This window comes from Pinus tabuliformis, chromosome 6, assembly GCF_031772625.1.
Source record: "Pinus tabuliformis cultivar Carrire ecotype Pingquan chromosome 6, CPIR1, whole genome shotgun sequence".
Classification (NCBI taxonomy): domain Eukaryota; kingdom Viridiplantae; phylum Streptophyta; class Pinopsida; order Pinales; family Pinaceae; genus Pinus; species Pinus tabuliformis.
In genome coordinates this window covers 218704553-218776641 of record NC_142292.1, presented here as the reverse complement: position 1 = coordinate 218776641, position 72089 = coordinate 218704553, and positions in this window count along the sequence as shown.

Genomic DNA, 72089 nt, shown 5'->3' with positions numbered 1-72089 from the left:
ATTGTTGATTGATTCTTGTGAACCAAAATGTTATGAAGAAGCAGTGCAGGTAGAAACCAGGTAGAAGTGGGAGCAAGCCATGAAAGAAGAGATGGGCTCCTTAGCACATAACCAGACTTGGGACTTAATTAGGTTTCCTGCAGGTAAAACAACATTGCAAAATAAATGGGTTTATAAGCTGAAGGAAGAAGATGGAGGAAAACAAAGGTACAAAGCTAGACTTATAGTGAAGAGGTTTGCACAGAAGAAAGGTATTGATTTTGATGAAATATTTTTTCCTATTGTTAAAATGACTTCAATCAAAACTATTTTAAGTCTAGTAGCAGCTGAAGATTTGCATCTTGAGAACTTAGATGTAAAGACAGCCTTTCTCCATTGGGATTTGGAGGAAGAGATATATATGCAGTAGCCACAAGGATACGAGGTAAAAGTGAAGGAGAAACTAGTGTGTGGGTTGAAGAAGAGCTTGTATGGCTTAAAATAGGCTCCAAGGCAGTGGTATCTAAAATTTGACAGGTTTATGTCTGAAGAAGGTTATACTAGATGTCACTCTGATCATTGTGCTTATCTCAAAAGGCAAAATGATGGCAGCTATATTATATTGTTATTGTATGTAGATGACATGCTTGTTGCAAGTTCTAGCATGTAGGAAATAAATGTGCTCAAAAGGAAATTGAAAAACTCATTTGCAATGAAGGAATTGGGTGCTGCAAAACAAATCCTTGGTATGAGAATAACTAAAGATAGGAATAATCGCAAATTAACATTGTCTCAAAGTGATTACATAGAAAATGTGTTAAAAAGGTTTAATATGCAGAATGCAAAACCAGTTGGTATACCTTTGGCTAGCCATTTCAAATTAAGGAAGGAGGCGTGTCCCAAGACTCAGGAAGAAATGGCTCATATGTTAAAAGTTCCATATGCATTAGCAGTTGGAAGCTTAATGTATACAATGGTCTGCACAAGGCCTGATATTGTACATGCAGTGGGAATTGTAAGCATGTACATGAATAATCCAGGAAAAGAACATTGGATGGTAGTGAAGTGGATTCTCAAGTATTTGAGAGGTACCACAAATCAAGAATTATGATTTGGTGCTTCAAACATTGCTCTACAGGGATATGCTGATGTAGATATGGCAAGTGATAGAGATAACAGGAGGAGCATAACAGGGTATGTGTTTACTGTAGGTAGAACAACTATCAGTTGGGTTTCAAAAATCCAAAGTGTTGTTGCACTTTCAACAAAAGTAGCAAAGTATGTTGCTGCTACAGAGGCTAGTAAAGAAATGATTTGGTTACAAAGGTTTATGGATGAATTGGGTAAGAAGCAGGAGTTGGGCAGGTTATACAGTGACAACGAGAGTGCCATACATCTTGCAAAGAACTCTGCATTTCATTCCAAGACTAAACATATACAGCTCAAGTACCATTTCATATGGTCAGCATTGGAAGATGGACAGCTAAAGCTGGAAAAGATACACACTAGCCAAAATCCTACAGATATGTTAACAAAAGCTGTAACCAGGGAGAAACTGAGAATCTGCTCAGTTTCAATTTGTCTTCAAGTATGATGAAGAAGATGAGAAACAGCTAGGTCCAAAGTGGAGCCATTGTCTAGAAAATGAAGTAGCGGTGGAGTTGCTATAATCAGTCTCCAAGTGGGAGATTGTTGAGTGTGGAGCTTGATTATCTTCTGTATTCAAAGGTTTCAGCCGGATGTATACCCCAAGAAGACTATACACCCCTCCATGTGGGGGGGACTTGTCCCCCCCACGGGGGTAAATCCCCCCGGGCTGGGGTGTCTGGGGGCCAACAATCCCCCGGTGGGGGTTCGAGGGCAACGCCCCCGAAGCTAAAAATAGATGTAAAATTGCTTTGTAAAAGTCTAGTAATTTCTAGTCAATCTAGACCGTTCATTAGGTGGATGATCCGACGGTAGAAGTTATGTTTAGTTTAGGGTTTTTTTCCCTAGAAGGAAACCCCTCACTATATATGAGGGAATTGTAATGCCTCTACGCACATCTGTATTCTGAGTGAGTAAGAGAGAGGAGATTGTAGTGTTCTAGCTAGGGTACTAGGCTAGACTAAATTTAATATCGACCAGGATGCGTAAGCTTAGAGGCATGCGTCTAAAGTATATAGACATAAAGGATTGTTGGCTAAGTGGTTATGATGTAGGTCACAGGGCTTCTTTACGGAAGACTGATATATGTCACCTATCATCCAAACACTCAGGTCACTCTGCTACTATACCTGATTACAATGCTATCATTAAATGCATTTACCAAATCACACACTGAAACTAAACACTGTGTATCACTGCGACAATGATCTTAATCTCCTTACAAAGATATTACACATAAAACCCTTGTTCAGTAAACACCCAGCATTCGCTAACATTTATACAATATCAAAATATACAGAGATCATAAATGAATTGTGAAATGAAAACAGAGTTTATGACAGTGCTTTGAAAAGACACACAGGGATCGAATCCCTTACAGGACGCCCTTCCAGATCTCAGTGATGACTGTCCAGCATTACCATAAACGCAAACCAACCATAAGCGCAAACCATATACATTCAATGGAAGTCAAAAGCTATGGAAATAGAAACCCAAGTAATTGTAACTGCTGTGCAAACCCTTTAATATCTATTGAAATCGAAATCTACTCAAACGTGACTACTGTGTAAACCACACGATAACCTAAGTGCAAATAAAATGAAGGAACAGTATACCGGTTGAGCGCAGGGCCCGTCCGCACTCCAGAGGTACACTGGACTATGATCGACTGAAGATCAGATCAATGCACGAAACAAAAATCGGAACTGTAACTGGTTCTTAGTATTAAGTTTCAAAACAGAGTCTTTGGAACGATACAACGATTAACCTCTATCCATTACTTCGACTATATTTACATAACCATGTCATTAATGAATGTACATTCGAACTTTGGCTGTTGCCGCTTTTATTACATCAAGCTTTTCAAAATGTTTCTATCCTAACTGATCAAAAAGAACAAAAACTAAATCAAGATAGGATGAGCTGCTGTTTCTGCCTTTATCGCCAGTGTGCCATGCTTTGACCTGGGTTGACCGCGCATGTAGGAGAGTCGATCCGGCTGTAAGATAGGTGTTTTTCCATCCTTGGACATTCTATTTTTCATCCATGCCTTTCGCTCTAGTCTAGCTGCTGTGACACATGTCAAACAATGAGCTCATTACAGGATGTTGGAACTTCCTGTAACCATTTCACCAAAAACTTCTAATTCTTCAACATAAAATCCCTAAATCAATTCCAATGCATTTTAATAACTATAAGACTATTAATAATTAATTTTCAAGGATTCTAAGGAATATATGATGAAAAGGAATGGGTAAATGACATGTATTTTTAGGAGGAAAAAGGGTCTTGGGATGATACCAACAGAGATTGAGAGCGAAGAAGGTGTTACAGTGGATCTGTTGTAGGTTGTATCTCTTCAGCTTGTTGGATAATATAATAAAAGGAAGGACTGGTTGTTTCTCCATGGACATAGCCCAAACTGGGTGAGCCACGTATATCTGTGTCTCTCTTGTTTCATGCGTTTTCTGTCTTTATATTTTTGCAATATTTTATGTGTTCCATTTCTCTCTAATATATAGTTTTCTAACAAGTGTCTGGGATCAGGGAATGTGGGGTCGGTGACAAATTATTGTGTCACAAGTATGGAGATTCAAATCTTCTAAATATAATATCGCGCACATTGTTAATCACTGGCTTGATCGATTCATAGAAGGATTCGTGAGAGAATTCGCGGTTGATACCTCAGTCAACTACAATGAAGCAAAGCGACGTCTTTTCAAGGGACTGTGAGGTAAGTATTTGAGATCTTTGAATACTTGGATTAATATACTCTTATGTGAAAAGTAGGTCATTCCATTACCTTGATTTTTGGAGCTACACGAAGTGCAAAGTTCTTAAGGGATAGAGGGAGAACAGGCCTTGAATATAGCCTGCTGATTGAGCCTCCTCTGAGTGACGACGACGGAGCAACACAGGCTTCACCGCAGAGCGCTGTCCAGATAATAAGGCAAGGGTTTCCATGAATACCTCATCCATCCACACCACCTCCACCTTCACCTCCAAATCATACACCTTCTCCCACATCATCACCACCACTGCAACTGTTCAATATGTCGAATATGATGAAATTGCTCGTTTTCAAGGGCTTGGGAAATGAGGACCTAGACAAGTTTTGGTTTGTTGTGAAGGCCATGTGGACATCACAAAATATTACAAATGATCATATGAAGAAAGCACAATTGGTTACTTCTCTACAAGATCGCACATTGATGTGGTACATAAAGTACTACACTAACACTCGCACTGCTCCAAACAACGAATTTGGTAGGCCTAAGTCTTAAGGAAATTGTGATGAGATCGGTGAAACACCCTGGGAGCTAGATCACAAACAGTCAGCACAGTGACTAGTTTATAGTCATGCTCTTACCTCACTTAAGGATTGCTCTGTCACAACAAAAGATAGGAACGTAGGTAGAAGAGTTGGAGATCGCAATGAGATTACATGAGACACCTATCTAGGATGCGACATTGGGAGTTCAAAAAATTCATGCGGAGTTTTACAACCTTTGCTTGGAGTTTCAGTGCTTGAAAAAGGAGAAAACAACTTGGCCAGAGGTGCGCGAAGAAGTTTGGTGCCTCAAGTGTAAGAAATAGGCGCATGATAAGGATCATTACCTTGTTTTCGTGAATTATATGGAAGGAGGAGGGCCCATGCCTCTGAGGTAGGAAGCTCGAGTAGGACCAAGTACAAGGCCCACGCTGTGGTTCGCTATCTGTCAAGTAGCAGGAAAACATGTAACAGACAATTGCCACTTACTACAAAAATTTGTATAGACGCCGCAACAGTTATTTCGCAACTTCTGTAAATCAGTAGGCCATGATGAGGGTAACTATTGTAGCTATGAATTAATGGTGGAAAGAACACCCACATATCAGATGAAAATAGAAACTTGGCCTCTGGATCAAGGTGCCAAGGGAGCACGTGGAGGATATCAGGGAAGTGGATGAGGTCGAGGAGGAGGAGGACCTGATAGAGGTCAAGGGAAAGTTATTTTCTATAATTGTGGAGTGCCAGGACACTACGCTTAGGAGTGTATGAGCTAGACATGCCCGTCATGATGGTATTGTACTCAGTTTGACCACACGATAGAATAATGCCTGATATTGATAGCTAAAATGTAGGAGAAGAAGGCGCAGCCTCAGCAGCCTACCTAGAACCTGCAGATGATGATGGGATAACCTCGCGAAGAGGATCCCAATGTCAATATTATGATGTGAAATGGTGTGATAACAAGTGACAATAAGGGAGAACAACCTAAAGAAGATGGATGGGTCTACAAGGCTCCAGAAAAAGAAGTTGGGTTTTATTTAGAGCGCGCAAAGGAGACATTCATGGAAGAAAAGAAAAGCTTTGTTGAAGCCTCTACCTCAGGAAGTCAGGATAGGCTATGGGAATAAGTTGACCCCTCCATGCTTACTACTTCCTTGGAGACCTGCATGAAATTACTGCATGACAATAGGGCTTTGAAAGGATTACAGGAGTTGATAAATAAATGTGCTCATATGGATAATGCATTTGATGGGAACAACGCTGTCAAAAATATTGGAAGACATAAGATGAGAACATGATGTGAGATGAGGCTCACCACGTAAATAGGAGAATACAAGTTGGATCTAGGGTTGGATGCGATTGTTTTTCCTAAACGGACTTGGGAAAATATGGGGAGGCCTGTGCAGCATTGGCCTCCGATTCAATTAAGAATCGAAAATCAACAAAAGATTCTCCCTATGGGGAGATTGCATGGACTAACTATAGATCTAAAAGGTGTGAGCGCATTGGCTGACTTTGAAGTGATAGACATTGTTGATGACAGCAACCCATATTCTGCACTCGTGGGAATTGATTAGGGTATTAACATGAATGGGGTCCTCAATTTGAAGAAGCGGACAACGTCGTTTGAAAGGAAAATGCTCCGCGTGGTAGTACCTGTTACAGGTCTATTTGGGAACATCACTCCCGACATTCAGATCAGTACCATTAGGGCTCATCAAACCCTAATTCAGTTGTTACATGCACTAGACAAGTCATGCCATTGAATGCTTCCTTCTATGAAAGTTTCGTGGCTTGAAGCTTGCTAAAATGCCTCCTTGGGACACCAGTGCAACGCTAGTCAGGGGTAGTTGCACTACAGAGTAGGCAGGCCCATTCTGGCTTCCACTGTAGTGCAATTAGGCCCTATTTGACCTACACTGGGCGCGATTGAGTGAAATTTGCATAGGGTTCTGGGAATATTCCTTGATTCTAGATGATTCTAGAAGGATGCCATCTCTTATCTCCTCCTATGAGCTCGAAATTGGATAGGCCAAGAATCCATTTACCTCCTATCCTCTCATCCCTTGCTCCATGGAAACTAACTCCAAGTTTGGAAGTCCATTCAATACCCCCATTTATGATGAAACCACCTCCATTTCCTATAAATTGAGCACTCATCATAGTGATCAAGGGGCTAGAATTTGAAGTTTGTAAGGAAATTATGTTGGTTTGGGAATTGAGTTTATGTTAAGTAATGTTATGCTGCTAGAGTAGTGTGCTTTTGATGTGGCGAGGGTTGGACTGAAGTTGGAGGAGTGGCAAAGGATCGAACTGTATTGGTGATACTCTTCCTTCTATATTAATAAAGAGCTTATTCCTTTTCTCATATGATTGTTCATATGTGTGATGATTATGTGTTTCAATGTCTTCAATTCCATTGTTCTATAGTAGATAGATCATGTATGCTTTGATCGTTTCTTGGTTTTGGTTCTCTTGATACAGGTACCTTTTGAATGGATTTAGTTCAAGTGGGATAGACGGGAGATATTCAAAAGAGATCAAGGAAGCGAAAGACTACAAGTAAGTTCCTCCATCTCATCTATCTTCTATAAGAAAAGGTTAAACTACTTTCTTTCTGTTGTTCTAGGTGTAGTCACCCACCTAGGGAAAATGTGTTTATCCATAGATGCAAATTCCATATAACAAATTGACAGCTCTACTGGGGAATGACTATCATTCTTGGTGGCTTACCCTCATCATATTACACCCTAGTAGAATTTTCTTAACTTTATTGATCTTATCTTAGTCTTTTTGAAGTGTTTTTAGTAAAAAAATGTGCTTGAATGTCCCTTGACTTGACTCTCTGGCACCAGTGTAGTGTTGGTCTTGACACAGTGTATTGCAAAGTAGCCCCTGCCTCAGGGATAGTGCATTGCAGTGCATTGTCTCCCACTCTGGCCTACACTGGTTCCTCTTAGGCTAAAAAACCTACCTTTGGCTTGATTTTCCAAAGTTGCTTCTGATTTTGTTTACTGAAAGATCAATGTTTTCTATGGTTCTGAAATCAATTTATATTTCTTCTCCTAGCCCTACTTTGGCCTTGATTGTTTAGTGTTTCTTAAGTGATTTTCTTATCATTATCAATTCATTGTCAAAGTTAGCTTATAATCGATTAATCTTTTTTGAAAAGGAAGTGTCGTAAAGTCTTCATTTCCTTGAAAAAGGAATTGTCGTAAAGTCTTTGTTTCTTGTGAAAAGTATTGATTGATTGTTTGTGCATCTAGTTCCTTTTTGTTCATCTAAACAATAAAGGGACTAAAAAGAAAAACTTGCATTGTGCATATTGTAGTTTGTGAATTCTTGGTAGGAATAGTATAAGGAAATTTTCATTAGATGTGTTCTTTTCTCTTTGTCAAAGATCTGATTGCTCTATCCCTTACTAGCTACGGTTTTCATTGTTAATTAAATGAAAAAATGTTTCTAATGTTAGTTTCATTCTAGTAATTACAAACATACATCATGTGGTGAACCTTGAAAGGAAAATTCTTAAGAATATCAACTTAAAATTTATCTCAATTAACATAATGGAGCATTCTAACTTAACACATAACATTTAGACGTCTAGGCTAGAGACATCTTCCAGCATCGTAAAACAAAGCAGCTGCCATTAATTATTTGCGATATATTCTGAGTGCGATACCTCATTCCATGTATGTAAGTATATCGTAGCTCATCCACGTACCTTCGAGTATATAGGGCGATGTTATGGTACAAAAAGTATAAAGGAATGCTCTCACTATGCGGTTTCGCATTAGACAACGCTAACACAGATTGGGCCTCCACATAATTTTGGGTATATATGGGAGGAATACATTAGGCTTCTATCCATCTTTAGGTAACCAAGTCGACCGCCTTGTACACTGTGATACACCGAACACAACATTCGGCAAGATTGCCTGCACGTATGTTAAGTCCTTGGTTTACTGTGGAAGTATATTGCAGTTCACATTTACTTGGTAGTCCTTTTGCCTACATTATCCCTCTTTTGTTTTTTTATGTTATTTTGATTAAAATAAAATTAATTTACCACAGATAACATCCTCCACATCACTACCTATTTGATCTTAGGTTGAGACATATGGCAACAACTACGGAGTCCACCGATAAAGGAATTCCTTTTGATGGGAATCCTAGCCCTTTTCCTCCTTTCATAAATATTAGTGCTCCATATATGGCTACATTATCCCTTCCAGGATTTACCATTAGCTTGCTAGTATGGTTGTTTTCAACCTCCTCGGTCCAAAATGTCATGATTTCTCCGCAATTGAGTACTCCACTTGAAGAAAATAAACCTCCAGTTGATCCTAAAGTTCACCATTTACCTTCTTCATCAGTTTTTTCTTCCTCCCCTTCTTCCTCTTCACCTGGTGAAAGTATTAACACTAGTAACTAGGTGGATAAGAAGAAGAAGAAAGGGAAGAAGAAGAAGAAGAAAATTCAACCAGGGGGGCAACCAAGCAACCATTGCTTCGAATGCAACTTCTGATGAGAAACCATCTGATAAGCCTCACAAACTTTGATATCCTTGCAAACTTTGTACAAGAGACCATATTATACGAAACTATTTTGGTATTCTTCATATCTTAGAAGAATGGTCTTCTCATTCACATCATCCTGTATCATCAACTTCTGGAGATCATGCTAGTGACACACCATCAACTAGTGGTAGTAAATTTCATGGAAATAAGGGTAAAGTTAAGTTTCCCTGTAGGTTTTGTGAAGGGAATCACCCCATTCACCTTTGTCCCTATTTGAATGAAGCCAAAAAAGTGTTGGATAATCGTCCTACTTCTCCACAACAACTTCCATCTAGTTACAGGAGACGCTACCTTAATCCTTCACTAGTTGATGAATTGACTAACCCAAATCAACCGTCGGTCGAACCCACTCTCTTTGAATGTGAATCCCATGAGTATATACCTGACCAATCACAGGTCGAGGGAACAGCTGACTAGATTTCACCTTTAGTTAGTCACACCTTTCCCATAGAGAGTGAGTATGATACCACTCAATTTGTTTTCATTTCTTCAGATTCCAATGAGCTTGGAAGCAACCCTCCTGTTCCATCAAGATAGGAGGAAAATACTCCTGTTCTTTTAACTCAATGGGGTAATTCTTCCATTGCTACGGTACCCCCTCTAAGTAGTCTAGTCACTTCCTTTCATTGGAATCGACTGGCAGGATGTCGTCTTCCTTCTTATGTGCCTTTTCAGATCATAGTACAGGTTTATAATATGATTTTATCTGGAACTATTGTAGATGAAGGTGCATATGTGCATATCCTTTCCTCCACTGCTTGGGAGGTGCTCGGTTCACCGCCACTCATGCCTGTTACCCAGAATCTATTGGCTTTTAACAGAGGAACCAGTCAACCATTAGGAATCCTTACTCAGTTTCTTATTACCTTGGGAGGACAAATTGTTTATCTCAATGTGATGGTCATCCCAGGACCTTTAGATTACATTTTACGTCTTGGGCACAACTATGTTTATGACATGGGAGCTATTGTTTCAACGCTCTTTTGAGTGATGTGTTTCTCACATGAAGGAAGAATTGTCACTATTGACCAACTCTCATTTCCCAGTCCAAATATGGCTTCCAATCAACCATCTTCCCTAAATGGTCCTTTTGTCCCAATGGTATCTTCCCCACCATGAGCCAATTATGTGGCAACCCATTCCATGCCTACATCAACTAACGATCAATTCCATGATGTTGTGCATTATGTACTGGGGGTATTGGAACCAAATCTCTCTAATGGATTCCTTGCTACGTATCCCCTCCAAAGCATTGTTCTCCCATATGATGAGAACCTCTTGGAAGTCATGACCTCCTATGGGTCATGATCAAGGAATATGAGGATAGTTCCTGGTCTTCTGTCAACTTCGTTAAAAAATGAAACAAAGGGTATGAGCATAGTTCCTTGTCTTGTGTCAAGCTTGTTAAAAAATGAAACAAGGAATATGAGCATAGTTCCTTGTATTGTGTCAAGCTTGTTAAAGAATGAAAAAATGAATATGAGGATAGTTCCCGGCCTTGTGTCAACCTCGTTAAAAAATGAAACAAAGGGTATGAGCATAGTTCCTTATCTTGTTTCAAGCTCGTTAAAAAATAAAACAAGGAATCTGAGCAGAGTTCCTTGTCTTGTGTCAAGCTCATTTAAAAAATGAAACAAGGTCCCCTAGAGCAAAGTTCCAATTTGAGTCTTTGATTAGATCTCGTAAAATCCCAGTCTTTTCTTTCACTTAATCTCATAAATGAACCTTCATTCCATCCACCTGATAGCCACAAGGAATCTACATAGGTGAATGCAATGAAGCCTTGGGGGCATGCACCCAGAATCGAGTCATCATGCTGGGGGCATGTAAGCCAATTCCAAGCATAGTTTTTTGTTTCAAGCTTGTGTAAAAATGAAACTGAATCCAAGCATAGTTTTTCATTTCAAGATTGTGTAAAAATGAAACTGAATCCAAGCATAGTTCCCTACGGTTCAAGCTTGTGTAAAAATGAAACTTAATCCAAGCATAGTTCCCTATGGTTGAAGCTTCTGTAAAAATGAACCCATGTCCATTTTAACCCTTGTTATTTCCATTCTATCAGCCTCTTCCATCAGATGAGCCTTGGTTTTTCTCCTTCCATCGTCATTATCTGCTTGGCTGATCATATGATTTCACTTGGTTGTTTTACCCTTTTGAGGAATAGTTGCAATGAGTGGTCTTATTAGACAGCCTCCTCACATAAATCAACATGCTTTGAGAAGTTCCAACATCACCAGAACCAGTTTCTATCCTACACACCACTCGTTCCTTTAAGTGGAGTCATCTTTAAGCTCTTTTCTAACTCTTTAAACATGAAAAGATTGTCGGGCACTTGTCCTTTTCAGCTCGTAAACAGATTGGAAATGACAGCGACTTAGTATAAGTTTAACCCTTTTCTGGACTGAGATAGACTACTTACGAAAAAGGAATAAGTTGACTGAACATGGTCAATAGGCTCTCTCTTGTATTATTTTATGTTTTTTCGCAATTGAGAAACAAACTTACGAAAAATAACTTGTGGAGTTTTCTTTTTTTCCCTTTTAAAACTCTCTAAATATGAAAAAGACTGACTTCTCATTGTAGTTAAACTCGTTGAAACATCAAATAGCAACAAACTTGTCCATCATGACAAGACTAAGTTTCACCTTTTCTAGGCTCGTTAAAGCATCACATAGCGATGGATTCACCTGAAGGGTGGAATTACACTACAAGCATATGTTATCCTCCTCAAACTTGTTAAAAAAATAAAGAGGTACTGGTTAGCAATGACTGGGGAAAATGGGAAAAGGGATAAATCACTTTATGATAGCAAGTCAGTCTTGAACACGACACTTTCACTTAATCTCCGTGACTATTTGGGTTGGGTTACCTGCTTGATGGTTATCATACCATCCATCACTTTGGTTTTGGGTCAATGCTGCCAATTCATTCAGTGTCACTGACATGTTCAAGAGAAGTCACTTAGTAAACTTCATCCTTTGCAATACTCATAAATTTTCATTTTCATGACCACCATTCCTAAACCTTGTGTCATCAGTAACATTCCATATCCAAAATCATTACCCTCATTTTGTGTCGTTGATGTGGGATACATCAAGGCCCTCCTGCGATGAATCACTTCTTGTTGACATCAACACTTTATCCAAGAAGTTGACTTAGAAACACCCTTCCAGTACCTCAAGGCTTTCATACATCAATGGCAAGTTTCTCGCTTCCAGCAATAGGTTGACATCATTGGCCTTCAACCAAAATACTTTGTATGGTGCTCAACATCAAAACATTCATTCACACCATGCAAAATGTACTGTAGTACCTTGAGAATAATTATAATTATCGGTGATCTCTCTCGTGTCTGTTAACGACTTACATCATTGGCTGGTAATCAGATGGTGTCTTCCCATGTTTGACTTTAGATCACTTATTCACATGGTTAGACTCATACTTGAGTGAACGATTGGATGAGATAGAACACCCCAGATCTAGTTTCATCCATCCAAGCTGCAATTTCAGGAGAGTACTAAATCATATGTATGATGGCTTAACATAGATGGTCATCCTATCATGGGTCTATATCTATAGACGACTATCTATGTACATGTAATGAAAAGTTTATATGTTAAGTATGGGTATGCCTTCTCTCAACAATTCATGAAAAAGATCCAAAATATCATGATGTTATATATTGTAATCGATGCATGTCACCATCTACTTTAGATCCTTTCCGTCACATCGTAAAGCATATCACTCGACATTATCATTCTCGACTTCATGCTTTAGGGGGCAACTGTTACAGGTCTATTTGGACACCACTCCCAACATTGAGATTAGTACCATTAGGGCTCACCAAACCCTAATTCAGTTGTTACATGCCCTAGACAAGTCATCACATTGAACGATTCCTTCTATGAAAGTTTCCTGGCTTGAAGCCTTGCTAAAATGCCTCTCTGTGACACCAGTGCTACCTTGGTCATGGGTAACTTTGATGCAGAGTATGCAGGCCCATTCTAGCTTGCCCTGCAGTGCACTTCGGCCCTCTTTGACCTGAATTGGATGAGATTGAGCGAAATTTTCATAGGGTTCTGGGAATATTCCTTGATTCTAGATGATTTTAGAAGGATCCCATCTCTTATCATCTCCTATGAGCTCAAAATTAGATAGGCCAAGAATCCATTATCTTCCTATCCTCTCATACCTTGCTCCATGGAAACTAACTCCAAGTTTGGAAGGCCATTCAATACCCTCATTTATGACAAAACCACCTCCATTTCCTATAAATTGAGCACTCATCATAGTGATCAAGGGGCTAGAATCTGAATTTTGTAAGGAAATTCTGTTGGTTTGGGAATTGATTTTATGTTAAGAAATGTTATGCTATTAGAGTAGTGTGATTTTGATGTGGTGAGGGTTGGGCTGAAGTTGGAGGAGTGGCATAGGATGGAACTGTATTAGGTGATACTCTTCCTTCTACATTAATAAAGAGATTATTCCTTTTCTCATATGATTGTTCATATCTGTGATGATTATGTGTTTCAATGTCTTCGATTCCATTGTTTTATAGTATATAGATCATGTATGCTTTGATCATTTCTTGTTTCTATTTCTCTTGATATAGGTACCTTTTGAGCGGATTTAGTTCAAGTGGGAGTGACGGGAGTGATTCAAAAGAGATCAAGGAAGTGAAAGACTGCAAGTAAGTTCCTCCATCTCATCTATATTCTATAAGAAAAGGTTAAGCTAATTTCCTTATGTTGTTCTAGATGTAGTCACCCACCTAGGGAAATTGTCTTTATCCATAGATGCAAATTCCATATAACAGTACCATTGGACCCCACAGAAGGACTGTGCTATACTGAACTGATCCGTGACTATGAGGAAAGCGACAACGATTTGGACTAGATCTATAAGATAATAGCACGAGACCAAGATTGGGTTAATCCGATAGCTGATGGTCAAATTGCATTGGACCACGAAAGCTCCTATACATCAGAGTTGGACAAAGAATTGGAGCACTGGTAGAATAGGTTACATGAAGTATCTACGCTGCGATGTAATATGATGACTAAAACGTTGCATTGTTTATCATATGAGGTAAGAATTATGCCTTATTATGATTTTCTAACTGATGTGGATAAAATTTTGGATGCATTTGAAAGGGAAGTGCCCAAGAAGCATCGCTTCCAAGCACTGGATTTGGCGTTGCGTGTTATGTCTACATTGTGGTGGGGTATGCATAAAGACAGTTTTGAAGAATGGAGTGACTATAGGACGATGATATAGATGTGATTTGGTCGTCGCAAGGTACAGTTAACTAAGAAGTATGATGGGAGAGATGATCCATGCAATGATTTGGCAAAGTGGACTAAGCTTTATGGAATGGAGCTGCGGCCAGAGTGGGTGCATATTTTTTGTCACACTTTGGACATCATTCCTATGAACTGGTATTTGGAAACAAAGCTCTGCCACACACTGCAGAATGGGATATCCTAAGAGAGGGATTAATAAGGATGTTGAGATTTGAAGACAGATTCGAGAGTATTGATGAAGCGCTGTAGGAGGTTAAGGCAACAATCTTGAGAAGTCCACAAGATCCCTTGGAGTTGATTCAACCAAATTGGAGAAAATAGCTCCGTCATGTGCTGGAATGCCATAATATGACTATTGAAGGAGAGGATGAGGATCCAAAGAATATTAACATCCCTGAAGAAGAAGGTCACTACGAAGTAGAGGGACTACAAATAGAGAACCCCAACATCACCGCTCCATTGAAAACTAAGCAGGTAAACATTGGTACAGAAGCGGAATCGAAGTTTGGGAAGATAGGGGACTACTGGGATGATGCTATGGTAGATAAAGTCGTTGAGTTTCTTCGCAAATATCAGGATTGATTCCCTACCAAATTTTTGGACTTAAAAGGCATCATATGTGATTCGGGAGTGATGAAAATACCATTGAAACCGGATGCGAAGCCTATTAAGCAGAGGCGATATCGCCTTAATCCCAAATACAAGGAAAAGGTTTGCTTGGTGTTGGACAAGATGCTTGCAACAGGTATTATTGAACCAATGGAGGAATCTGATTGGGTGAGTCCAATGGTCGTTCAAGAAAAGAAGCAGAAGGATGAAATAAGGATTTGTGTAGATCTCAAGAAGCTGAATGATGCTTGCGTTCATGATCCTTTTCCAACTTCGTTCACAGACGAAGTACTGGATAATGTTGGATGGCAAGAGGCCTATTCATTCACTAATGGGCTCTTTGGATACCATCAGATAAAGATCGCACTAGAAGATAGGAGTAAGACCACCTTCACGATAGAATGGGGATGTTTCCAGTATACAGTGATGCCTTTCAGACTTAAGAATGCGTCGGTGATATTCTCACGCATGGTCATTCCGACGTTCAAGGAGTTCATTCACAAGTTCTTGGAGGTCTATTTTGATGACTGGACAATGTTTGGCCTAGTTAAGCACCCTGTAGAAAGTCTGTGCTTAATGTTGGATACATGCCGAAGGTATCAGATTGTGCTAAACCTAAAGAAATGCTTGTTTTGTGTCCCTTGCAGGATATTGATGGGTCATGTGGTATGTAGGCAAGGACTTATGGTAGACCCTACTAAGATTGTGGTGATAATCAATTTGGAAGTACCAAGGAGTGTTAAACAACTGCGTGTAACCCTGAGACATACCATATATTATCGGAAGGTCATCAAAAGTTATGCTTAGATTACCACGCCTATGGAAAAGCTACTGAAGAAGGACGTTACCTTATGTTTAGATGAAGAATGTTAGCGCCAACTAGATGTACTGAAGGAGAAAATGGTCACCGCGTCGATCTTAGTATTCCCAGATTGGAGGAAGGAGTTCCATGTGCATGTAGATGCCTCCTATATTGCACTAGGAGCAGTGCTGACACAGGTTGGTGAAGGAGAATTGGATCACCTTATAGTGTTTGCAAGCAGGAAGTTCTCCAAGGCTGAAAATAATTACTTGACGACAGAGCATGAAGGCTTGCCGATGGTGTACGCACTCCAGATGTTCAAACATTACCTGCTAGGCGAACATTTCAAGATGTACATAGACCATTCTAGATTGAAATATTTAGTCAATAAGCTTGTGTTGGGGGGAAAAATATGCAGATGGCTGCTGTTGTTTTGTGAGTATGATTTCGAGGTAATTGTGAAGCCAGGAAGGTTGAATGCGGGACCAAACCATCTGTCATGTATTGAAACATGAGAGGAGCTTACCAATTTGGAGGAAGGGCTGCCCTACGTGCAGCCCTTCGTGGTACGTGTAGTGGATAATCACTTTGGCGACATTATCCACTTTCTGATCATAGGGACGGTTCTAGAGGGATACACTAGTCAACAAAAGAAAGAATTGGTGGTGCATGCGAAAAAAAATTCTGTAATTGCAGGCCATTTATATAAGATGGGATCAGACAAAATACTTTGATGCTATGTGCCCGACTTTGAAAGAAATAATATCCTCACTGAAGCTCATGGTGGAGCTGTGGAGGGCATTATGTAGGAAAAGCAACAACACAGAAGATTTTGCGTGCTGGGTTGTGGTGGCTGACGCTGCAGAAGGATTCCAAAACATATTGTAGGGCATGCGATGCATGTCAGAGGACAGGTAGGCCATCGCGAAGGGATGAGCTGCCTTTGAATCTGCAAGTGTCATTGTAGCCATTTGAGAAGTGGGAAATTGGTTTTGTAGGACCAATTCAGCCTCTAGGCAGGAAGACGAGCGCGTGATATGTCATCAGCGTGACTAAATATTTGATGAGATCGGCGGAGGCACAACCTGTGAAATACTGTACAGGGGAAATAACAACGAAATTTTTATTTGAGTATGTGTTGACTAGGTTTGGTTTCCCGAAGGCATTGATGAGCGATCACGATACGCATCTTCTCAATGAAACAATCAGTGCGCTGATAGAGGAGTTCAAAGTTTGCCATTAGAAGAGTATCCCATGCCATCCTTAGGGCATTGGAATGGTTGAGGATTTTAATAAGATATTGGAGAATGTGCTGACAAAGGTTTGCAATGTGCAGTGGAATGATTGGGACATGCGCATACCAACAGTGTTATGGGCTTATAGAACTACATGTAAGAAGCTTACTGGTCAGAGACCTATTAGGTTGGTCTATGGCATAGAAGTTGTGATGCCTATGGAGTACATTGTGCCTAGTCTATGCATAGCAGCCTTCACAAGAATGGCAAATTGAGGAGCCTTAGAAGAAAGGCTCGCATAGGTAATCGGGCTCGAGGAAGATAGGTTTTTGGTTGGATTCCATCAACAGGTTCAAAAGGGATGTGAAAAATCTTGGCACGATTAGTCCATAAAATTGTGCACCTTAAGGTAAATGATTTAGTTTTATTATATGATAGTAATTTTGATAAGTTTCCAAGAAAATTTCAGATGCACTGGCTGGGGCCATATGTTATCAAAGAGATTACAGATGGTGGAGCAGTTCAGTTTGCGAGGTTGAATGGAAATCCATTTCCGAGAAGGGTAAATGGAAGTCAATTGAAGGCATACACTGGGTATCTGGCCCAATGACTACATGACAATAACACAGTCTTAGCACTCCACGAATCTGCAAGGAGGCGTGGGACTATAAACTACACTACCTGGTTTGAAGAACTGTGAGATAGGGGGGCTGTGTGAAAATAAATGATGTCACAGTACTAGAAGAAGCATGAAGGGAGCTATGCTATAGGAGGTGAGACCACACAACATAGCTAGAAACTAACCGTTACAGTCACTGTTCATGATTTGACTGCCAGGAGATGGTTAAGAGGAGCGAGGGGGGCTGAATTTAAGGAATTTATAACTGAATTTAAGAGTGAAATCTTGGAAATCTGACGCCAATTCAGCATTTATGGACAGATTTTGGGGGAAATAGTCGAATTTGAATTCAAATTCTCTCGTAAATTACGCATGGCAGTCCAACGGAAAACACTTTGCATCCTTAGAATTCATCTGTTGTGTTGTCTGGTGTGCATGAATTGTGAGTATTTCGAAGCTCTGATCGGAAGCCCTATGTTCGATAAGTTACCTAAGTTAGATCGAAAACTCATTATTGACATCATGTTAGGACCAGGTCCCACTGAAACCACTAGCACCTGAGGAACTATTTCCTCTGCTGCCCCGGAGGTAATGAGTATGGAGGTTGTAGTTGTAGTGCCTATGATGCTGAAGTGGCAGTGACACAAGTAGAGTTGGGAGGTCTTCATAGTAAGATCTCAGTGCTAGTAGAGTGACTCAGGGGTGAGTCACGATCTTTGTGTTAGGGGACCTGTTGGGATGGGATCCCTAAAGGTCAATTTTGGGGAAAAAGCCCAAGTTTTTTAGTATAAAATGTAAAGTGTCCACAAGTTGTGGTCGCAGAGTGCGTGGATAGCTAAAGTGTCATAAAGGGTTTTACCCTTCTTTAATGTAAGTTGAGTCAGATTTTGAAGATCTACCCATGGTCCATGGACCATGGGATTGTATAAATAAGTGTGTCTTAGGAGGTCTAAGGAAAGAAAGGATGATGAAGACGAATATAATGGGTCAATAGAAGGAAGATCATAGAATTCTTAGAGTATAAGAAAGGCTCTGCAGCTGTGTGCATAGAGGTCCAGAGTGGAGTCCGCAGCTGAGTGCGTGGACCCCTGTAGCTGAGTGCATAGGAAACTCTTGAGTTTGTAAGCAGAACTAAAGTATTAATAAAGATATTATTCCAGAAATTCTTTTGTTTTGTCTGCTTTCTCTGTTTTACATGAATGCACTTATATTTTGTTAAATGATGGGTTTATTAAATAATATTGTATTGATGCATGACTTTACATTATTTTTATTGTTATATGAATGCAATTGATGCTAACTATTTATGCGAAGATTATCTTGTTGTATGTTGATGTTATTGAACACTTGAGCTTATCTGAGTAATTACTGGGCTATAATTCATCTTTGATACTCATTAGTAGTTGATCCGCCTATTTAGGGTCCGTGAAAGATAGTCGTAAGTGTTCGCGGAGGTATAGAAGCTGATTAAGGAGAGGTATATCGATAATCCCTAAAGGCTTATCGATTTGTGCAAAGGCATATTTAGGGCATAAAACGAAATGACACTTCTCTGGGTGTAGAAACTTGGTTCCAGCATCCCCCCATACTACTTCGGGTGAGATTTCAGTCTGCGCTCCACAGATTGATGTTGAAAGGGACAGTAGTGTAGGGATTTGTTTGGCAAAACTAACTCTAAACCTGGGTGAGGACCCGCTAAGCCAACAACTTGACAAGAAATAATCTCAGTAACATAAGGAAAAAATAAATTCTTCAACCCGATCTTTAATTCCTTCACAAGACAATATACAACTTATTGTTACAATTTTCTCTTACTACAACTAGTAGGAAGCTACAACTCCCTAATTTATCAGCTACAAATCCCTAATGGAACTATAGCCCAAAATATTTACCAGTGGTTTTAATTGGAATTTTAAATGGTATGTATTCTAAGAAATGGAATCAAAGTCTTTGCACCTTTACTAATTACCTCACCAATATTCTAGGAAACAGCTGAGCCTTGCAACACGTTTTCCTTCATCTTCTTTGCCTTGGTCATCAATGAATTTCTTTTGCCATAAAAGAAAACACAATTATATCAATATTAAGAAGCTTGGTTGTAGGTTCCACAAGGACAATCACAAAAATATAGTTACTCTTCATGCAATAGTGAGAACTTAGCTTAAATTCAATTCATCCTTGCTTTTGCATTTTGGTTTTCTGCAAATTAATAATTTGTTTAGCAGTCTTTTCAAGAAAAAAAACATAAATTTTCTCTTTTCAGTTGACTCGTAGATCAAATTGGAATCATATCCATTCCATTCACACTCTCTCCCTTGACACCCTCATTCCATTTTCACTCATTCCTCCAAAATTTCTATGTACAAAAAAATAATAGTTTTTCTTGAGACCATTAGTCTTCCTTCTCCCGCTTGTGCATGATGGGATCCTGAAGATTCCTATGCTTGGAAAGGTCTTCTTAATCCTTTCCCAACCTCCTGATACATTTTTGCACCATTTGGACACCATTGGAACCCTCAAAATGCACTCAGATGCAATCTTGTAGAAATGCAGAGCATCCTATAGGAGACTTGTAACATCCTATAACAACTCATAGAATCAATCAAAATTTGACTATAATTTCCCCTTGGGCCTAATTTTTTCCTCTTACTCTTCATTAGGGGAGATTTTAGGTTTTAAATGGTCCTCCTACGGAAATTATAAAATAATAGTGGAAATAATGAAATAAGATTAGATTACATCATCAAATTTTAGATGGAAAAAAGAAAAAAATATATTTTCAAATTATCTCCCTATGGGTTTACTCAAATTTCAAGTGGAAACAGTCATTAGATACAGAATTTGATTCCTCATCCAAGGAGTACCCATTTTGCATGCTTTCTATGGCACCCTGCTACACGAAAAATGTGAAATACATGAAAAACATGTTTGCAATCAAGCCTTTTCATGTATTTCTCATTTTTCATGTAGTAGGGTCCATAGAAAGTATACAACATGGGTACTACTTGGATGAGGAATTAAATTTTGCATCGAACGAGTACTTCCACTCGAAATTTGAGTAAATCTTTAGGGAGATAAATTAAAAATATGAGTTGAAAAAGTAGTTTTATTATTTTATTATTTATTAATCTTTTTACATTTTTGCTCCAAAAATGGTGAATCATCCCCAATGGTTGACATAATCATCTTGAATCCTATTGGTTCTTATAAATTTTATTTTGGTTGTACATTTTTCTTAGGAGGCTCATTCTAGACCTAAAATTTCCCCTAATGCTATGACATCTTCTAGGCCTTCAACACAAGCTAGAAGATATCAAAGACCCCTTGGAAAACCTCTTTTCAACATTATGGTTTTATTTCTGCAATTAGGGTTATATATTTTGATGGTGAATGCCTACTTTGCTTCAATTCCATTCTTATTCGTGTTTGTGGGACCTCTATGGTTAAATCCACCCCCCATAATATTGAATACAGCTTTCCAAAGTTAGCAAGGAAATTCTCCCCTTTTCTATAAGTTTTAGAGATTTTCGTGAGGGTTTTTAAGACAGAGGTAAAATGAATAATTTGCTTTCTTCTTGGAAGAGGGCATATTTCATGCTCAACTCAAATCAATTACATTTACTCTTCTTATCATGTTCAATTCAAAACAAACATCCATACATAATCTTTGTTTCATTCTCAAACTTCTATCATAAATTGCTAGAGGGTGTACTGTTGAAAACCTGAAAATTTTAGTAGGTTTTTTTTTCGAAAAGGTGGTAAGGAAAATTATGTACTTACTTCCCTCTTCATGCTCCTTATTTCAATTCTATGGTTTTGGTTGAAAATTTTCTAAAAATTGGACTTTTTGCATATATTTGGACTTCTATCCAGACTTTCCTGTAGTAATCGAAAGTGATCTTGTAGAAGCCTACGTTAATCATGTAGCACATAGTGTCGATCCTATGGAAACAACCGGCATGTCCTATAAATCCTATGTAATGGTCTATGAAAGTGATAAATTGGGTAGCTTTTCCTGTAACAGTGGTGTTGGGTCTCCTTAGCTTTAAAATACATTTTTTTTAATGCCAAATGAGGCTTAGGCCTGAATTATGCTATTGGTGGCAGGGTGGTTGCCTCGACGTGCTATATGAGTTGGCCCCCACGTACTACATTTTCAAACCAACAATAGACACATTGGCCCACCCTTCCTATTCATCACCTTTTTTTTCTTTAATTTTTCCACACGTGTGATTGAAAAAAGGAGATAATTGTTGTTAACTGTCAAAGGTGGTCAAGACTGCTGACCCATCCTTAATTTATAAAAAAATTCTCTCATGCATTGATAACAATTTTTAAACTAAGATGCACATGAAAAGAAGGGTTAAGAATGTGCATACTTGATCCTACCTGATCATGCTCATGTTCATGTGCTACAACTACTGATTTTACCATTTCATGCTTACATGAGGTTGCTGGAACATGGTGGAGATTGCATGAGTTCCCTTTGAAGTTCAATTTTTTGTCTTCACTAATCCATCCATTGTAATGAAGAATTATTTTATTGATCATTGGTTATTGATTTTTTTTTACTCTGTTGATCATAAAATATATGCATCCATTAATGAAAAATGGTTTTGTTTGAGCACTAATGATCCTATAGCATCCTACATGGGATCCTGGAGCTTCTCGGGACTAGTGATGGAGCCTCCTAAACTTCATAATGCTCAAAAATATCAGCATGATGCTTTAGATGTGATCTCGTCAAGTTCATGCAGACAGCTACAAGATTGTGTGTCTTCTTGTAGAAGTCACATAGACCCCATAGGATCAAACTTTTCAATGAGTGTTTCTTTTCCAAAATTTTGATAATTCATGAAAAGGATGTTGATGGTGGTTAGCAAGTTTTTTTGTGATGGAAGCGGGTGGAAAGGATGTGAAGGCTTGGATTTTCTATGGATGGTAATTATAGTGAAGGTGGAAATAGTGAAAACTAATGTAGTGTATGGATTATATGGCTATCATGGACCCCCTCCCTTATTCTTAAATGAAAAAATTGTAATCTCTTTTTGTTGATTGGCTTCCTGTAGCAGTTCTAGGATAATATTATAGCAGACTTGTTTAATCCATATATATCAAATGTTATATTGGATTCACCTAAAAAAATTTATCATGTTATCATCATCCTTAGCATCTTCCCATAAAATCGCTTAGCCAATGGATGAACAAATCTTGAGAAAAATGAAAAATCGATGTAGGTGATGGAGGTTAATGTCTTGAAAATATGCACTAGAATTTTCTAAAAAAAAATTAAGCATGTTACAATCATCCATATGCATCTCCACATAATACAAATCAACCAATGGATGTATGGCTTTTGAGCTATGGTCAAATTTTTTTTCCTTATTATGTTTTTTTCAATCCTATAGCAACACAAAACTTTCTTGTAGCAACTATAGGAAAGAAAGGAAGATTAATGGAAAATGATTGGGAGTGATGGGTGAGGGCTCAAAATGGATGATAGTGATGGATTAACATGGCCTTGGTCCTACTTGATCATATTGGAATGAGGTGAAATATCAAGCTTCTTCTTATGGTGCTAACATGTTGTTGTTGTTTGCACAAGTTGGAGAGAACCTGCATTCATCAAAGAGAGATACCTGGAGCAAAGAATCGTTTTCCCTTTTCAGTTTTTCATTTTTTTTTCTCTTTCTTCTTTGGCCTAATAGCTACCTCAATAAAGTTTTCAACCAATAGGTCTACCTAGGTACCTGAGAGGAGGTTTTCACCTAGGATGTTTTTTCCTTTTTTCCTATTTTTTTTCCAACCCATTGACCACCTCATGGAGGTTTTCAATCAGTGAGCCATTTGTAGGTGCCTTAAAGGAGGTTTTCACCCAATATTTTATTTTTTTTCTTTTTCCCCTTTTTACTTTTTTCCTATCCTACACTACCTGAAAAAATTAAAATACCTTTCAAGTATAGGAATACTTCTAATGGATCCATGTGCGTACCAGGATGAAAAATAAACCCATGTGCAAGTTTGAACGATATCATATGATACATACTAGAATATGACAGATCAGCTACTTTGACTTTGATGATGGAAAACATTGTTAAAAAAGAGATTGGTGCTCTAAATGAATGATTATTTGGAACAAAAGTTCAATATAGTTGTGATGCCCTTGACTCACTTGTTCATCTGGATAATTCTGCATGTCTCCTTCTTCCATGCCATTTGAATCTTCTATTTTTTTCCAATTAGTATCCTCAATAGATAAATGATCTAATGATAAGCATAGTATAAATTCGTGAATCTCGAGAACCTATGGTTGCTTCCCATCAAATGTAGTACATAATTATTTTATATATTCTCCTTCTGGTTGTTGTTCTTCAATTTTTGGACCTAAGATGAATATCAAGAGGATTTCTTTGGAAATTTTGTACCTCTACATTGTAAGTGGGCTAAATTGCTTTTTTTCTTGGCTTTGGAAATGGTTGTGCAGGTAGTTGAGTGGCAATGGGCCTTTGGAATGGTTGTGGTTGTGGTGGAGGTGGATGATATGGATAGAATTGAGTTTGGTACAAAGGATATTGAGGATGTTGAGGGAAATATGGATCACCCCATTAACAAGGTTGGTGTTGATATTGATCATAAGGAGGAATGACATATTGGGGAGGATAAGAACATGAATATGGATCACCCCATTGGGAAGGATAATACCATGGAGACCAAGGTGAGGTGCTAGGTGGATACCAAGGTTGAAATTTTGGATTATAGCTTGTATTGAAAGAGGAGGGGTAATCCATATCTTGTTGATATATGTTGACAAAGTAAAGTTGCTCCATGCCACCTTTCAACTTATCAACTACCTCTTCTTATTCTACCTAAAACAATTGACGGTGATGTTGTTCTTATTGCACCACATGGTTTTAGTGGGGGGAATTTGTGCTATTCAAGAAATATTTTTTGTTTTTATAAATATTTTTGAATGAGAATGCTAATGCAATGCAATGAAAGATGCCTAATGCATTTTTTTTGTATTTGTAGAAAATATGAATGCATAAAATAAAGAGAGAATCATTCCAAGAACAAAAGAGTGATTTATTTGACACCCTCACTAGAAATGATGCCAAAATGTGATGAGCCCCAATATTGGAACAAGAATGCTGCAACTCGCAATGCTACAAACTTTAATTATTAATCTGAGGTTCGTACAAATTTAAGAGGGGGTGACACTATATGTAGAGTAGACACCTTCATCTTCTTAGTTTGACTCCCTTTGATGCATGTGAAAGAAGGAAATGAAAAAATTTCAAATGCGCAAACATCTAAGTAAGTTTGCAATCCTAAGTTGCAAAAGGTAAATATCTATAACTAAACCAATTATAGTTTTGCTAGAAAGTAAATGGAAGAAACAAAATCTAATCTATTTACAAAGTTTAAAACAAAATGATAACGAAGAAAGTATAAAATATATTTCTAGAAAGGAGATGCCATTAAAGCAAATCTATTCTATTTTGTAGGAAATAAAACTCATATATTACTCTTGTGGGAATGAAATCACACTTTGCTTAAAGTAAATTGTGGAAAGGAAATCTAAATTAATTGCATACATCAACATTCAAGAAGGAAGAGATGTAAAAGATAAATCTCGGCCTAACCAAGCCACAACTCAACCAAAGTGACCTCAGATATTTCATAGGATATAAATATACTTCTACCATGAATTTTCAGTGAATAATAGCTTCAAAACAAACTACTACAAGTTGCTACAGGATTGTTACAAGATTGCTATAGGATGCATGTTTCTCAAATTAACCCACCAAACGCCCAAGCTAATAAAATGAAAATGCTATGGGGTGAGTTTTGATACTAATTTGGATATTTTTAACCTTCAATCAAAGTGGAATAAATTTTAAAGAAACTCATTAACATGTGCTAAAATTCAACAGAAATGTATTATTGTTTTGCTACATGATTTTTCCAAAAATTCCAAAATTATGAACTAGTAAATCAATCCAAGTAGCTAAATGATGAATATGACTCAGGAAAGTTGTCCTAAGGATGAAACACACTTGTAGCTATATAAATGACCTATAAAACTACTTGTTTCAATCATTTAACCAATCAAAATATGCCAAAAGAGGCATGAATATAAAATGCAGAAATAAGAAATGCAAGAACAAGAAATGTAAATGAAGAAAACATTCAAAGAAGATAAATAAATTTTACAGTAGGCATCTAGGGCTCTTGGGACTTCCAAGCCTAAGGATGATCAGAGTCCTATCAAGGAAACCAAGCCTTAGAAGCTAAAAATGAGACTAAACCTGATTATTGGAGTCAATAGAAGTACATCCCTTGTAGAAACGAAAGTATAACTGGTAAATGACAAGTTTTCTTCACAAGAGGACAAAGAAATACCTACCCATAGAGGTTTATTCGAATTGGTACTTATAAAAAATGATGGGTAAGCATCCTCCTTGAATGTAGGTACCTGTCTCCTCCAAGATCCCTCAGAAAGTGGTTTTGGCTCCCACAATAGGAATCTTAATTAAATACTGAGTTCTATCTTCTCTAATAGTAGGGAACACATCCGTAGATTTTCTCAATCAGTGGTGCTCCATAATATGCAAATGATTTCATTCATTATTGGTGCATCATGTTGCATCCTATGGTAGGGAGTAAGTCCCTGAATTATCTCATCTTCTAAATCTTTAGAATTCTCCGAATATGCTCTCAAATTTCTACAAAAATAAACAATAATAGGGACATAATATGAAATTATCTCTAAACCTTCCTAATGAACACTTTATCGTTTAAAAATATGTTGTGAAATGAAAAAATAGAGGTTAAATGTGTTGAAGGATGGTCATATGGGCCTTGAATTATACCTATTTGGGAGGCCCATCAAAAGTGTTGTCACTTTGATATTCTCTTATATATTATGAAGATTGGTTATTAGCTTCTCACCCATCTTATCATATGTATTTACATAAGTATTTCTTTCCAAATTATGAAGTTATTTATGGTGGCTTTGTCCTGATGGGTTATAATATTTATTGTAAAACTGTTCATGTTGGGAGTGTCAAAATAAATTTGTTTGATGGTATTGTGAGACAGTAACAAATGCATTGCATGTACATGAGCTGAAGAAAAATCTAAGTTCTTTGGGAGTATTGGATTCTAGTGTTTGTAATTTCACAAGTCAGTGAGGAATGTTGAAAGTGCCTAATAAAACTTTAGTGGTCATGAAGGCTATGAATATAGAGTGCCTTTACAACCTCATGGGAAGTAGTCATATTAGTGGAACAATGAAATTTGAGGAGGAAACTGAGACCACTCATTTATGGAATCAAAAATTGTCTCATATGAATGAAAAGGGGCTTCAAGTATTGATTCATTGCAAGTTAGTTACAGATTTGAAATATTTGAATTTAAGTTTCTACAAGCATTGTATTTATGGGAAACAATGTAGACATAAATTTAAGCACGTGAACTCAAAATAATAAAGGTGTTCTTGAATATATTCATTCTGATGTCTGGAGACCATCCCCTACTATGTATTTATGAGAATCAATGTATTTTTCCATTTATAGATGATTTTTCTATAAATGTATGGGTCTATGTATTAAACAGAAAAGATATTGTGTTTAAAAATTTTATACAATTTCAAACTATGGTAGAAAAGAGAAATAGCAGGAAAATCAAATGTTTAAGAACAAATAACAAAGGTGATTTTACTTCTTTATAATTTGAAGAATATTTCAAGGAAGAAGGGATCATAATACATGAGACCATAATTAATACTCCTAGTTATTTCTTGTTTACAACAAGAGTTTTAGGAAGTAGTTACTATTGCTTGCTATCTAGTGAATTGATCACCATCTTTTGCAATAAAATGAAAAATTCTTGAAGAGGTATGGACAAGTCATCTATGTAATAATTCAAATTTAAAGGTTTTTTATTGTGATGTGTATGCTATAATTCCTAAGAATCAATATTTTAAATTAGACCCTAAATTGAAGAAATATGTCCTTATTGGCCATTATGATGTTGCTAAGTGTATATTAGTTGTGGGATCCTACTGCCCACAAAATCATTATCAGCAGGGATATGATATTTGTTGAATATTCTCCTATTAATATGTTGTGAAATAGGAACAAACACCAAATCAAAAAATTCAATTTGCGACAAAACTTTCTACAAACACATAGAATCAAAAAAAAAAAAATGGAGATAAAGAAGTTGTAGATGCTTAAGAAACTTAAGAATGTGTTGAGGTTCCAAAACCTAAACTAAGAAGATCTACATGGGAGAGAAAAGATATGAAAACAAAAGGAATGAAATTTGTTTCATCTACTACTTTAGTTAGTAGTATGGAGAAACATTTTTGTTATCAAGAAGTAGTAAACAATATCAATAATGGAAAATGGAAAGCAACGATGAAGGAGGAAATGGATGCCTTGGAAAAGAATAATACATGGGATCGAGTAGAACTCCTGATAGATAAGAAGGTTGTTGGATGAAAATGAGTTTTTAAATTGAAAAGAGGTGTTGATGGTAATATTGATAGGTATAAGACTAGATTGGTTGCAAAAGGTTTCTCATAGATGGAAGGTACAAATTTCCATGAATTTGTTTTGCAAGTTTCTAAACCCGTTTATGCTTGAATTATTTTAGCACTAGTTTCTTTTGCTGACCTGGAGTTAGAGACATTATATGTTAAAATAATTTTCCCCAATAGAGATTTGAATTAGGAGATTTATATTGAACAAACATAAGGTTTTGAGGAACGTTGCTACACAAGATTAGTTTGCAAGCTTAGGAAATCATTGTATCTCTTGAAGCCTTCACCTTGGTAGTGGTACAAGAACTTTGATGCCTTCATGATGGGCCATAATTATACTAGAAGTGAGTATGATCATTGTGTGTAATTTAAAATTTTAAATGGAATATTCAATATCTTAGTATTATCTATTGATGATATAATCATTGAAACCAAGAGCATGAAAGATAACAATAGGTTGAAGGCTCAAATGGCTAGGACATTTGATATGAAGGTTCTAGTAGCTACAAAACAAAATCTTGGGAATTGAAATACATAGGACTGGAAAAATAGTAAGCTTATATTTCCATAGCAGAAGCATGTAGATAAAATACTTGAGAAGTTCAACATGAACAATGTGAAACCAATTAATATCCCTTTCACTTCCCATTTTAAGCTTCCTTCTAGGTTATGTCCTAGTAATAGAGAAGAAAAGGAGTATATGTCTCTTGTACCATATGATAGTGTAGTATGAGTTATGATGTATGTGATGGTTTGTATTTGACTTGATGTGTCATACGCAGTGCGAGTTATCAGTAAGTTCATAGAAAATCCAGGAATAGAGAATTAGGCGAAATGGGTGTTTTGGTATTTTACAGACACCAATGATTATTGCATCAACTTCAATGGTCGTAAAGATTATTTCTATGGATAAGATGACTTAGATTTTGTAGGTGATTTGGATAGGATGATGTCCATGTCAGGACAAGTATTTTCTCTTGAAAAGTGATCCATTAGTTGGATGTTGAAGCTCCAAGAAATAATTGCTTTATCCACCACAGTGTTAGCATACATTGTTGTATCACATGCTTGCAAAGAGACAGTTTGGTTGAAGGGGATTCTAGGTGAACTTAAGTGAAAGAATAATAGTTTAAATGCATTCTATGACACTCAAAGTGTTCTACATTTGGCTACAAATATGTTTTACCATAGCAATACCAAACATGTTTATATAAAGTACTATTCTGTAAGTCAAGTTCTTGATGGAGGTGAAATAGATCTCAGAAAGTTCCAAACTCGAGAAAACTATGTATACATATTTACAAAACTAGTGTTGATAGAGAAGCTGAAGTGGTGTCTCGCTTCTCTTGGTTTGTAGAAGAGGTGATAGGACTTTGGAAAGGCCTTAGGAAAGTTGTTTTTAATGTGAAAAGTGTTAAAATATGACAACAATATGTAAATGTAAATTTATTTTTACTTAAGTGAATGATGTTTTAGTTATTTAGTTATATAAATGAAAATGTAATTACCAAAACTGTTGTTATAAAGCCTATTTTATATATGTTTCGAGAAATGAGGAGGCTATATAGTAAACCTGAATGTAAGTATTATTTTGAATAATACAACCTAATTTCCTTACCCATGGATGTTTCCTTGATGAGTTTTCAAGGTTTTACTACATAAATATTGTGTATCTCTATGTATAATTTTGTATGACATTCTATTGTTAATGATGTAGTTTGTAGGCTCTGAACAACATCCTCCATTGTTATATATGGAGGATATCATTCTATATCATATACAACAATAATATATGATAATTTAATAGAGTATGAGATATTTCATTTCAATCACTCCATTATTTTTGTTTAACTGGAGGGGATTTTATGATGAAAGAAATTGTTTTTATGGATAAAGACTATTAGTTGTTGCTACTTTCGTCTACTCAATTAATTGACTAGATTATCTTGTCTTACCATCGTTTTGGTAATTTCTTTGAAAATATTTCATTTATTCTATTTGATGAAGTATGATGTTGGTGATGTTCCATAAACTACCATAGATATTCCATTGGATAGTTCATCATAACAAATCTAATAAAACTAATCCTAAAATAAAAAATCTACACTATGACAGTTTATTTCTCCTTGGATTAATTGATCTAGAAATTACCATTGATTTTGTATGAAAGTGAATTATGAGCATGTAGAATATAGAGAAAAATGAAATAAAACACAAAAACCACAAATTAATAAAAGATATAACTTGGGGAACCCTTTCAAGAGAAATCCCAACCAGAAGATGGGGTTGATCTACTCCCTTTATCTGAAAGGAAAATGGATGTAAGTATAAAGAAGTGATGTTTATGGCCTATGGGACACTAAAGTGCTTAAATCATCTCTATTATATCTCTCCCTATCCACTATTAACTACTTTCCTCTTTTATTGAATAAAATAGCCTTGAATAGAAGGGAAACCCTTTTCCTTCTAATGGTCCAATTATAACACATCTCGACAACCTACTAGTGGTTAATTTTGAATCCATCAACTATTAAATGTAGTTACAATATGGAATCATCTAGATTCTTTTCCATGAATAATGAGGGTTGATATGGGACACTAATTATGGTGGTCAAACAGGAAGGTCAACTTCTGTGTGGCATAATGTTTGTATATGAAGTTCAATTGAGGTGATTCGCGTACTGTTGGAAACATATTTCTATGTAGAATGATGAAAAAATGTAATATTCTTAAGAAGAAAATTTTGACCCCACCAAAATTTCATTTGATGCCTTAAATAACTTCCAAAAGGTTTTAGACCCTAATTTTCCAAACTGGTCCCACCAGTAAAAATGATCATGTGAGTTCATTCCTCTAGTTTTTTCACTCTCAAAGCTTCTATATGGATGACAAATAATATAATGATCCAATCAAAGATTAGATGATGTTGAAACAATTTTATGGATGTTGGCATATCATGTTTCATTATATTTTATTGTCAAAATCAATTTGGGGGGGGGGGGGGGGGGGGTTGGTGTACAATGTAATTTGTCTTCCTCTAAGCCAAGTTTATGAATAAGGCTTAAAATATGGATTTCTGATGGCATTCAAAACATGGGGTCACTTAACCTTCTTTACAAGTTTTCTATACTTCCTATATAGACCCTTTAGTGTATACAAACGTCATTGTTCAAATTTTGATGGTTGATGGTGGTTTCTTCTATTTGAAGCCTTTGATTTATTTGTTAACCAATGGCTACTTTTTTCTAAATCACTCGTGAGGTTGTTAGTAGTGTTTTCTTCTCTTGTGCTTCTGCAACATCTTCTAGTTCATAGTTCAACATTTTCTTAGCTATTCTCCAAAATTTTCACAATTCTTGATTGGAAATTTTAGCCCTGATATGGATCTTGTTTAAATCGATCATTGTGAGATCTATATTTTCATTTTTAATGTCTTCCATTGAGTACTAGTAGCTTTCTCTCTTTTGGAGAGGATTTTTTTCTATAAGGATATTTCTCCTTTTCTCCCCTTATGAGAGTTTGTACTTGGGTACTTTATCAAGACTCATTGTTAAAACCCATTCTTTCCTTATATTCACTCCCTTTATATGGTTAAGAGCGCTACTAATGTTCATATCTTTTAAAATTCTTTTTTCCAATAAGAAAATTGTTATAAAGTATATGATTAGGAAAAAATTTCAAATTTACTAAGACATCATAGGTATATTTAACTCACACTATATCTCTTCCATTTATAGTTATCGATTATAGAATCAACAATGGTTTACTTTTACATTGATGCATTCACCTAGCACAATCGCGTGTCATGCTTAGCTTGAATGAGTGGTTTAACTGCATATCAAGAGGAACTTAGTTACGAACTAGCACATTTTCGTCATATATAGGTGAGTGGGATTTTTTATTCATCTCAACTCTGTGCTCTGACCATTTTAATTCATGAAGTATATCAAATATGGTACATTTCGAATCTGATGGATCATTGCATATCAAATTGGCTCGTGAGATGGTTGCACCCTTGTAGAATTAGTAGGTAGAGTGTGGGATTGTTGTATAGTTGGATCTTTGTTAATTTGTATGTAAAATTATAAGGTCATTATAATTCCTAGGTGAAAATTTATAGCACCATAACTGGTATTATGCTTTGTTCTAGTAACAAGCGAGTGTGTTATACAATTGTTGGATGGGGTTTGTTCATCAAGATTAATATGGTGTAGGTTAATGTTAGACAACTCCCCTTTTGTACAAGACAATTGAAAGTGCAAATCCATTGTTTTTATTCTTTAAACCATTTTAATTGAAGCTCCCACTCTTTTCTTTCTTTAAATTATTGATTATGTTGCCAAGGAAAATCCAAGTCAAGCAATTGACCTATCCATAGAATTATGAATCTACAATTGAAATAAGTGTAGGAAAAGAACCATAAACATCACCTCAAAGACAAGTCTTTGTTTTTATTAACATGCCAGCATGATGTAAAAGTCACGTCATTGTTTTCCTTAACACACCATGCTCCCTTATACATCATCGAATCATAAAAACATGAGATGATCTCATGTTTGGGAACAAGGAGATATATGAATATCCTTGAAGCTCTGCAATGTAGTTCACAAACCAAACAAATGCTTCCTTTAAGGTGACTTATTTGAAAACCTAATAATAAACATTTTATTTTCTTTCCAAAATGTTGGCATAATTGGTGAAAGTTTCATATCTAATACAAAACTAGATATTCGATGTGAAAGTTACATAACTAATGCTCCAAATTAAAGTAATTTCATTTACCATTGATTAAATTAAAATTAAAAAAATATTTCCCCATTTCTTAAATAAAATTCTTTAAGAAAATTCTAATAAAATTATTAACTGTGATAATTATTAAGTTTTATTATTAATTGTTAATTAATCTTCCCTAAGACATGGTCAGCTACCATCATTCCCATTCCATCACTATCTCATACCTTTATTTCTTCATTCCATTGAGATATGTCGTATAGACTTATTGATCTATCCTGATGATGAGCTATGGTGGAAGGCTCGAAACATCAATTCAAACAATTATGGATGTGATGATTCTGGAAGAAAGCTCTACACATTTGTTAGTCTATTCAATATAGAAAACAAAATAATGAATAAAGTTGTGAGGTAGAAAAAAGTGTTGATATACATAGATAAAATTGTTAGAAATGGAACTCTATGTATTTTCTCTCCATCCCATTTTCTAATTCATTAGTTATCACAATGGCCATGCATCTATAGCACCTCCATAGAGATAGAGTCAACTTTAGTGTTTAATTTCCTGAGAATATGAGTGAAATATGTCCACTCAAATTTTTCCACATCATCCTGAAAATTTGGAGGGAAGATTATAGAGGGATGTTCTCTATGGAAACTTTTTTTCATGCCTAATCTATAACTAATTTAGACTCTTTCATAACTTGGAGCTTTGTAATGTTTTTTGAGTGAAGAAATGTACAAGAGAGTGCAGAGGGCTATGAACTCTATCAAATTATTTGTACCATGTTTTAGAGAGTCTACAACCCACACACATTAAAATTGATTAAGGACTAATATTACTCTAAAGACATGATATGGATGATGTCTCTAGGAGGCCTTGTTAAAGTATCCCCATGCATGTTTATGCCTAGAGGGGGAATGACTAGGATCCTTCCTTTTATCTGTTTTGTAGTAACTTTGAGGTACCAATAGAATTTGGAGATCATGCTAGCTAGGAATGGCATAAGTTATAATGTCCCAAGGGTTGAAAATACTTGAGCCCATCAAATGCCAAAAATGAGAAAGCACAAGAAATGTTCAAAAGAAGCAAATAATTTATCCTTTTAATAGAACTTGTAGCAATCCAATAGAGTAGCTTGGGTCCAATTAAAATGAACTATATAATAACAACATATAAATAAATGAGTGACGGATTCATCTAATACTTTGTATAGGGGACATATATTTTCTCCATCCAATCGTTGTTTTAGACCATTGCCCCAAGTGAGTAATTTATTATTCATAACTATCCAAAATGATATTTTGCATTTTATAGCAGCAAGTAGTTTCAATAAAGAGTTCCACCACCTTCAAAGAGCCTCAAATAATATGGATTCAACATAGGTGGAATAAATGAGTTTGGTAGTGAATTGTCTATTTTGGGGTTTTATTGTTCATATGAGATAATTTGGATTATCTTCCTTCAATATGATAATAGTCCCTATGAAAAATCCAATAAAGGAGTCCCATTAAGAATAATCATGTCCAAAAAGAACATAATCTCTAAATCATTTCCATCATGCTTGACCCCATGATTGTGGATATTTTTCCTTAGCATTCGCTAGAGTGTAAGAGCCAACCAACTGTAGTTGCCTTATAAGGCGAGGGGGGGGGGAGCGGGGGGAGCGGAGATAGTCTGAAATCATTACCATCTCCAAGCTAGCGATCCATACTTAGGTTAATATTTTTTCCATGTCTAATGTCCCAAGAAGTTTAGGAATCAATCAGAGAAAAGCCAAGATTAAGGCTTTGCAAGCAATGGATCCTTTGTACATTTTTGAGGTTGATACAACCAATGATCAAATGACACAGTGGAGTCATGTTTCGATTTCATGACCCTACCCTAAATGGATGAGCTTTGTGTCAGGTACAAAAGGATTTAAGCAACTAATGCTTTTCTAAAAAGGAATAAATTTTTTATGCCCCACCAACCCTACATTTTTGGCTTAGCTAGATTTTCCATTAGATGAGGAGGAAACTATAATATTTCTGCAATCTAGTCCAAGGGAAATGGTAGCGTATTTTACATATTTTTGTTATCATTCCTTTTGGAATAGATGTTATTGCAATCCAATATACAAGAATGATGCTCAAGGATGGCCTTAAGAAGCATAAGGAAACCTTCACTAGAGAGAAGGTGATTGACCCGTAGGAAAATGTGTGACTTGATTTTTTTGAAGAGCCCTAGTCATTTATAAAACCTGTGGTTGTTTGGATTGAGGTAGAAACTAAGATATTTAAAACCATTTGATAAGTGTAACTAATATAAAGGAAAATTAGTAGATTCCTTGGTGCTAATGTGGCCAGGGAATGTGCGTGAGATGAGGTAATATTTGTCTCTATTTATTTGGATCCCAGTAGTAGTGCAAATGAGAATTAAGAGTAGAAATGTCACTTTCAGAGCTAATGCAAAACATAATGATGTCATCCATAAAGAATATATGGAAGAGAGATGATAGTTGGAAACAAAATACCATATAGTATTCCCTTAGACTTAACATCCATGAGTATTATATCAGCTTTGTTAGCAACTAGAAGAAACAGAAGTAGAGAGAGTGGACATCCTTGACAAAGATGTGGGAAGCTTTGAAAAATATGGAGGGAGATCCATCATAATAAGAACATAGGAAGAAAAATAAATTCAAGCCATGATCCAATAGATACTTATGAGGCCCATTCCCATCTCAAGAAGAATAAAACTAAGGATAGTTTAGCTTCCCTCATCAAAGGCTCTTGAAAATTCCAGTTTCAATGCTATGGCCAGGAGATTATGAGAGATGATGGTCTGAATAGATTCTTAAGATATAGAGATTGTTTTGTGGATCTTGCTTAGCATGTAGATTTTTTTTTTCCTAAAAAGTGATGTCACTGAGGATAGGCTTGATTTGAATGAAAATTACAAGTTAGATATAATTTTGTAAATTGCATTACAAAAAGAGATTCGACAATAGTCATTAAAGGGGACACCATCAATTTTTTTGGGATGAGTGCAAGAAATGTAGAGTTGAATCACGTAGGATTTTGCTAGAACATTGAGATTCTAAAACAGCTTTGAGGATGTCATCGTTCAATAAATTGAAGAAGATGATGTAGAATTCACTAGGGATACCATTAGGCTTTATACTTTTTCTCTTTTAAATGGAAAACATAGCTACTTTTACATCATCTTTAAACACCTCTTATTAAAGTTTAAGGTTTATATCCTCCACGTTAGATTCAAAATTATACTAAGAGGGGGGAGGTGAATCAATATTTTATAGTTTTACACAATTAAATCATTCAACCAATATAGGAAATCAATCATATGATAGAACTGAACATATGATATATGTGGAAACCCATCTGAGATAAAACCACAAAACTTATTTTAATTAATTAATATATGTAGGAACCCACCTATGGGAGAAAACAATCCCCTTAGCTTTGCAATAACCAACTTGTACGACACCATTCCACTTAGATTCACAAGAACCAACTTGTAGGTGACACTAATCCCCTTAGTTTTTCAAGCAACAACTTAGAATAGACACAAATCTATTTTGGAACAATTCTTTTGAGTCACCTTCTTTTTCCTCCAACCTTTAATATTGCACTAGTAGCTATCATATCTTTCTCTCGTAACCAACACATCTATTCACTCACTAAACTGTTAAGATCCCCTTTTCATTGCATTTTCAAACTAAATATTAATTCGCAAGAACTCTTGTTAATTTTGGTAACTCAGACTCCTAAATCTTGAATCTTCTTTGATGCAGGAAAAACTGCCTAAAGGCAATTTCCCTTTCATTTCATAAATCCTTATGTTAACTTGTGGGTTATGGCCCACCTATACAAATCGGAAGCATTTACATTGGTGGGCTTTAACAAAAACCCAACCAATCACCAAACAATAGAATACAATGAAACCCGCCAATGAACGTCAGTCCCACTCCAAACGCACAAGACCGGACCTCAAATAGATTTAAACCCACGTCCATAAACTTCTCGAGTCGGCTCAAGCCCAAGTCCTATTAGCTTCAATCTCCGCTATTGATCTTACCATTCAATCTGACGGTTGTTGATCCATGATCCAGGTGGATCTTCAGGAACGCACAGGACAAGGAGGACTCAGGGATGCTCAAAAATCAAAGTCATCGGAATGAGTTCGACCTAGGAGCAGATCTTAGATCTCTTCATCTTGATCACAGAGGTGTGAATAGTTCGTCAAACCGAGCTCATATGAAAAAGATAGAGCTCCTCAAAGTTTGACATGACAAGGGAAAAAGTGGGACCCACAGTGTGCCACATGGCATCCTAGTAAGCAAGTGGGACCCACATGGCAGCCCATCAGCCATTGACACCTGGCAGCCCATAATTGACCTCCTAAACCTGCACAAGAAACAAAAATTGATATAATTATCAAATTAACTATATAAAAATACAAAACAAAAATCATTATAACCCTATAAAACATATGGTATAAGGTCAAAATATATTGTGGTTGTCATATATATATATATATTCAACACCACAAAAAAAAGGCAAAAAAATGCTAAACCAACCTACATGCACATGATGTTAGGTATGGTCAAAGGAATGCTAAACCAACCTACATGCACATGATGTTAGGTATGGTCAAAGGAATTCAAACCACCAACCAAAACATCATAAAACAAATCTCGGGATCCGCGTGAGTAAAGGGGTATATGTTTTGGTTGGTTATTTAAAACAAAGACCATATAGGAGAAAAGGCTACCAACACTAAATACCAATGCATCTAACGGGTGAATGAATCACGTGAAGGTACGGGAATGCCAAAACCAACGTGATTGGTTAGTTAAAGTTTAAAAAGGTTATGGTTTAATAAATACATAGACCATATATAGAGATTTGGTTATTAACCAAACTCCAAAAACCAACGTATTATTATATTAAGGGATATGTAGATCATAAAAATCTGTAAGCAATATTTGTGAAAGGGTAGATTTCACCACATAACCTCCTCCATAGTGAATTAACCATTTACCAACTTTCCAAACAGATTTCTTGGTAAAAGTGATATTTCTGGAAGGATAGGATTTGACCACATAACTTACTCCCCACTAAATTAACCATTTACCAACTATGCCAAACAATTTTCTTGGTAACTCCACCAATGAAATTATTTAAGAACTCAGTTTTTGCCATAGCTGAGAGGAGAGGGCTGCACGATTTTGAGAGAGGAGTGGGCACGCAAATTGAGGCAATTTAGTAATTTTAATGCAAGGACCATGAATTTTGCAGGGGGTCAAAATTTTCAACTTCTCAGGAAATTGACAAATTTTATGTGGATTTTAAATCTCTCGTTGCCACAAACACGATGATGCTATCCATTTTTCAATCTAAGGTCTACATCTTCTAGTCAATTCCAGAATGCACGCGGAACCATGATTTCAGTGAAAACAGGGAGCGGAACCATGAGCCATGAAATTTTCCCAAGGAGGTAAAATTTCACTATGTTGGAATACGGTCAAGTTTATACTTGTTTTTCATGGTTTTCTGCAGGGATCCTAATGGCGAAATCAGATTTGACATTTGAGCAACGGATTTGCAGCTCATCCCTAAAACAGAATCTTTGAGGAATCCCGAGGGAATCTAAAAGATTCCTTGAGCTTCGAATTGTCAAAAATTCTTAAAATTCAGATTTTGGAAAGTCGATTCAGCAGTACTCGATGCCACAAATCTAATGGTGTATTCAGATTTGTTTTTCTCTCATTTCTTCTTTCAGTCACTTTTCTAAGTGCCAGTGTAGATGTCCACATTCATGTGCAAGCACCCATTTTCCTGTGATCGATGACTTGAGAACAATGGTTCAAGCAGCTTCAGTAATGTGACATCCACTTCTTCAGATGACCCTTGGTGGTGAGGTATATGATGTGTTCATGTACTTCTTCTTTCTACATTATGTTGTACAGATCCATGATTGATGTTCATGTAAAATATTATTTATTACATGTTGTCATGATTCCTTGCTTGATTTGATGCGGAATATTTTATGTGATGTACTTGTTGTCATAACTCCTGATGTTATGTTTTGAGATTCCTTGGTGTATGTTGCTGGGATACTCTTGTTTTCATCATGCATGTGTTTTGTTTTGACATCCCTTTTGTGCCATGTTGGCGGGATGCGAACCATGCATGTTTTTATGTCATACTGATAGGAGTCTTTTGATTGAGAGTTCTAGTTGTGGAACATCTCTTAGAGCCACTCTTGCGTGAGGGAATTTTTCCTTGTATGATCGAGGCATCATCTCTGTGTACATCACGATTATTGACAGCAGATAATGTAGCAGCCTACACCATCTTGACACTAGGGCCCGAAGACGTAGTCCCTCCTAGATGAACTCCGTTATCAATGACTTTTGTTTTCATGTGCTGATGACTGTTATGTTCCTCTTCTTTTCCGCATGCAGATATATTCGTTAATGTTCTTTTAAAAAGCAATTTTAACACATCACAAAAGTAAAAGGTCTTGGAAAGGTCCTTCTTCACACCTCGACCTGGATCAATCCGCCTGATCAACAAACCCAATCGACGATCCTCCACCATTTGATATCGCACATTGCACATTGCATTTTCTTAATGCCAAGGTTCATTCACTCATGAATTATTGTGATGCAAAACTAATCAGTGATCCTCCACCATTTGATCAAGCGCACTTGATCCAACGGTTAACAACGATATCAGTTGAGGCACTTGGACGAGGGTTAACCATCCTTACGGAGCTGATAAAAAATATAGCCCTCGATCTATAAAAGTTCAAGTCCATTTTTGGAAATAAGTTCGAGCACTTGATGACCCAATATCCATTGGATAACAGAGGCCATCAAATCCTTCGACTTGCAGGTCTTCAACTAGCACGCGGCTTAAAAATAGGCCTAACCCCTGCAGTTCACTGTGACCTAAAAATTTGAATATGAGATCGATGTCTAGGAGCAAGTGTGGGACTTCAACCATGATCAAGACATCCGTGCTCTCCTACCCCCGCAGTTGTTGATCACCATCGATCTAACAGATCTATTGACATGACGATCCAGATCTATTCCTCCTCCATTCTTCTTCCACCATTAATATCTGTCGATCTAAACGATCTGACGGCTCCCTCTGTGCTTGTTCGATTATGATGAAATTCACATTTCCACCCAGATTAACTCTACCACACTCTATTTAAACACTCACACACATATATCGTATTAACGTTGGATCGCCATCAATCCTTATAGTGATCGATGGTTGATCAACAATCTTGCAACATGGAATTTCACTTATTCAACACAAACATCTAACTATTGGTAACGAGACACACAAAATGCACGTAACACATATATTTATATTATACCAAATCAATTACAGTCTAAGTCATTTCAGCATTAGTCACAATTTCTCTATCGATTACATTGTATTCTCACCCTCTTTCTATGCTCTATCTATCTCACAATACAGACTCTCTTTATATAAGAAATTACATAAGCGTGGATCATCTCAGATCCACGATTTCCTCTCACAAATCACCTAAATATCTTTATTCACATACGTGGTAGATAATTACGCTAAATTGAATCTTCTTGAGACTTATCAATTCCATCAAATTAGCTCGTTTTTAACAGAAAATTTCTCCCGGTTTACATGACTGTCCACGTCTCCTCCTCCATAGCTTTGACTTTGACTTTTGATTAAGGGTGGTTAGATGCTCCTGCATCAGACTCCCGAGGCACAAAAATTTATGACCTCCTGGTCATATGCTTCTCCTTAATCCCATTGATATTCTACCCACTTCCTTAGTCGAACTGCCTTCATGATCTTTCTTTGAGCTACAACATACCTCTGCAGTAACAGTCTTCTCTGCTATGCGATACCTCAGCAAGCTTCTCTCCTCAAGCCTAGTCTTTTGGGATCTCCCTGGTTCTCTCTTCTGTGGAACCATATGAGCATTTCATGCTCTAGGCTACTACATTCTTCTCACCTTCTACTACGCTATCTGTACGACAATGTAAAGACCACAACTCACCAGTCTTCAACATAACTGTACCTCCTCCTTTTGCATGCAAAATCTTATTTCTCGCAGGGAACTTTTACCTGCTTTGATACCAAAAAATATGCTAGAAAATTGACATCCTTTAAAAATCCCATGTGGACCTATGAATTATGGGTCCACATATACAACAGAAGTCTTTGCATTGGTGGGTTTTAACAAAAACCCAACCAATCACCAAACATTGGAATACAATGAAACCCGCCAACGAATGCTGGTCCCACTCCGAACGCACAAGACTGGACCCAAATAGATTTAAACCCACATCCATAAACTTCTTGGGTCCGCTCAGGCCCAAGTCCTATCGGCTTCAATCTCCACCATTGATCTTACCATCTAATCTGGTGGTTGTTGATCCACCCAATCAACAAACCCAATCATTGATCCTCCACCATTTGATATCGCACATCACATTGTCTTAAGGCCAAGGTTCATTCACTCATGAATGCTTGTGATGTGAAACTAATTGGTGATCCTCGACTGCTTGATCAAGTGCACTTGATCCAATGGTTAGCAGCCATATCGGTTAAGGCACTTTCATGAGGGTTAACCATCCTTACAGAGCCGATAAGGAATATAACCCTTGATCTATAAAAGTTCAGGTCCATTTTTGGAATTAAAGTTCAAGCACTTGATGACTTGATATCCATTAGATAATAGAGGCCATCAAATCCTTCAGCTTTCTGGTCTTCAACTAGAACACGACTTAAAAATAGGCCTAACCCCTACAATTGACTGTGACCTAAAATGTTGAATATGAGATCAACGACTAGGAGCAAGTGCAGGACTTCAACCATGATCAAGACATTCATACTCTCCTACCCCCACAGTTGCTGATCACCATCGATCTAATAGATCTGTCGACCTGATGATCTAGATCTATTCCTTCACCATTCTTCTTCCACCATTAACATCTGTCGATCTAAACGATCCAATAGCTCCCTCTGTGCTTTTTAGCTTATGATGAAATTCACATTTCCACCCAAATTAACTCTGCCACACTCTGTTTAAACACTCAGACACATATATAGTATTAATGTTGGATCACCATCGATCCTTATAGTGATTGATGGTTGATCAACAATCCTGCAACATGGAATTTCACTTATTCATCACAGACATCTAACTATTGGTAACCAGACACACGAAATCCACATAACAAATATATTTATATTATACAGAATCAATTACAGTCTAAGGCATTTTATCCTTAGTCACAATTTCTCTAGCGATTACATTGTATTCTCACCCTCTGTCTATGCTCTATCTATCTCACAGTATAGACTCTCTTTATATAGGAAATTACATAAGTGGATCATCTCAGATCCACGATTTCCTCTCACAAATCACCTAAATCTCTCTATTCACATACATGGCAGATAATTATATTAAATTAAATCTTCTTGAGACTTATCAATTTCGTCAAATTAACTCATTTTCAACAGAAAATTGCTCCCGGTTTACATGATTATCCACGACTCCTCTTCCATAGTTTTGACTTTGACTTTTGATTAAGGGTAGTCGGATGATCCTGAATCATTCTTCTTTTTCTCTTTACTTTAAAAAATATATATTGTTTATTGGTTAACTATAAAGTCTCTTGTAAACAACACAACACTACTCTTTTCTCTCCTAAGTAGCCGATATCTCACACACTGCATACACATTGTTGTAGCAATTTAGTAATGCAATTCATATTTATAATGATACCACCTTTGATTTTATTTTTGTTTCTAGCTTCATGATTTTTCGATTTGTGCTCTCTTCATTTTTACCTCCCTTCCATCCAACCTATTTGAAACATAGGTTCTTGATCACCTATATACTCCTATATATGTGACCAAGTCCTTTATGTAACATCTAGGTGTTATATATATTCCCTATCTACTAGAAGTCCATTTAAACAATGGACATCCCTTAGTGGTTAGGAGCTAATTTATGAGAGCATATGACCATGTTCCGAGACAATGGGCTTAACTCATTGCTCCAATAAATATGGAGTCTTAGTCCTCTATTAAAATCTCCTTTTAAACACATTGGATGCATAGATACCAATATTATTTTCATAACCTTTTAGCTCCAACTATTAAACAATTAAGCACATATGTTTGTGTGTTGTGACGTTTGTCTAAACATACTACTTTGATATTCTCCAATATAAAATTTCCCAATACCAATATTATATAAGAACCCTGTATATGGATCATTAGTTGTCTAGTTTTCTAAACTATCTACAATTAAGGGAATTTTCTCTGTCATTGCAAAACATGACATACAATAGTGTTCTAACATGTTGGTCCACTCAGATACCATAGTCACTTTTTGGATAATTCACCTTCTGATGGAAATTACAAACCATCCAAAACTTGACGACACTTTCCTCATCATAGCAAAAAACTTCCTATCAAAGGTCTCTAGGTTGTCATCCATTCCACTACCCCACAACCCCGGTATAGGTCCCATAATGACCTATCCCTTCACTCTTTACAAATAATGCCCATAGCCACACCCTTTCACCCCTTCTTCCCATAAACAAATACAAGGGAAAACCTTGCGAAACCTAGTTTGGGCATGATTTTTTGATCGATGGTTGCCATTGATGTCAACCCAAGTAACACCAAGGGATACCCTGATCTTTCATGATAATTTTGACTTGAAAACTTACTCTATTCTAAGTCAAGGATATTCTAGATGTATTCTACTCATCGATATGCTTCTGTTGATATATGACATGCCAAGTAATTCTTAACGGTTTGAGAGATATTCATGTTTGAACTTAGTAACCCTGGTTAGTGGGCTAAAACCCTATGGGGTTGTGGTATGGCACTCATAATTGGTTGTGGTCATTGAATAGTCAATAATTAATAATAAAAAAATATCATAAAATCCCTCCAACGTTTACTTGTTGAGTATCCTCTCAACTCAAGACATTCATATAAATAATGACCGTCATATCCTCCTCTAGTAGGGATTTTTTGGCTTGAAATAGGTCATCGTGGAATTTTCGCCATAAATTTGTTTGTGCGAAGCTTCAGAAGCTTAAATCAAAACCCATTTGAGACAAAATTTTTATAAACCTTGTGACCAAATGTCAAATCTTGCTTTTCTATATTTTCGGCTATATGATCTGAGGAAGTTACAGTTTTTGCAGGCTCCTGAATTCCATGTCAAACAGGTGACGTGGGGAAATCGTCATAACTTTTTCTATGAGAATTGCATTCAAATTCGTAAATAGTCACAAAAATAGAATGGATTGCAGTTTTTTGAGTAGTATTTTCAAGGACAAAGGTCACAACAGCAACACGTGGCACTTCATACAAGTCTGATATACTAAACCTGTCAATAATCAGGTCATCATGGAAGATTGTGAATAACTCTTTCTTGAACAAACGAATATTGATCAGAATGATTGGGTTGGAAAGAGGACTTAGAGGGATATCACAGGACGAAATTTTAGACCCTGGAGATCCAAAATTACATAGATACAACAGATTCAATATCGAGCTCCTAGAAGGCAAGAAAAAACATGAATTCAAGGATCACTGCGGTAAGGACCACACATCAACATTCAAGTGTAAGTCTCTTATAGAAAGGTATGTATGATTAGTGTTTACATTTGAAATATGAGTATCATCTCTAAAATATGTTTTTGTAGGACAACGTAAGTACATACAGGGTCTTGGTTATATCTCTATGTCTCTATATGTCACAGTTAGTTTTAATACTACATTTCAGATGTCCTATTCTTGATACTACACATTTGATGCTACATATTCTTGATGCTACACCAAGTCTACTAAATCTATATTATATTTTATGTTCATGTTACTTGACTTTTCATAGTTGATATAATGTTCTCTATTGTTGTACTTAGAACTTGGTCCATCAAAAGTCTAGGGTCTCTCATCAGTTTTTATTGTATATATATATTTAGGTCAGTTTTGGATATAGTCTTGCATAGAGTCCAGGCCTATATCAAGAGTGGGAGTCTCTCTGTACTGGTGCAATAAGTCAACAAAAAAAGTGAGAAGCACACTTCAGGTATGCATTGTAATTTTAATTTGTATTTATTAATTATTATGCACTTACATGTGTTTTGCAGGCAGAGGTAAGTTGAAGGGTATTTTGTTTTGTTTTGGGATTGGTTTCAACGGGAAAATTTTGCATGTAGGTAGAAAAAGATTCAAGTTCAAATTAAAGCAAGAATTCAAGAGTAGAAGTATCAAATCAAAGGAAGCATTCTAGTAGGACATCCTTTGAAGACATGACAACCATCCGTATATTGTGAAGAAGCGTAAAGGCTAAGAGTCAACATTGTAAAGTTGTAAACGAGTCATTTGTAACAGTGTCAAGGCCAAGAGTCATCGTTGTAAAGTTGTAAAAGAGTCATTTGCAAAAGTGTCATAATTGGAAGAGTCATTATTGTAAAAGAGTCAATTTTCCTAGAGTCGAAAAGGCATTATTTCGAGGTATAGGAGTCTCTGTTGGGATCATGTCATGGTTGGGTTGCAGGTCATAGTGTGATTTGGTGTTTAGTCAAAATCATTGTAAATCACATTGTATCATGGATCACTGTCCTTGGTACCAAAATCCACACTCTTTTCTCATTTCAGTCATTATAGGGTGGCAGGTAGGTGCTAGGCTGGTTCATAAAGTCACCTACAGGTTGGAGCTCTTGAACATTTCATGGTGGTAGATTGGTCTAGGATGTTGGGGCATGCACTAAGTTGAGTACTAAAGAAACCAAGGCATTGGGGCATCCTTCCAGTGGGAGATGGAGAAGAATTTTTTCTATAATTCTAGGAAGTTGTTTTTTTATTTCAGTTGGGACTGAAGATTAAAGAATTTATTAGAAAAGCGTTCGGTGGTTTTTTGACTCGGAGGGGGTTTTCCACCTAAAATTATTGTGTCTACTGTGTTCTTTTGTTTATTGTTATTACTGCATAAACCTTAATAATAATTGAATATTAACTAATATTCTCAAATCATTTAAAAGTGCTAATTTCTAAGGAATACTGATTCACCCCCATTCACTATTTCCAACAATTAGAATTAGAGCCTGGTTCCTTCAATAGTAGTCTAACAACTGGAAGGAGATCATGGAGTATAATAAGAATAGAGTTCCTTTGTTCAATGGAAATAACTATGAACTTTGGAGTGGAATAATTCATGTTCATTTGTTGGTGCAAGGATACGAATTATGGGAAATCGTTGACAAAGGCTTCACACCATCCCAGGATGAGCAAGGTGAGCAAAATAGGGTATATGATGCAAAGGCTAAAGATCTTATTTTCAGTGGGCTTATCAAATATGTTTATCTTAAGGTATTGAGTTGCAAAAATGCTAAAGAGGTATGGGGCATGCTCAAAAATATATATGCAGGTGATTCAAAGGTGAAAGAAGTAAAGATTAAAATTTTCAACAAAATATTTGAGCAGCTCAGATGAGGGAAGATGAAGATATTGCTGCATACTTTCAACGCATTGGTGAAACAACCAATACATTGGAAGGTTTGGGAGAACCTTTTGAAATGAAAATTATTGTTCGAAAGATCCTCAGAACTCTGCCAGCAAGATTTAACCCTAAGGTATTTGTCTTGGAAGATATATCGAATCTAACCAATCTCATCATAGATGAATTGCATGGACATTTTACGGCATATGAAATTGGGATTGAAGAAGAGGATGGAACATCTCACTTAGAAACAACATTTTCCACATCCAAGAACAATATAGTAAGGACAAGCAAACTCTGAAAGAAAAAACTTGCAATTGTAAGGATGAGGAAAAGGAAGAAGATGAAGAAGAATTCTCAGATAAAGAGTTTTCCTACTTCACACGGAAAATAAGAACAGTTAAGGGAAAATTCAAAGGTAAACTTCCATTAATATGTTTTGATTGTGGTGAGGTTGGGCATTTTGCAACCAAATGTCTTCACAGAAATGTGGTTGTTACAAAAGGAAAGAAAAGTCCTAGGAAGTTCAACAAGGAAGGAAAGAATAAATGGTTTAAGAAAAGTTTCTTCTCGAAAGAAGATAGTTCCTCATCCGAAGAAGACAATGATAATGAAGAATAATTCAATGGAACAGTATTGTTTATGGCGAAGCACAATAAGCAAGAGGCACCTGGCGAAGAAGGAGATGAAGAAGAAGAAATGGTTGAAGTTGAATTTCAAAACAAAGTAATCAGGGTTATCAAACAGCTCAAGCATGAGAAGAAGCATGTCAAAACTCTTGAAGATGAATTAAAGACATAAATGGAACATGTCCTAAATCTTAAAATCAAGGCTGAAGAATACAAACGAATTGAAGAATCACTCATGAAAGAATTAAAGGAAAGCGACAAGGAGAGAGAAGCATTGGAAGCTGAAATCATTTCTCTACGAAAGGAAGTAAAAAATGGAAAAAGTCTTCAAAACTATGACAAAAGCTCAAAGACTTTGGATGAACTCATTAGCAACCAACAATCATGCAACAAAAATACTGGTCTTGGTTACAAAGAAAAATTAAAAAATGAGTCAAGTCCTTCTATGACAACTAAAGAAGATGCATATGAAAAATATACCAAGTCGGTAGATCTCCTGGCTAGATCAAGAGATCAAGATTCACAGGAAAAACCTTGGAAGACAATTCCTCAAAGAATATTTGTTATAGACATTTTTGGGCACTGCAACCCCAATCATAAATTTCCATAAACCAAGGGATCTTAAGTCCCTAAAAGTGTTGTTCCAACCTCTAAAAGAACAAGGTCAACTGATTACATCTTCTCCCAGAAGTTCTCCCTGAAAAACTACTCAGAACTGGTCAAAACGGGACCATCTCACCTCCTCCATGGTCAAAGTGCACTGCATCCCACCTAAATACTCATGGGAGGTGCGATGCATCTTGAAAAGCCCTTCTATGGGGTGCGATGGGCGAGAGTGGATAAATGGCAGGGTCAATCTGCAAGGTGGAGGATCATGCAATCTTCCAGAAACTTCTCCTGTGACACTTGCCTCTCTGCATTCGCCCAGGGATGAGTATGAGATCATAAATCTCCAAGTGGAATCAAGAACTATCAGAGAGAGGACACTAATCAAATCTCAAAAGCTGACTCACCCCCCTTGCAAACATCTATATATGGATCCCTCATCCCAGAGATCCAGAGGCTGGAATTTTGTATCTTGTAAGGAAGTGCTACTGGTTTCTTGGTGCAACATCATAGTGTTGGGTGATCTAAGCTTTTCATGAGGTGAAGAAGGGCTTTCTTGCTGAGAGGATGATGCTGGGTCAGAACAATTGGTTGTAATCCTCTTTGCTATTCTTGATTATTAATAAAGCTATTCAAGTTTTCCTCCACATTCTTGTATGATTGATGATATATGCATTTGTGTGGTCAATATATATCTGGTCCTATATTGTTTATGATATTAGATCTATGTTCTTGTATAGTATTAAGCTGCTTTGATTCTACAGGTACTCTTTGAAGCTGGGTAAATGAGGAAGCGAGTGGAAAAGATCTATCAGAAGCGAGAGGAATCAAGCAAGGAACCAAGCACAAGACAGAGGTTGGTCTCCTTCTTTCCCCTCTTATCTACTTCTCATAAAGGAAAACGAAAGTGGTTTTAGTTTTTTTGTTTCTAAGGTAGCTACTAGCCTTAGTGGGACTAGCAGCTCTGCATAGACACTAGATTTCCCGATAACAAAATGGCGACTCCGCTGGGGAGCGAATAGATTGTTTGTTTGTCTATATTTGTTTGCTGTACAAACTTACAGACGGAGCTTGAAGTCAAGCCAGCTAGCCTTCGAACTGCATTTGCTATGCAAGTGAAAAGTAGATCAATGCTGCTTCAGTCTATCTCCGGGTTTTGTTTATGAACTGAACAATTGATTTACAAGCTCTCTAATTGCCCTTGTGGTGGCTCTAGTAACCTCCTTAGATCTACCCCTATGATTGATTTACTAATTACCACTTGCTCAGCCTAGATCCCTGAACTAAGCTGCAAACTATGACCCGGATCCCAGTTGAAGTCTCGTCCCTAGATCATCGCACTTTCTCTTCTCTGGAATCTGGATGCATCGCACTTCTTGAGTGTGGTAGGTGCACTGCATCTCACTTTCCCTGTGTTACAGGTGCGCTGATCAGACAAGGCCTCTTCTGCTCTTATATTATGGTTTCTGTGTTCACTCTTTTCAGCTCTATTCAAGAGTTTTGCTGTCTATATTTGGTATACCTCTGTTGAAATCCCCTTCCTTGCCATTATTCCGCCTCTATTGTGCAAAGACCTATAAATGTTTTATGTATTTTGAGCCATTTTCAGTTCTCTTTTACAAAGAAGTAACGTAATTGAACTGTCGTTTCTTGATTTGAAAGTGTCGCAAGTGTCGTTTTCAGTGATAAAAGAGAATTTGATTGTTCTTGATAGTCGATTACACTATTACTCTTGTATTTGATTTGAATTAATAATTTTTCAAGTGTCGAAAGCAGGTTTTCAATTCCAAATCGCAAAGTGTCGTCGTTGTCTTCATTTTGTCTTGAAAAGAGACTTGTTAGTAATGTCGCTTTGAAAAATAATTCAGATTTGCGCTTAGCTTTCTTCTTATCATTCACACATTAAGAAAGCTTAAAACAAATACATGCATGTGCATTTGCATTTTCATTTAGACTGTTTGTTGGTTTGATTTAGGACAATGCATATAGTGTGTGCTCTCTGCTCTATGTTGAAAGAACGTCATCTCTCTTCCCTTAGTAGCTGGGATTTTCATTGCAAAAAGAAGATTAAATGATTGTTTATCATCTTAGATTGCATTTTAGGAATTGTACATCTACATCATGCGGTGAAACTGAAAGGAAAATTTCTTAAGCAAGATCAACTGTAAAATAAATTTAATGAATCTAAAAATGATTTGGAACCTAACGCACAACATTTAGAAGTCTAGGATAGAGACGTATTCCGGCGTCGTAAAGCCTGGTAACTATTGCTTTCATTGCTGGTTGGGTGATTCCTCCACTTTGAGACGATAAGTGCCAGTACGGACTTGTGCTCCCACGTACTGTCGAGTATATATTGGGAGACCACAATAGGCTTTATCCTTTATCCATAGGAAGCCGTGTCTGCTGCCCTATCGATCGCAATGCACTGAAAACAGCATTTGGGAAGATTGACTGCCGTACCGTAAAAAGTATTATGTAGTTTTGCGATTGGTTTGGTAATCCCTCTGTCTAGATTTCCAGAGTAGTCTGTTTCGTTCCTTTTCAGACTCCTTAAAGGAAAATGTCCATCTGAGCACTTGTCACTTCAGTCTCATTAAAAATCGAAGGCGACTAGAGTCATCTTTTGTTTTTTCTCAACTCTTAAAAATTGAAAAAGCAAGTTGTGTCAAAGCGTCTAAAATTTATTTTAATCGGAATAAATATCACCTTTCCTACGTTGATCTTAGGTTGAGAAAAATGGAGTCCACCAACCAAGGAGTTCCCCTTGGGGGAAATCCTAGTCCCTTCTCCTCTCGAGGAGATGTTGGCGCACCCCATATGGCCACATTGTCGCTTCTAGGATTGACAATCGGCTTGCTCGTATGGCTCTTCTCAACCTCTGTCGTTCAGAACATCGTGATTCTTGAACAATCAAGTCAGCAACTAAACGACACCAGAGTTACCCCCCAACCTTCTACTTCATCCAATTATTCCTCTCCTCCTTCCTCTTCACTTGATGAAGCTGGTAAAGCCAAAAATCAAGTAACTGAGAAGAAGAAGGAGAAGAAGAAGAAAGAGAAGAAGAAGAAGGAGCCAAAGGCGAAAAGGGGCAACCAAGCATCGTCTAGCGAAAATCCACACACTACACCATCAAGGCTTAAATCGCCATGTGTCATTTGCAAAGGAGACCACTATCATCGAGATTGTCCTTGCATCCCTCGGATCTTAAGGGACTGGTCCCGTCGTTTGCACAATCTGGTGTCGTCAACCCCTGATAATCATGTTGAAGACACATCGTCAACTAGTGAAAGTGAAGCCCCTAGACAAAAAGGAAAATATAAATTTCCTTGTAAACTGTGTGAAGGACGTCACGCCGTCCACCGTTGTCCCTGCTTAGACAAGGCTAAAAGAGTTTTGGATGACCGTCCGGTTTCACAGTTACGGCTTCCTCTGGATATAAGAAGCTCTTGCTGAGTCCGTCACTAGTTGAAAATCCGGCCAACACGCCGTTGTGATCAGCCGAAGTATCTATCATTGAAGATAAACCATCTGAATCCATACCAGACGAAAGTCAAAAGGTCCAGGCAGCAGTTGACCTGGTCTTATCTGCAGAGGATCCATCTTCAAATGATACAGTCACCGGAGAGAAAAAGAATGACACCGTCCAAATTCTCTTCGTAAGCACAGACTCCGATGAACATGGGGCAGTCTACCCGTTCCTTTACGGCAGGAGGGAAGTTCGTCAGAGTCGTATCCGGCCGTCTATTCGGTCCCACCTGCAAGCAACCTGGTTGTTTCCTTCGATTGGAATCTACTAGGCAGACCTCGTTTACCGGCTAGTGTACCATTTCAAATAATTGCTCAAATATATAGAATGGTCATGGCTGGTACCATCATAGATGAAGGGGCTTCTGTGAGTATCCTTTCTTCAACTGCTTGGAAAGTTCTTGGTTCGCCATCGCTTTTGCCTAAGATGAGAAATCTAACAGGCTTTGACAAAGGAACCAGTCGACCATTAGGGATCCTACCCAATGTGCCGATAACATTGAGAAGGAAAACCATTCACATGAACGTAATGGTAGTCCAAGGACCCCCGGATTATAATCTACTCCTTGGACGAGACTATATTTATTGCATGGGAGCCGTTATCTCCTCACTCTTTAGAGTAATGTGTTTTCTGCATGAAGGAAGAGTGGTCAAGCTCGTAGACCAGCTTTCATTCCCCAGTTCACACATAGCAAATAGTCATATACCAACCCTGAATGGTCTTTTCACGCAAGGAATGTCTCATCAATCCCCAGACCGTCCTCCTGATGAGTGCGAGTGATTCAGAGGATATGACTAAAACCCAGGGAGCATGCACCCTGGCCTGTTTCAACAAGAAAACCTTGGGTATAGGGTAGGTTTCCACAGAAGATATATGACTGGTTGATACACCCGTCCATTTAGGAAAATGGGGTTAGACAGGAATAAGATACCTCGTTATAAGGTAGGTCTTTCCCGATAAAACAAATGTTTTGTCTGCAAATTGAGGGGTAACCTGGAAACTCTACTTCACTATGCCTGGGGGCATGCAAACCTTTTGGCATGCAAGCGAAGAGCGACCATTTATTTTTTTAAATTTGTAGGTCCTTTAACCCTTTAAACTCGTAGGATCGGTCGTTTCCTAACTTGCATAAAGAAATGATGTGGGGCAAAGCTTTGAAAAAATGCCATTTTTATATGAGACATCCTTATTATACGACTGGATCGAGCCATTTTAATGCAGAATTCAATCTCGTTAAAAAATAAACATAAGCAATGAGAAAATGTTCCCCCAGAGTTTAAGCTCATTAAAAAATGAACCAATTTCCGGTAAATAACCATCATGAATGTATTATCATCAGCCTTTGAAGCCTTGGTCGTGTTCTCATCATCACCTCCACTGTGTATTGGCCGATCATTCACCTCCATTTGATTGTTTACCCTTTTTGAGGAACAGCTGCGAAGAGTGATCCTGTTAGCCATCCTTGTGACACTACCGTGATTGGAAAATTCCAAACCTTACCTGGAATTAGCTGCTACCCAAATTTATCACTCGTTCCTCAAAAAATGAGTCTCCTTTAAGCTCCTTTCAACTGACTCATAAAATATGAAAAGATCGCCAAGCAATTGGCCTCTCCAGCTCGTTAAAGTGACTGGAAGTTCTATCCCTCCTTTAGATTTTAATCTTTTTGGACCTGAGGGATTATTACACAAAAAGATCGAGCGCTTGTTTTGTTCGGCTCGTTAAAAATACCGAAATTTCATCCCTTTTGTATTATTTTATACTTTTTCGTACTCAAGGGATTGTATGACGAAAAATGATTGTTGGAGTTTTATTTATGTCCCTTTTTCAGACTCTCTAAAATTGAAAAGGATCGAGTTATCCTTGTCGTTAAACTCGTTAAAACCAAATAGCGACAAACTTGTCCATACAGAAAAGAACGAGTTTCGCTATCGCTAGGCTCGTTAGAACATAGCGATGGGTTTGACCGAAGGGCAGATTATAGAACAAGCATATGTTATCCTCCTCAAGCTTGACAAAAATAAAGAGGTACTGGTCAACAATGACTGGGGAAAAATTGGGAAGAAAACTTGATGAAACTTTATTGGTAGCAAGTCGCTCTTGAACATGACACTTTCACTCCGCATCCGAGTCGGGTTGGGTTGTTCCGTTCACTGGTCATATCACCATTGGTCCATCACACCATCCATATTTGGGGTTAAAGCTACCGATCCATCATGTCAGTGTCGCCGATATGTTCAAAAGAAGTCACTCAGAGAATTCACCTGTGTCTCATCCACTGCAATACATTTATGCTCCATTCTTTCATGACCGCCACCCTAAATCTTATGTCGTCAGATCGTTTTCACATCCATTAAAATCATTTGCTCCGTTCCGTGTCATTGATGTGGGATTCACTAAGGCCCTCCTATGACGGATCGCTTCTTGTCGACGTCAGCTCATTATCCGAGAAGTCGATCTAGGAACAACCCTTTCAGTACTTTGAAGCTTGCATGCCTCAATGGCAAGTTTCTCACTTCCGGCGACAGGTTTATATCAATGGCCTTCGACCGAAAGATTTTGCGTGGTGTTCGATGCCAAGTCCCTTATTCACACCATGTGAACTATACTGTAGTACCTTGAGGGTTATCATCATTATCGGTGACTCCTCTCGCGCCTGTTAACAGCTTACATCACTGGCTGGTAATCAGGCGATGTCTTTCCATGTTCGACTCCAGAACATCTCTCACATGGATTGACTTGTACTTTGAGTGAAGATCGAACGAGATTGAAGACCCCGGATCTAGTTTCATCCATCCGGGCTGTAATATATATTCAGGAAAATAAAGACATCAAATGTACATCATTGCTACACAGATAATCATCTAATCCAAAGGATGATGGCTCTACCAGAATCATCAGTCTGCACACAGATGATTATCTCTCTTATGTACATGAAAATGAATTTATAAAGCTGAGCATGGGAATGCCCGCCTCAGCTAGATCATGAAAATGTTATGAAGATAATGTGTTGTATTGTATCTTATTACATGTCGCCTTCCAGCTTGAAAAAAACTTCAGATCCTCGTGATAAAGCATTTCACTCGACATCAAAAGGATTAACAACCTCATGCTTTAGGGGGCAACTATTATAGACATTTTTAGGCACTACAACCCCAGTCATAAATGTCCATAAACCAAGGGCTCTTAAGTCCCTAAAAGTGTTGTTCCAACCTCTAAAAGAACAAGGTCAACTGATTACATCTTCTCCCAGAAGTTCTCCATGAAAAACTACTCAGAACTGGTCAAAACTGGACCATCTCACCTGCTCCATGGTCAAAGTGCGCTGCATCCCACCTAAATACTCATGGGAGGTGCGATGCATCTTGAAAAGCCCTTCTATGGAGTGCGATGGGCGAGAGTGGACAAATGGCACGGTCAATCTGCAAGGTGGAGGATCATGGAATCTTCCAGAAACTTCTCCTGTGACACTTGCCTCTCTGCATTCGCCCAGGGATGAGTAAGAGATCATCAATCTCCAAGTGGAATCAAGAACTATCAGAGAGAGGACACTAATCAAATCTCGAAAGCTGACTCAGCCCCCTTGCAAACATCTATATATGGATCCCTCATCCCAGAGATCCAGAGGCTGGAATTTTGTATCTTGTAAGGAAGTGCTGCTGGTTTCTTGGTGCAACATCATAGTGTTGGGTGATCTAAGCTTTTCATGAGGTGAAGAAGGGCTTTCTTGCTGAGAGGATGATGCTGGGTCAGAACAATTGGTTGTAATCCTCTTTGCTATTCTTGATTATTAATAAAGCTATTCAAGTTTTCCTCCACATTCTTGTATGATTGATGATATATGCATTTGTGTGGTCAATATATATCTGGTCCTATATTGTTTATGATATTAGATCTATGTTCTTGGATAGTATTATGCTGCTTTGATTCTACAGGTACTCTTTGAAGCTGGGTAAACGAGGAAGCGAGTGGCAAAGATCTATCAGAAGGGAAAGGAATCAACCAAGGAACCAAGCGCAAGACAGAGGTTGGTCTCCTTCTTTCCCCTCTTATCTACTTCTCATAAAGGAAAACGAAAGTGGTTTTAGTTTGTTTGTTTCTAAGGTAGCTACTAGCCTTAGTGGGACTAGCAGCTTTGCATTGACACTATATTTCCCGATAACAATATTTCCCCCCAGGTATCAACCTATCTTTTATGGTCATTGTTATTAATCTGGAAAGTTTGGACATAGAGCTGCAGAATGTCGCATGTATGTTTGGAATGAATATAATTCTAGGAGATCTCTTAGAAATGGATATTCTAGAACTCAGCATAATATCAAGAAATTTGATCATTTGAGAGATGATGTCAAATGTTACAAATGTAACAATTTTGGAAATATGGCTAGGGACTGTGAAGTTCTAGACAGGTACAACTATTATCAAAAAAACCCTAGAAGAAAATTTGAAGGATCACGAGATAGACACCAAACAAAATCTTCTATGAATAATCTAATGTTACAAATGTCATAACTGTGGACATGTAGCTCCTTTTTGTAGGTACAAGATGGAATAAAAAAAGAATGAAAAGCCTGATGATGAGAATAAGAAGGTTTGGAAAGGAAAACAGGTAGAGGATGAACAAGTACAACATGAGAAAGAAAAGTAAGAAGGAAATAAGGTCCCAATAGTTATACTTTGACGATTCGTAACGGATTGTGAGGAATCAGTAGCTGCTTCGGTTAATGAATGAAGTCTAGATGGTCCATTAAATGACACACTATTCTTAACAATTCAGCTTATCGAGTCCTAGAAATTTGAAGATGAGTCTTTGCAACATTATATGACACAAGGCTATGATTGACAGACAGGTAGTTTGAGCAAGATGTAAGTTTCATTACATGTTTAGGGGGAGAAGAATAGTTGAAGTATTATAGATTCAAGAAAGGAAGCATTGACAACTAATCTCTATGTGAAATTGGATCAAGACAATCTAACAATTATCAAGATATCTCAGCAAGATAAAGGAATATGCATATATCAAATCAAGTACATCAAGGAAATGCTCAATAGATTCAAGATGGAATATTGCAAGCCTATCCTTACCCCCATGGTAATAGGTTACAAGAATATTTTTCAAAGGATGTGGAGCAATGGTTGTATATACCCGTGATTGGTAGTCTCATATATGTGACAACCTCCCGGCCAGATGTGATGTAGGCAGTTGGACAAGTAGCATGCTTCCAAGAAGCACCAAAAGAAACTCATATTATTGACATCAAAAGAATTATTCGATACCTTAAGGCTATAGTGGAATATGCTCTATGGTATCCCAAAGGGAATCATCTGGTTATCCAAGCTTATACAGATGCAGATTGGACAGGAAGTGTTGATGATCATAAGAGCACAGGTGGAGTAGCATTCTACGTGGGTGGTTGCATTGTCTCATGGTTAAGTAAAAATCAATCTTCAATCTCATTATCCGTAATGGAAGTAGAATATATCTTGATGACAACTTGTTATACTCAAGTTCTCTAGATGAAGAAAACCTTGCAAGATCTTCAAGTTAGGTTTGATGAGCCTATTCCCATCTTTTGCGATAACACCAGTGCCATCAGTATCTCCAAAACTCATGTGATGCATTCCAAAAAAAACCACATTCTGATCAAATATCATTTCGTTAGAGAGTATTTCACTGAAAAGGATATCAAGCTTGAATATGTTACTTGTTGGGGCTTGGTTTTGCGCAATTTTGACACCTTCTTCCATACTTTGCCTCTCGCATTTTGAACTATCTTTAACCCCTACTATGCCTATTTCGGTTAGAATACTTATGTTTTTTCCAAAAGGGTGTTGTAGGTTGAAGGTATGCAAATTAACACTAAAAAGTGTCTTTTACCTTAACTTTGAGTATCCCTTAGCTAGTTGTTCTTTATTTAATTACCATGCCAACTAATCTTGAGTTCTTGTGCAGATTTTTTTTGATTCAGAAACAAGCCCATAATTCCTGTAGAGAATTGTGTGATTCCATTTCCCGCAAACACTCTAGATTTCTTGTAGTCACGAATTTCCTCTAATCGCCTAGATTTCCTACAGCAACATCAACAGTTAACCATGTTCCACGAATATCTATGTCAAACAGGAACATGGGTTTTGTGGGGAATATATCACATATGGTTGCTATCCTATTGGCCATTTAAGATCTACCAACAACACTGCCCAGGTTTAGAAGACTTCTCTCATGGGCCGTTTGGAGGAAAGCTATAGTCAAGTAACGAGTTTCGTCTAATCCATGCTTTCAGTCATGGATTAGACCCAGTATGGCTAAAATCGATATTTTGTAAGAGTTTTCCTAGCCAATTGCCTAGATTAGGAATCTCCTTTATTTGGAGCCATATATGGGGTTTTTAAATGTATAAATTATGTTTTAGTTTCTATGATAGGGGTGGTTAGATTGATGGGTTGGTTTTAGCACAAGACTGTGTATCATATTGTACTCGACCATATATTTTTTAGATTAATATAAACATATATGTTCTGTGTATTTCAATGAGAAAGCTCTTCTAAATTGAACGGGTTGTGAGTAAGGGAAGGTCCCCTTTTCTCACAACTCCCATAGTTTAGTCTTTATGTATTTCATTTCTCTTATGTAGCAATAATTTATTTTTACAGCTAATGCACTTTTTCTAACATATGAACAACATTGTATTAAGTGAATTATTTTTTTCTTCATGTGTGGAATTCAGTTAATAAAGATTTTATTTCTAATGTTCATTGAATTTCTGAATTTGTTGTAAGTTGATTTGTATATCTTTTCCTAATCATCAGCAGCAATCTTAAGATCTGTAGAGGGAAGTTTGACCCACTCTATATCCTTTGCTGCTAAGTGATTGATGCAAGAAAGATTCATTGCTTTTGTGTGATTGGCTAGTTAGATTAATAAGCACTTACAGTGTTAAGCCTGCATATATTTTGCATGCATCTCATAAGCTTACATGCCTGGGTTGATAATCTATGTTAATCAAATTATAAGGCTATAATTTGACTCAAAATTTTGGTGTCATTGCTGAGGAGGTGCTAAAGGGATAATAATGAAGTTTCTTTGTATTACATGCATTGTTTGTAATTATTCAGGACTGCAGGAGTAAAAGTGGTAAGACGAAGGGCAAATCCAACGCACCGAAGGAGGTCAGAAATTCGTCAAAATCGTGTCTTGATTGTTTGGTAAGTAGTTTCTTTTGAATTTGTTTTCATAGTATATGATTGGATCCAACATCTACAAATTTATTTTGTGGTGGTGCGAGAACCACTTCATTTACTAATACACTGGAAAGGAAAAAGAAGTCTACAAGATATAAGGCAGCAAGAGAAGAAGAGTCTCATCAGGAGGTCTATGGTTCTGAAAAGAGCTTAGAACATATTCCTGCTTCTATAGTAGCAGCTTCTACATGAAAATATTCTGTTGCTTCCTACTTCGAATCTCTTTTCACAAGAAAAATAACATCTTTGCTAAGTGGTCAGCGTGAAAAGGAATTCCTTGGAAATCCTGTTGAAGAACCAGAATTCCAAACCATTGATTTCACAGAATTTGTAGCTTACAAAGCCCCCGGTTCCTTTTGGTCCTCAATGGCTCATGAAGAGGGGACTGGTCAGATATATGGATACAATGAGAAGGAAGAAGAATTGGTAACATTCGAATTCCCTATCAAGGAGGATAGTAGAGCTACTAAGATGAAGAATAATCCTCCTTCAGCCTTGCCTAACTTTCGCGGAGTTCCTAGTGAAGATCCTGATGCCTTTCTATTTGATTTCAATGTGTTATGCAAGATCTATGACTATTCTTCCAATGATCAAAAGCTGAATTTGTTTCTTGCAACATTGAAGGATGCAGCTCTTAGGTGGTTTATGGGGTTGGGTCCAAACTCCATCACCACTTGGGAGGAAATGAATAAGGTATTCTTAAGAAAGTATCAAGATTATTGCAAGACTAGGGACCTTAGAGAAGAGATTTTTTGCATGACTCAGAAGGAGGAGGGGAGTCTTGAGGACTTGGTGAAGAGATTTTAGTACAATCTGCAGAGATCCAAAATGAATCAACTGTGTAAGGATACTAAAAGAAAAATTTTGCTCAGAGCAATCATACCAGAATCTCTAGAGATTCTGAATCTGATGGGAGTAGGTGACATATCAAAGTTGGGCTATGATGAAGTATGTGAGATATGTCATCGACATTCAAGAGAAATTTCTAAAGTTGGAGGGGAAACAAGAGATACTGCTTCCAAGCTTGCAAGTCGGTTGCTGGAGCTAGAGTAACCACAGCTGAAATTGGTAATTTATTTGAACATTTTAAGACTGACATTCTTAACACATTTTCTTCTCAATTTGATGTTCTACAGGTTAAGAAGAAACAGGAAAAACACGAGGAACTGGAAAAATCCCTGGCCGTGTTCTATTCAAAATGCGGGAAGAATCATGCCTTGAGGGAATGTCTTGGATATAGCATAGAGATATGCCGAATCTGTGAAGAATAGCACTCCACTGATCAATGCCTTTCACTTTCTAAAATCAAAGCAGCATATCTAGCAGATCAAGGAGCTGTCAATGCACTTTATGCAATGGCACCACAAAGACCATGGCAACCACGTGCTAGAGGTATGGCTCAGTCACATTTTCAAGTTCCTTATAATCAAAATCAGATGTATAATATTCCAATTCCCTGGTAGACTTGACCTCCATAATAGCCTTGGTAGGGGAACTTTTCTTACCCTACCACTTAGAATATTCCTTCTCAAAACTTTTATCCTCTGCAACCCACACAACAAGAAATGATTCAACCTCAACAAAAACAACTTCAGTTGCTTGCCCCACCAAATCAACCATCCAATGCAACTTCCTACCCAGCCAGTGTCTAATCCCAATAATAAAACCATCCAATCTACTAACAACATTGGATTGGTGACCTATACCACATTTCCTACCTACTGTATTGTACCACAGTCGCTGTAGGAAATTTCTGTTCATTTGTTATGGGAATTTCCTGTGTCGCTACAGGAAATCTATCTCAGGTAAGGAAAAGTGGTGAATCAGCCTAGAAGAGTTGAAGAGATTGTAGAGGAAGACAGTCTAGAAATGTCTGAAGTTGAAACCACACATGAACCAATAGAAAAACCTACTTCAAGGCCACAAAAACCTTCCTCGTCCCATACAATCCAGCTTCCTTTTCCAGAGAGGTTGGAAATGAGACTAAAACACCCTGAGTTTGATCTTGTGTCTGCACTGAGAAATGTATGCTTTGAGATCCCATTGCTGCAAGAAATTAAAGATATCCCAATCTATGCTAAAATAGTAAGGGAGTTATGTACCAAGAGACAAGGAAGACAAAAGAGAGAACTCTCCACAATTAAAGTAGGTGGAAAGCTTGCAAGTTTAATGTCTACCGGATTTGTTACTGAAAAATATGAAGACCCTGGAATCTATGTGGTTACCACCTTATCAATGGACAGCCTATAAGAAAAACTTTAATTGATTTAGGTGTAGCCATTAATGTGATGACTATGGAGACCTTATCTAGAATAGGAACCTTTGACTTATTGCCTATTCCTATCATGTTAGAATTAGCAGATAGGTTTAAGGTAAAGTGAGAGGGGGTATTAGAATACATTGTCATCTCATTAGATTCCTGGAAGTACCCTACATATTTTTATGTTCTTCAACCCAACACTAACTTAGGAGGGCATCCTTTGATCTTGGGGAGACTGTGGTTAGCCATGAGAGATGCTTATATTGGGTGTAGGTTCAGAAACATGACCATCACTCATGGGACTGAAATAAAGCACATTAATTTGTATCCCCCCGCTTAACCTATCTTAATATTAGAAAATACACATTGGGTTGAAGAAGAAAAGCATGATTTAGAATGTGCCCAACCAGTTTTGACAATCACCGAAGCCATGACCCTTAAAGAAACTTAAGAAGAAAAATTGATAAATTGTTGTATTTCTAATCCTGATTTTTTGCAGCAAGAAGAAGGGTGGTCTAGTCATAATTTAGATTTCATTACTAATCTGCAGTATTTTCATGAGTATAGTATACAAACCGAATTACATTCAGCCTTATTATCTGCATTTCCTGCATATACCATGATTGAAATGGGGAGTAAGGTGGTTGAAAGTTTTCTTGTAAAAAAATTGAATATTAATTCTTGCTTAACCCCTGAATAGGAAAAACGGTTGATTCAAGCATTGAAAAAGTTTTCAGACATTTTTTCTTGGGAATATACAGATATGAGATGCATTTACCTAGATACATGCGTTCATCATATTTATATAGAAGAGAAATCCAGGCCCGTGAGATAGCCACAAAGGAGGATGAACCCCGCTTTAAGGGAAATTGTGAAAGATGAATTGCAGAAATTGTTAAATGTAGGGTTCATCTGTCATATCTTAGATAGCCAGTGGGTATCTCCATTGGTTATTGTCCCCAAAAAGAATGGTAAATGGTGAGTGTGTGTGGATTACAGGGAACTAAACAAGGCTACCTTTGAAAGATCACTTTCCCTTGCCTGTTATAGACCAAGTACTAGACACTTTAGCTAGAAAGAAGTGTTTTTCCTTCTTAGATGGGTTTAGCGGGTACAATCAGATTAGGATAGCTCCGAAAAACTAGGAAAAGACTACATTCACATGTCCTTGGGGCAGCTATGCATATAGGGTACTACCATTTGGTCTATGCAACACACCAACCACATTCCAGACGGCGGTCCTTGGTATTTTTTCTGATATTTTGCATGATTGTGTAGAGGTTTATATCGATGACTTTATAGTCATGGGTGATACTTTTGAAGAAGATTTACATAATCTTGAGAAATATTTGCAGAGATGTAGAGAAACTAACCTCTCATTAAGTAATCAATTTTTTTATGATTATCAATGAAGGTATTGTTTTGGTAATCATGTTTCTATTGCAAGAATTAAAGTTGATCCAGCAAAGATTGATGTCATTCCAAAGCTATCCCTAACAACCAATCAAAAGGGAGTCTGAAGTTTCCTTAGACATGTATGCTACTATAGAAGGTTTGTTGAAAATTTTACAAAAGTAGCCTCTCCATTATTTAAAGTGTTGACTAAATAAGTTGAATTTCATTGGGATGATGAGTGTCAAGCTGCATTTGATACACTCAAGGAAAACAATTCTTCAGCACCGGTCTTGAGAGGCCCACATTGGAAATTGCATTTTCATATTTCCATTGATGCATCTAATTCAGCCATAAAAGCAATATTGGGACAAAAGGAGGATCCTGTAACCCATGATATCTATTATGTTAGTAAAATCTTCACTCCTATAGAACTGAATTACATGGTAACTTAAAAATAATTCCTTCATGTGATTTATGATATTAATAAGTTTAGACATTACATCACAAGCTATGAATTTTTTGTACACACTGATCACTTTGCCATTTGATATCTCATGAATAAATCAGTTACAAATGGCAGGATTACTAGGTGGCTTTTGTTGCTACAGGAATTTGACATCACGGTATTGGATAGGCCTGGAAAGGAAAATCAAGTAGTTGATTTCTTATCTAGACTCAACCATGCAAGTGAGGATGTTCCTGTTAATGATAGCTTTCCTGATGAAAATTTGTTTGTTATTTCTATTAAAACACCTTGTTTCGCAGATATGGCCAATTACCTTGCTAGAGGAAAGTTTCCTCCTTATTTTTCATCTAATCAAAAAAAGAGAATTATTAGAAAAAGTGTTGATTACTCTTGGATTAGGGGAGATATTTTTTTGACTAGACCTGATTTAATTATCTGCAGGTGTGTCCGGGAAGATGAGATCTATGACATTTTGAGAGCCTGTCACGATGAACCATGTGGAGGACATTTTGCAGAAAAGCAGACAACTTACAAGATCCTTCCCTCAGGTTACTATTGGCCAAGTCTTTTCAAAGATGCAAGGGAATATGTCTGGAAGTGTGACAGCTACCAAAGAATGTGGTGACCTTTGCAATTAGACGAGATGCCTTTGCAACCAGAGGTTCTCATTGAACCTTTTGAGAGGTGGGCTCTTTATTTTGTAGGTCCCATCAACCCTATGTCCAAAGGTAAGACGTATATTTTAGTTTGTACTAACTATGTTACGAAGTGGGTGGAGGCAAGAGCACTGCCTAGATCAATAGATAAAACAATGGTAGATTTTCTTTTTTCTGATATTTTTGTAAGATTTGGGGTACCTAGGGAAATGGTCACTAATTAAGGTACTCAGCTTGTATCAAAGCTTATGCAGGGAATTGTGCAGAAATATCAGATTACTCATCAGAAGTACACCCCTTATCATCCACAGGCCAATGGGCAGGTGGAATCAACAAATAAGGTGTTGGAGATAGTCCTTACCAAGACGGTGCAATTACGTAAGATGGATTGGTCTGACCAACTTCTTGAAGCTTTGTGGGCCTACCAGATTACATGGAGGAATACCATGGGATTTTCTCCGTATGAATTGGTGTATGGAAAGAAAGTTTTATTTCCCATTAAATTTTAGATCAAAACTTTTAAGATGGCAGTAGATTTGGGTATAGATCTTGATGAAGCTTAGCAGCAAAGAATCCTACAGTTGAACCAATTGGATGAGATTAGGTAGGATGCTTTTCATCATACTAACTTGATTCAACAACAATGGGCTAAATGGCACAATAGATACATTAAAAAGTAGCACTTCATAGAGGGAGACTAGGCATTGTTGTATGAATCAAAATTCAAGAACTTTAAAGGAAAATTTAACACACATTGGCTAGGCCCCTATGAAATTGAGAAATTATTTGATAATGGATTTGTTCAGGTTAAAACCATTGATGATGGGGATGTTACTTTCTTGGTGAATGGGCACATACTCAATTTATATCGAAATCCTCAATTTAAGGAGGAATTTGGGAAAGAAATTATGAAGAAAAGAGAGCTAGAGATGGTGAGAGAATGGATCATTCCTTCCACTATCTCTTCCTGATTTCTTGTTGACTCAATGAGCTCACTCTGTTCCTCCTCATGCTTAGTAAAATATGAGAGGAATGTCTATTGGGTATAGGTTTATTCCTTTTTCCAGGCCCAATGGGATAATTACGGAAAAGGAACCCCCTTGGAGTCTTCTTTTCCAAGTATTTTAGACTCCCTTAAAATGAAATCTGGCGAGCATGGACTGCCCTGGGCTCATTAAATTATAGGTCAATAGGATTCTCTCAATAAATTTTGTTTCAGTTAAATCTAGATTGCTTGTGTTGGACTGACATGGGATTTCTTAAGGTCCTCCTTCCAACAATTTTGGCCCATTGACATTAGCAAGTTATTTGGGTGCAAGTTCATAGTCTTATGATGCCTTGAAGCTTGTATTCTCTAATGACATGCTAACTTGCCAGTAGTAATGGGGAATCACTATGGCTCCTTTATTGTTGGATCCTATAGGGGGGTTCGACATCAACACATAATTCACACCCGATAAGATGCATCAGGGTACCTTGGTCCTTGCTCTCATTAAAGGTGATGGGCCTCGCATTGGTTAACAATTGATCTCAATGGCTAGTATTCCAATGAGCTCATTGCACATTCGACATCAACACCTTTTATTCATGTGTAGTGAACTGTACAGAAATGAGGGATAAGTGTTGGTTCATGGTTCGATTTCCTGCAGAAGCTTCGCAATTCATTGTCTGATTTCCTGCAGAAGCTTCGCAAGCCATGGTCTGATTTCCTACAAAGGTTCTGAAAGTCGCGGTTTGATTTTCTAGAAGACTCAGCAATCGTGGTTCCATTTCCTGCAGAAAGATCAACAGTCTCGATTCCATTTCCTGCAGCAACACCTTGGTTTTCCAAAAAACAAAAATCATAGATAGAGCATTAATTTAAAATGATTTAAAAGTACTGACAGATTTTAAATACTAGTCAAGGTCATGAATTTTGAAATCATATATCTAATTTAACTATTAGGTGGGTTATCATCTCAAGGAAATGCATGTGCTGTCTGAAGTACTAGACTGCTGGAAGGTAGAAAGGTAAAGTACAAACGACGACAGGACACTTGAGATAAAGGGTAATTAACGCATTAATTTTTAATATTTGTATGACTTTTTGGCTCTGGTCGCCCTTGCAGAAAAACGGATTCATAATCCGGTTCATTATGACTCCAGCTCCTCACCAAATCGCCATGATTCTAACACGACCATTAAACATACTCCCCATATCTTCTTGCAGGTCGAATCATGATGACAATCATGATCACGACCCATCTCTCGAAAATCTGGTGCTTCGTGATAACTTTCTATAATAAGCTCTCCCTTGTCATGCGAGTCAGTTACAAATCTTAAGCCGATATTTCCAAAGAAGTACATACGATCTGTCTTCTACTCTTTCACCATGTCAAAACTACGTGCCCTCGTCCTCTTGAGCCGTAAGGGCCTGAGTTACTAGAGTCTGACCCTCACAATAAGGAGAGATTGTAAAAAGCAGGGTGGCTACCATTTTTCTATCGATTTAGTGGCCACAAATCGGAGGTGAGAAAATATTTCGCCCTGAACCTAAATGATGATAAGGCTCAAGATGGGGATGTTCAATTTAGGTTGACCGAGGTTTTGGTAGTACAAGCAGGTAGGATTTCACAGTTGGGAAAACACAAGTTCAAGAACTAGCGTTTCAACAAAGGATTGTGCACATCCTTCCTTTGCAAAGACAATTTGGACCCCGACTAGAGTAAGGGAATTTTGACGAATTTCTTGAAGAGTAAGTTCTAGAACTTATTATTATTCTTGCAGAAATACATGTTGGAAATAATACTGATTCAGGCACAGGTGTGGCGCTATGGTACAGGTGTTGTCCTTGATGGCAACCCACTTTGGTGGTAGATCTCAGTTCAGGTACTCAGAATGATGGAAATCTTGTTGTGGAGCACTGGAAAGGTATGTTTTTTGACGAACAATTTAGTGACTTTTCAGTAACAATTGTAACCCTTTCTGAATGATGAGCTTAAAGAAATAAAGAATTTTAATAGAATGTGTGAGAATTAGCATGGAAAACTTAATCGCTGATAATTGTTATTTTTCATGCAGGAAAGGATGGAAACGAAGGATTGCCATTCGAAAGGAAAAGACAAAGAAGCAATAACTGCTGTCCCTTTAGGAGGGAACCGGATGCGAACAAGATCGAACAGATCGAAGCAAGACGACCCTGGAAAGGAAGAAGGATTATCGACTCGGCGGAGCAGGGGAAGAAAAGTAAAGGATTAACGGCTTGGCGAATCCCTCAAGATCTTTGATCCTGAGGGATCGTTGTTTTGCTTATTTTTGTTACCTAGATACCTCCGCCGTTACTCTTATAAAAAGGGACAACAGTGTTAAGCAAGAGGACTTTTTGTTCATATATGTAACTGTGAATTCCAGATTCAACTTTGATCATCGACTCTCACTAAGACTTGTTTTGTTGTACATTTGTTGATGTTTTAATACAAAAGACTTGGTGTTTATTTCATCTCTGCGTCTGGAGTAACCTAAGGTAGTGTGCCGTTGGAAGCTAAGGGCCCGGCTCCAAAGGACACTTGCTTTTGTATCATTATAATTTGGTTTCTGTGTGATTTGTTTATCTTTACAGTTCGGTAATCTGATATGTTTTTCATATGCTATTTCATGCTCTGTTACAATTAATTCATTAATGGTTTCTTTCGAGAAGATTTATGTCGTGACTCTATATTGCGTGAGTGAATCTCTTCAGAGTTGATTGCATGATTGCAGTCTAAGCCAACTGTTTCTGTTACAGAGCCTTCATATTGAATATTGCTGTATTGGATTCATTTGAAATCTCAGTTATTGGAATCTGGAAGTAATATTATTCTATTTGGAAACATAGTCATATTCTCTTTAATCATCAGATTGCTATAGTAAGTGTGTTGTGTATATACGTTTGATGATTGCTGTTCCATAATTCATTTGTGAATATTGTTCCATAAAGTATAATTCATTGAAGTTGCTTTAGAGAGAAGATTGCTATTTGATTGCAGGATGTGAGTTTAATTCAATAGAGCAAGCGTAGTTTGACTCGCGAGATTTAGTTTATTGGATTGCTGTTCCATTTAATGTTGTTCCATTTCAGATTTGCTGTTCCATTTTCTGTTTGTTGTTCCATTTTACTTTCTGCCGTTCCAGTTACTTGCATTTACTGTTTTGGTGTGAGAGAAGGTCTAAGGCTGTAGTGAGCCTCAGCAAGTCGCTGCCTAGCTCCCAGACCTATGGTCCATGCTCTAATTTCCTTTCCATCAGTTTCTAGAGGGATGGGTTATCGCTTCCGTACCCTTGACTGATAAACTGTGTTGTGTGATTTTATTCTTTTTAAAAAGCAATTTAGTCATAGGTTTAACAGTCGTTTACTCTTGTATTTTCTAGACACTGTACTACTAAGAATTACTCTGACGAATAGCCTCGGATTGAGTTACTCTTTGGAATAACAAAGCGTTCCTGGATTGACTTATTAATGTAGCATAACTAGAGGTGAAAGAGACCCTTGTTACAGCTCTACATTTTGGCGTCGTTGCCGGGGAAAGAGTACAGCCATTTGTCTTTTATAGAGTAGTGTACGAGTCTGCTAGCGGAGAGTTGGATTTTAAAAATGGAAGGTAAGAACCTGTGTACGGAGCATGTAAAAGCCCTGCTCCACCGTCCGCTTTCCTGGCAGAATTTTGGGTTGAATAGAATTTGGTAGTTTATAGAGTGCATGACTAAGCAGAAAAAGCCAGAAAAAATTATCAAACCTCCGTTCAAACCCGAAGAAGCCAAAGGGCCGGTGACCCTTGGCCGAACAACCTTCATAGACGAAATCTATAAGAAAACTGAATCTCAACCATCAGTAGGGTTTAGGAAAACCAATTCTAAATAACCTACTAGCGCCCTTCAGGCCGTAGGATCACCATCTGTAGCCTTCGCTGAGGTGCATAGTCAGACTGATGAACAGGACTTTCAAGAAATTGAAAATTCTATTCCAGAACGACTGCAGGAAGGGAATCTAAGCAATCTTTGTGAAGGAGAAGGGGAAACAGGAGAAGTTTAGGAGCCAGGATCTCCTCCTAGGATAATTCATCCATTAAAAAGCCCAGATAAAGGAAGCGCTGTAAAAATCATTTCTGAAGGGATTCAATCTCCTCAAGAAACAGGGACTCTCGTTATTCCATATAAAGGAAGTACTATTAAAACAATCCCTGTTAAGGCTGTTCCTTCTCCGCCTAGGAATACCCTCTTATAAATCCTGGAAGGTTACTGGCACATATTCGATCCCATGGCACAGAATCAGCCAAACACTCAAACTTCTACATTACAATATCCTATAGTGGATTCCGCAGCAAATGCTCCTATGAAAGCAATTCCCCTTCAACACATTCCTACATTTCATGGACTTACATCAGAGGATCCTGATGCATTCTTATTTGAATTTGATGTATCATGCAAGGGATATGATTACACCACTGACCCCTAGAAATTAAAGTTGTTCCCCTCCACTTTGAAAGGAGCAGCTTTAAGATGGTTTATGGGTTTAGGTGGTGGGGTTATAAATAACTGGGAGCAGATGAAATAATCTTTCCTAAAGAAATATCAAGATTATTGTATGTCTAGAGAACTGAAAGATGAAATATTTCAGATGACAGCTAGACCAAACGAAACACTAGAAGAATATGTAGAACGTTTTCAGTATAATTTGCAGAGATCTCCATATGCATCACTACCTCTGCCTGATAATGTGTTAAAAATAGCATTGATTAGAGGCATGAAGGAACAATGGATTGAAACATTAAATATCATGGGAAAAGGGGATATTTATCAAGAAAATTTTGCTGACATCATTGATTTATGTATCAGGAGCTTGAGAGGTAGCACGAGGATAAAGCCAGCAGAATATGATCGGTTTGTCAGAGATAAAAAAATACCAACAGAAGGAGTAACACGTGTAGAACTTGGGAATTTATTAGAAAATTTTAAAACTGATATCCTGGGGACATTGACTACACAACTTGATATTGTGGAGGCTAAACAGAAGCAGATAGAGGCAGAACAGAATTTGGCGATCTTCTGCCCCCGATGTAGAAGAAAACATAGCCACAAGGAATGTCCACTGGATGCAGTTCAAACATGTGCTATCTGTACAAAAGATCATCTTACTAAAAGTTGCCCCTCACTTCCTGGATTGAAAGCAGTATATAAGGAAGCAGAAGAAGAGCCAGAATCAGCATACTTCGTTAACCAGCGTCGCCAATGGCAACCAAGGCAATCAGGTATGTTTTCAGATCCAACTTCTTCTTTTCAGCCTCCACAATATAACGCTCAACAATATAGTATGTGGAAAAACCAATTTCAACCTCCATTTCCGAACTGGTCATCACAACCATTTCCTTCTTCAAATCCATGGATGAATCAACCAAGCCAATTTGGTTGGCCGAATTTTCCTTACGCCCCACCATTTTGGCAGAATAGCTCATACCCTCCGCAATGGACCCCCCCTACTTCACAAAGTTCACCCTGGCAGACAAATTGGCCAAAATCGACATATCAGCCAACATGAACTATTCCACTCCCTCAACCGACTCTGCTAGCTTTGCAACAAAATCCCCAGTCTAATCTGAGACTGCAACTCCCAGCCCAACCCAATCCTAATCCTAATAACAGGCCGGTCCAATCTCTCCAAATTATAGAATCAGCAGAAATCGGACCTGAACTGAGGGAGTGCAATGATCTTCAGTTAAGATCTGGACGTATAATAGAAATAGAGGGAGATAAAACAATTCACATTGAAGATCAGTTACCAATAGAACAATCGTTACAACAAGAGGGTGCAAATAAGGAGCAGACTCATCATCAAGCAAATACGCCCTCTCCTCCCTTCCCAGAACGATTAGTCATACCACGACCTGTACAACATCTAGACTTTGACATTCTGGGAGAGCTACAAAACCTGTACATACGAATTCCTTTCCTCCAAGCCATTCAAGACATCCCTATATATGCAAAAACTATAAAAGAATTGTGCATAAAAAACCAAGGAGGAATGTAACCACTAACCCAAGAGTCCAAGTAGTCGGTACTTTATCTGACCTGTTATCAGGAGCACCCATTAAATATGAAGATCCAGGAAATCCTATCGTAACTGTCCAAATCTATGGCCAGACCCTGACTAATGCTTTAGTTGATTTAGGAGCTTCAATTAATATTTTGACAACTTCTACTTGCCAAAAGCTTGGTATTACAACGGTAGAGCCCACCTCTACTTAGTTAGAATTGGCTGACCGATTTGTAGTTCGACCAGAAGGAACTCTATATGATGTCATGGTCTCTATAGATTCTTGGGAATACCCAACTGATTTCCTGGTAATTAATTCGAAAACCCGACTGGATGGACACCCGCTAATTTTAGGTAGACCTTGGCTTGCTACCGCCGATGCTTACATCGATTGCCGGTAGGGGAATATGACCATAACCAGAGGACCAGATATTAAAAACCTAGTCCTATACCCTCCAGCACAGCCAAGTCTGACAATGATAAAAACTAACCAGCACCCTGTATCATACCTTACTGACAATATCAGATCACCATTGACTATACAGAGGGCCCTAGACTTTAAAGACCAAACAGAAGATGATGCCATCAATAACTTTGTTAGTCAAACTGAATCTAGACCTCATGCACAGTGTTTTATGATAGAAGCTACATTCGAGAACGAACTAGAAGAAGATCCCTTGAAAGATACACATGACCAAACGATACCTGTAACTTCTGTTGCCAATAGTAAAGCAGTGGAAATTGAACCGGGAAAAACGCTAAACATCAATGCCAACCTTACACCGGATCAAGAGATAAAACTCATCCACCTGTTACGGAAGCATCAAGAAGAATTTGCGTGGGATTACCCCGATATGAAAGGGATTGACCCCCAATTGTGCACCCACCATAGTTATATAGAAAAAGATGCAAGACCTGTCCATCAACCGCAAAGAAGACTCAACCCTCACCTAAAAGATGTTGTAAAAGCAGAACTTCAGAAGCTTTTAGATGTTAATTTTATCTATCCTATTTCTGATAGTAAGTGGGTCTCTCCACTTGTGGTTGTACCCAAGAAGAATGGGAAATGGAGGATATGCGTGGATTATAGAGAGTTAAACAAAGCCACACAAAAAGACCATTTTCCCCTCCCATTCATAGACCAAGTATTGGACACGTTAGCAGGAAAGAAATTATTTTCTTTCCTGGATGGCTTCAGTGGATACAATCAGATTCAGATTGCCCCTGAAGACCAGGATAAAACTACCTTTACCTGTCCTTGGGGAACGTTCGCCTATAGAGTTCTACCCTTTGGCCTATGTAATGCTCCCGCCACATTCCAAAGGGCCATTTTTAGCATCTTTGCAGATTTAATAAATGATGGGCTTGAAGTATACATGGATGACTTTACACCATAGGGAGATGATTTTGATCCAGCTCTGGACACCCTAGAAAAAGTCCTACAGCGTTGCATTGATACCAGGCTTTGTCTAAGCCACGAAAAATGTTATATGATGATGACTGAAGGACTCATTCTCGGACATTTCATCTCAGCAGCTGGAATTCAGGTAGATCCGGCCAAAATTCAAATTATGTTGCTTATCCCCACCCCCACTACTCAGACAGAGGTACGCAGCTTTCTTGGATTTTCTGGGTATTACAGAATAGAACATTATTCACACATTGCTGCACCTTTATATGCATTAATTGGTAATGTTGATTTCATGTGGACAGAAAAATGCGACCACGCTTTCCAGGATTTAAAGAAGCTTGTATCAACAGCTCCAGTCCTTCGAGGACCAAACTGGAATTTACCGTTCCAAATCTCATCTGATGCCTCAGACACAGAAATCGGTGCAGTCCTGGGGCAGGAGGAGGATAAAAAACCATACGCTATTTATTATATCAGCAA